The 69521-nt window shown below is 50.6% G+C and overlaps 3 protein-coding genes across 8 annotated transcripts in view; all 3 read left to right on the forward strand.

Annotated features, from left to right (window-relative positions):
* The window catches only part of C1QTNF6 (C1q and TNF related 6), a 7389-nt gene extending 6721 nt beyond the window's left edge, over positions 1 to 668 (forward strand). The window contains exon 3 of the mRNA XM_043881723.1: positions 1 to 668. This exon is cut by the window's left edge and continues 1684 nt beyond it. The gene's annotated coding sequence lies outside the window, so the exon portion shown is untranslated.
* Positions 669 to 2935: 2267 nt separating this feature from the next.
* On the forward strand, positions 2936 to 28277 carry LOC122680457 (interleukin-2 receptor subunit beta-like). 2 transcript variants are annotated; one of them, XM_043881833.1, is made up of 8 exons: positions 2950 to 3099; positions 21874 to 21994; positions 22326 to 22542; positions 23082 to 23214; positions 23765 to 23870; positions 25565 to 25713; positions 27061 to 27226; positions 27498 to 28277. In XM_043881833.1, the coding sequence occupies exons 1-8, from the start codon at positions 2986 to 2988 to the stop codon at positions 27551 to 27553; spliced, it is 1062 nt and encodes a 353-aa protein (XP_043737768.1). In that variant the 5' UTR covers positions 2950 to 2985; the 3' UTR covers positions 27554 to 28277. The 2 variants fall into 2 exon arrangements, with proteins under 2 accessions (XP_043737769.1, XP_043737768.1); XM_043881834.1 differs by lacking the exon at positions 27061 to 27226 and having other exon boundaries at positions 2936 to 3099.
* A 1287-nt stretch (positions 28278 to 29564) lies between these two features.
* On the forward strand, positions 29565 to 59491 carry IL2RB (interleukin 2 receptor subunit beta). 5 transcript variants are annotated; one of them, XM_043881831.1, is made up of 11 exons: positions 29565 to 29842; positions 32068 to 32110; positions 46168 to 46288; positions 46620 to 46836; positions 47600 to 47732; positions 48283 to 48388; positions 49911 to 50059; positions 51194 to 51359; positions 51899 to 52019; positions 53381 to 53465; positions 56611 to 59491. In XM_043881831.1, the coding sequence occupies exons 3-11, from the start codon at positions 46201 to 46203 to the stop codon at positions 57364 to 57366; spliced, it is 1821 nt and encodes a 606-aa protein (XP_043737766.1). In that variant the 5' UTR covers positions 29565 to 29842; positions 32068 to 32110; positions 46168 to 46200; the 3' UTR covers positions 57367 to 59491. The 5 variants fall into 5 exon arrangements, with proteins under 5 accessions (XP_043737766.1, XP_043737762.1, XP_043737763.1 ...); XM_043881827.1 differs by lacking the exon at positions 29565 to 29842 and having other exon boundaries at positions 32068 to 32165; XM_043881828.1 differs by lacking the exons at positions 29565 to 29842; positions 32068 to 32110 and adding an exon at positions 41803 to 41939.
* Positions 59492 to 69521: the final 10030 nt, after the last annotated feature.

Below are 69521 nucleotides of genomic sequence, written 5' to 3' on the forward strand. Positions count from 1 at the left end.
CCCAGGCTCCCAGCCGCTGTCAGACACTGATGTCTGTCCCCAGGTGCTCTGACCTCCTTGGTGCCCCTCGCCAGCCCATGCCCCTGGCCCTCCACACTCTGTTAAGGTGCTGAGGCCCTGCTGCCCAGCAGAGCTGCCCCTGGCTGCTGCTGCAGTTACAAATGCCACTGCCGGGCAATGAGCCAGGAAGGAGGGCACTGGGCTTTGGACCCCTCAGCAGGTCTGGGGAACTGAAGCCAGTCATGTTCCAGGTCAGTCCGGGGACGCTCCTCTGAGCCATGATGCCGAGGGAGGCACTGGGAGAGGCTGAGGCCAAGTGAGGGACATCAGGACTTCTGTCCTTTCCCTCCTCCCAGGGTGGGACAGCCTGGCGGCCCCCAGCCTTCCCCTTCCCCAGCCCCAGGTGGCCCGACCCTCTTCCTAGAGGGAGGCGGCCTCCGCCCATTGGTGCTTGTGCAGACTCGGGGGCAGAGGTGATCCCGGTGGCGGTCTCTGGTGCTTCCTCCTGGCCAAGGGAGCCCTGGCCACGTGGCTGGGGGTGGCAGCAGGGCCTGACCCGGTGCCGTGAAGGCCGGCCCTGTGCAACAGTCCCAGCCTCCCCAACCTGACTTCACCCCTGCCCTGCTTGACCGCGTGATTAAAGGTTTTACGTCTTCTTGGCAACACAAGTTGCTTGTTTCTGCTCTGTTTTGTTTGCCCACCTTGGGAGGCCAGTGCGTCCCATTCTGCTGTGCCCAGGTTCAGGGCTCCAGAGGGACCAAGGCAGTCTAGGGATCTACTACACGTTATCTCCAGCCACAAAGAAGCCAGCGCCCCGCGCCTTGGAAGCAGTGGAGCCAGCTGAGTCTGCTGTCACTCCCTGGCTGTGGCCTTGGGAAAGTCCCCACGTCTCTGAGCCTCCGTTTCCTTGTCTGGTAAAATGGGAATGCTGATTGTCCCCCTTATGGGGGTGGCCATAAGGATTAGAAGAGAGGTTGCCTAGTGAGAGCAGTGTTCATCCTTGGAGCCACAACTATTGAGCACCTACTGTTTGTGCTGGGTACCCCACTAAGCTTGGAGGCTTCAGTGGAGGGGGGCATAGTCCATCACCTCCCAGTGGAGAACACCCATGGAGTTTATGTTCTAGTGAGGCCCTTGGACGTGCAGAACAAACCACAGATCCTCACTTGGGACTTCGGTCTCACATTCTGTGTATAACGTTTACTGGAGAATCACTGGATATTCTCTGGAGGAAAGCGCTGCACGTGGTACAGAGGGCAGTCTCTGTGGGTTCTGACTTCTGAGTTCTGACTGCTGAGTTCACAGCAGCCGCTCACGTGAAGATACTTAAAGTCATCTGCGTTGACTCCCCTTACTGGCTTGATGGTGGTACCCTGTGCTGCCTATGTGCCTATTGCTGTGTTCTGTGGTTCTCTGGGTACCACGTGGAAGAGGATGCTCTAAAGACAAGCCCACTATAACTGTGCCAGGATTCCCAGGATTCACCTGAACCTGTGGCCACCCAGGCAGAGGGAGACACAAACCTTAGCTTTCTTGGAGCCCATCTGGCCTCTTAAGGAGGCTTCCTACCACAGCCGAAGTCCTCACAGCTCTCACGCAAGAGGTCCTAACAGGGCTGCTCAGGGGAGCAAGGCCACTGCATGCTCTTTTTTATTTTTGGTCATGCCCCGTGGCCTATGGGATTTTAGTTCTCCAACTAGGAATTGAATACATGCCCCCCTGAACTGGAAGTATGGAATCTTAACCACTGGACAACCAGGGAATTTCCCCCACTCCATGGTTTTAGCTCAGGCTCTGTTGAAGCATCATCAGCCTCACCAGCATCCCGCTTCAACTCTGGTGGTAAACGTCACCTCCAATGCCAGGCAGGAGCCTTCCGTCATGGACATCATGAAGACCTGGTTTGTTGATTGTTGTTGCTTAGTTGCTAAGTTGTGTCTGACTCTGTGATCCCATGGACTGTAGCTCACCAAGCTCCTCTGGCCATGGAATTTCCCAGGCAAGAATACTGGAGTGGGTTGCCATTTCCTTCTCTAGGGGATCGTCTCGATCCAGGGATCGAACCCATGTCTCCTGCTTGGCAGGCAGATTCTTTACCACTGAGCCACCTGGGAAGGGGTTTGCTGATTACTGAGACAGAAAAGCTTTTGACATTGCTTGCCAAGCACCTGCAGGACTGAAGTTTGTCCTTTGCAAACTGAGGCCAAAGGTCCCAGACATTTCCAGGCCACATGAGTTCAGGTCTCTGAGACCAGCAGCCCTCCATTGCCTCATCAGAGTCACTGCAGACGTGTCCATCTGTGCTTCAGAGGTGGCCTCTGGTCTGTCTGGGCCAACTGTTCCAGTGGGATCCCAGTTCTTGACTTGGAGGCATATCGGTGGTGGGTAAGAGCCACTCCATCTTTGTTATGGAGACTCTCCTGACAGGTAAGGTTTTGGTGGGGATTGGGCAAGGGCCCTGGAAAAGTGAAGCCCCCCCGCCCAGCCTGCTGCCTGGTCTGTGGTGACATCTCCAGGGCATCAGCAATGCATAGTCCCAGGGACCCCAGGGAGCTGGCGAAATGCCTGTCTCCCCACCGTGGGGGCCATCCCCTTCCTGTCCTGAGTGAGGACCAGATGTGATGGTGTTTGTGTGTTAGCAGTGGCAGCCACGTGGGTTCTTGAAAAGCAGAGGATGTTTGTTGGATGAATGATTTTTACCTAACAAAGGGCAAGAGGAGCTGCGGGAAGCAAGAACCAGAGTCCTGGGCCAGGGAATAAAACCATGCAACTCCCTGCTCCCTCCCCTCCTGCCAGCTCCGAGGGCTGGTCCCAGTAGCCTCAAGCTGCCACGTGTACGTCTGGAGGCAGGGGAAAACATAGGCAGAAACTCAACAAGACCAGAGACAGATGTCAAGAACATTATGGGTGGGGCCAAATTTGGGGAGAGCTGCGGCCAGCGGGCAGCTGCGGGAGCCAAAAAGGAAGGAGAAGGATTTCCATGACATGAGTCAAGAGTGCACGGAGCTAAGCCGGCGTGGCTGGGAGCAGCTGGTCTGTGGACCCAGGAGGACAGCAGGCTGGGGAGGCCAGGAACCAGGCTCGGTGCTGCTGCACGGGGTCAGGATGAGGTGTGAGGTTGCCTGCAGGCGGTGGCGTGGGCGGGAGGAAGTAGTAATCGGGGTGGAGGCACAATGGAGGAAACAGGCGCCCCTCTGCAGGGCAGCAGCAGGGCGGGTGGGCGGTCGGTGGTGGCTGACCTTCCTCTGGCTGACTGCTCTTCACCACTGCGGGCAGTGAATTGATGCCACGAACTCAGATGTACACAAATAGATCTTGCTTTGTTTCCTCACAACTAAGCTTAATTTCCATGCTGCTGAAGTTGAAGAAATGTGATTTTGGCCAGCTGGGGTTCTTCTCTTACCACACTGCCTAGGGAGCTGCATTGAGAGCCGCATCCTGGCAGCGGGAGGGTCGCCTGGGAGGGCATACCCACAGGACATCTATTAAGTGCGTCAGGACCCCATTCACTCCAGGCTTCTGGTCCCACCCCCACACCTGCTGAACCACACCTGTTACTGCAAAGCCTCCTGTGTCCTCATTCCTCTTGGGACAGCCAGCTGCTCTCTGCATGGATGCTTATCTCACAAATTCTGTATCCCTCAGAGGTCTGAGCCTAGCTAGCCCCATCTGGCTAGATGCACCATCTGACCGTTCCTTCCCTGGGGTCTCGGCCACCTTGCCAGGGTTCTGCTCAGTGAGAGGGGAATGGCTCCTCTGAGTCCCAGATGCCCCAGACCTCCTGGAAGTCTTCCCTGTAGCCCTTGCCACCAGGCTCAGCTGGGAAAGAGGGGCCAGGATCCAGGTTCACCAGGGGGCCTCAACCCTGACACTCCTTGCCTCCCCTCGGCCTGCCTCTCCCCCCACCCCGGGGCATCTTGGGCATTGCAATAGAGGGGACTGTGTGTCCAGTTAGAGTATCCTCTCCAAAGCTCTTGACTGGGAGCACAGGCTCTTTCCTTCTTATGTTGAAACATCAGTATCAATTCAGTCGCTCAGTCATGTCCGACTCTTTGCGACCCCATGGACTGCAGCACACCAGGCCTCTCTGTCCATCACCAACTCCCAGAGTCCACTCAAACTCATGTCCATTGAGTCAGTGATGCCACCCAACCAACTCATTCCCTGTTGTCCCCTTCTCCTCTTGCCTTCAGTCTTTCCCAGCATCAGGGTCTTTTCAAATGAGTCAGTTCTTCGAATCAGGTGGCCAAAGTATTGGAGTTTCAGCTTCAATATCAGTCCTTCTGATGAATATTCAGGGCTGATCTCCTTTAGAATAGACTGGTTGAATCTCCTTGCTGTCCAAGGGACTCTCAAGAGTCTTCTCCAACACCACAGTTCAAAAGCATCAATTCTTCTGCACTCAGCTTTCTTTATAGTCCAACTCTCAACATCTATACATGACTACTGGAAAAACCATAGCCTTGACTAGACGGACCTTTGTTGGCAAAGTAATGTCTCTGTTTTTTAATATGCTGTCTAGGTTGGTCATAACTTTTCTTCCAAGGAGTAAGTGTCTTTTTATTTCATGGCTGCAGTCACCATCTGCAGTGATTTTGGAGCCCCCCAAAATAAAGTCTGCCACTGTTTCCACTGTTGCTCCATCTATTTGCCATGAAGTGATGGGACCAGATGCCATGATCTTTGTTTTCTGAATGTTGCGCTTTAAGCCAACTTTTTCACTCTCTTCTTTCACTTTCATCAAGAGGCTCTTTTGTTCTTTACTTTCTGCCCTACAGGTGGTGTCATTTGCATATCTGAGGTGATTGATATTTCTCCCAGCAATCTTGATTCCAGCTTGTGCTTCATTTTGAAACATAAGGCTCTGGAAAAGCCTCCTTTCTTCTCTCTGCTTTTTGTTACATACCCTTTCTGTATTTGTTATGATGATCTTGGGTGCAAGAAACAAATATTGAACATAGAGCTTCGAAAAAGGGAAAAAATAACCCTAAATCCCGGGGTGAGGTAGCTCTGGAGCTGGTTAGTTCATCAGCTCAGCGGCATCACTAAGGACCCTGACCTGTTCCGTATTTCCACTTAGCCCACTCAGTACAACAGCTTTGTTCTCAAGCCAGCTTCCCTCAGGGCCACAACTAACCCAACCTCTGGGAAGGAGAGCAGGATGATGGGAAGCAAGATTTACCAGTGAGCCCCAAGGGTCTAGGCTAAACCCCCAAGTGAGATCAGAAAGGTTGTGGCAGGTGAGAAGTGGTCAAGACCACAGCTGGTTCATTTCTCATCAAAGCTCTCTGGCCACATCATTATCTTGCTGAAAGTTTCACTTTCATTTAAGTTTGAAGGATTCATTAACAAGAGAAACCACTTATTACACACATAAACAATTTCAATGTTCCATAGATTATTTTACTTAATTTCAACATACAGGCATTAAAAGAAAAGAAACAATAGAGAAAAGTAACTGCGTATATATCACCAAACTGGGCCGACCTACATCCAGACTTGAACAGCACTGTGAGGTCCCTCCTTACTGGCAATTTGGAGTCCAAATTGGGAAAGGGGCCCTGGTGGTGCATCCACCCCATGGGTGAGACTTCAAATTGCAGTTTCAGGGGCTCCTGCTTATAATCCCAGGCCACAAACTGCTATCATCATCAGTTTTGCATGCAGCTCTGGTTCTACTTTAACCTGTTTACAATGCTGCTTGTTTCACCTTGTGAGTCACAGGATTTCCTTAGACCCTGGGGGGTTGGCCAGACTTCCAGGGACTGAAGAATTCCAAGTTCCATTCCCTTTTTTGTGATCTCTAAAGTGTCACTTGACTTGCTGTGCTTGCAGGCAGGCACGGAATCCAGGCAGTGTGTGGGCAGGTCAGAAGCAAGTCAGAGGCCTGCTCTCCTGCTTCTGAATCCTGGACAAGACTTCCTCCATTTTAGTTTCCCTAACAATCATTAGACGTGAGTATCTTCCTCAGCCAGGGTATCTTGGTTCTAGGGAGGCTGCTCAGACTTGAAGACAGCTTTGGCCCCAAGTGATCCCTGATCGCAGCACTCATCAGTTGTCAGCCCTGACCACTGAGCTGCAAGGTCCTGGGGCACCAGGGCTATAGCAGCAATGAAATATCATCAGCTCCAGGAGTCCTCCCCAACCCTCCCTTGAAAGAGTTGGGCTTCCCTGAGTTTAGCTGAGGCTGCTGGAGACACTGCCTGGGTTTAGTTCTAACCAGGTAAAGGAGAGCAGGTTATCTGACATATTAGATCTTCAGTTTCCTCATCTGGAAAATGGGGATAATAATAACAGCTTTGGAACTTCGCTGGTGATCCAGTGGCTGAGACTCCATGCTTCCAATGCTGGGGGCCCAGGTTCAATCTCTTGTCAGGGAACTAGATCCCACATGCTGAAACTAAAGATCCTGCATGCTACAACAAAGATCGAAGATCCCATGTGCTGCAACTAAGACCCAGTGCAGCCAAATAAATATTAAAAAAATAATAATATTAACAGCATCCACCCCAGAAGGCTGTTGTGAGGATTTGAAGGTGTAAGTGTATGTAAAATGCTGACACACCATTGGCTCTTCATTGGTGTTAAAGATTATTTGAAGGTAGGCGTTTTATCATATTCATTTTACAGAAGAAACTGTGACTGGATAATTTCCTCAATGTGTCATGTGTTCATTCATTCAACACTTAGGACTTCACTTCGTATGATGGGCCCTGTGCTGTGCTGGGCAGAGGGGCAAACAATGAACAAAAGCGGACGTGGACCCAGCTCTCATGGGGATTTTGGTCTAGTTGGGAGGGTGGCCATCATACAGATGTTGACTTTAAAATAATTCACAACCTCAAAGTTGAATTTTTAAGTTTAGTCATGTCTGACTCTGTGACCCTGTGGACTGCAGCAAGCCAGGTTCCTCTGTCCTCCACTATCTCCCGGAGTTTGTTCAAATTCATGTGCATTGAATCAGTGATTGTAGGGGAAGAGCAAATTAGGCAAGATGGTATGGTCAGGCTCTCTCACCCCACGGCCTCTTGCATTCGCCTTACGTTTTATAAATAATGACTGTGTAACAGCTCAGATGACTTATAGTACTGTGCATGTACCTGACGAGGTACTCACTTAGTCACGAGGTCCTCGCTTAGTCATGAGCTACTTTGTGCCATACACCTGTAAGAGCTTCACCACGAAAGCCCTGGCTGCTACAACATTGGGGCTACACTGGAGTGGCATCATGGTTATGTTATTTGAGGTTATGTCGTGGCTATGTTCGGAGAAGGCAATGGCAACCCACTCTGGTACTCTTGCCTGGAGAATCCCATGGATGGAGGAGCCTGGTGGGCTGCAATCCATGGGGTCACTAAGAGTCAGACACGACTGAGCGACTTCACTTTCACTTTTCACTTTCACGCATCGGAGAAGGAAATGGCAACCTACTGCAGTGTTCTTGCTTGGAGAATCCCAGGGACGGGGGAGCCAGGTGGGCTGCCGTCTATGGGGTCGCACAGAGTCGGACACAGCTGAAGCGACTTAGCAGCAGCAGCAGCAGCATGGCTGTGTTATTGCTGCATTAATGTGGCTGTTGCTACAGCTGCTGCATCAGCCAGGAGAGAGGTTGTGTTATGGCTGCTGTGCCCGCCAGGACAGAGTAAACGCGTCTGCAGTTCCTATGGCTCCTCGAGTCTCCTTCCAGCCTCTGAGCTTGCACCTTGCCTGCCCTGGGTCAGCGAACAGTGTGTGTGCAGTAAGCAGTGAGACAACTGGCATCCCGAACAGGATTAGCAATGCAGTGACACTATCTGACCATCTCATCTTCTGCTGCCTGCTTCTCCTTTTGCCTTCAGTCTTTCCCAACATCAGGGTCTTTTCCTAATGAGTTGGCTCTTCACATCAGTTGAGAGTTATGTTTTATTTGGTGGGAATTTTTAAAATTCCTGTTGAATAAAACATAACTGGAAGCCTGGAAGATTGCATCTCATGTGACCCTGAGAGAACTGACCTAAGGAAATGGGGGAGGACCCAGGTTATATAGAAATTTTGCAACACGGGGCAAGTACTTTGAACATCAAAAGATTATTCACAATTAAAACCAGATATTCAAAGTTTAGGAATTTAGTGCTTTTCTGTGTACAGGAAGATGCAAGAATCTGGACTCATTGAAATCATTCCTTCTGTATGAACCTCAGCCATCTGGGGCCCATATCTTGTGTTTTTCACAAACTGAGCTTTCTTTCTTTGGGGCTCACCACAGGGAGTGGCAACAGTCTATAGACAGCAGGTCTTCTTCTCCCTCCTGAGTCCCTCCTGACTCCCTCCCTCGGAGTCCACCTGCTCACATTGGAGGGCTGCAGTAACTGATGTTACATCCTTGTTTACTGATATTGCAGAAAATATTCCATTTCTTATAGATCATCACACTAGGATCTCAAATTAGGGTCAGTGCTCTCAAAGTAATAATGGAAGAAGCTGATTTGGAAGGTTGGGGGGTGGTCAGAGATGGTCTCTCTGAGGAAGAGGTGGTTCAGCCAAGCCCCAGATGGGGAGAGGGGATACCAGCGCCACAGGCAGAGGAACCCCCATGGACAAAGGCCTGGAGGTGGGAAACTGCTCAGCATGTCCTGGACACTGAACAAAGGCTAGGAGGCAAGAAGGAGCAGGTTGGCATTGTCACGGCAGACCGAGCGCAGGTTGAAAAGGAATTTCCAGACACGGAGCATTTCAGAAGGGAGTGAGTTTAGTAGGAGCTGGGAGCAGAGATAATGAAGGTTCTGCAGATGCAGCAGGCCACGGAGCACTTACAAGACACTGTTAGAACAGCCGGCTGGCTCAGTGGGCTGTGCTTTTCGTGGGCTAGTGGCCAATTTTTATAGCCTCAAGGCAAAGAAAATTCCTGCTAGAAGGGTGGCATTAGATGATTGATTATGGTGGGACTTCCCAGGTGGCTCAGTGATAAAGAATCTGTCTGCCAATGCAGGAGACACAGGAGATGTGGGCTCTATCTCTGGGTCAGGAAGATCCCCTGGAGTAGGAAATGGCAACCCACTGAAGTATTCTTGCCTGGAGAATCCCATGGACAGAAGAGCCTAGCAGGCTATAGTTCATGGAGCTCCAAAGAGTTGGACATGACCGAGCACGCACACCCCATTGTAGGGCTCTATAGGGTAGGTACTGGGGTGGGCATTTTTGCCTACTATGGGGTCAAGGAGCTTGCTGGTTCTGATCAGGGGGATTTTGGCAATGGTTACAAAGGGGCTCAGTCAGTTCCAAGTATGACCTTCGTTCTGGGCTCCTCTTCTGTGGCCTTGGTACACTGTTTTACTGAAACAGTGACAGACTTTATTTTGGGGGGGCTCCAAAATCACTGCAGATGGTGACTGCAGCCATGAAATAAAAAGATGCTTACTCCCTGGAAGAAAAGTTATGACCAACCTAGACAGCATATTAAAAAGCAGAGACATTACTTCGTCAACAAAGGTAAGTCTAGTGAAGGCTATAGTTTTTCCAGTAGTCATGTATGGATATGAGAGTTGGATTATAAAGAAAGCTGAGCACCAAAGAACTGATGCTTTTGAACTGTGGTGTTGGAGAAGACTCTTGAGAGTCCCTTGGACTGCAAGGAGATCCAACCAGTCCATCGTAAAGGAAATCAGCCCTGAATATTCATCGGAAGGATTGATGCTGAAGCTGAAACTCCAATACTTTGGCCACCTGATGTGAAGAACTGACTCATTTGAAAAGACCCTGATGCTGGGAAGGATTGAAGGCGGGAAGAGAAGGGGATGACAGAGGATGAGATGGTTGGATGGCATCAGCGACTCAATGGATATGAGTTTGAGTAAACTCCAGGAGTTGGTGATGGACAGGGAGGAGGCCTGGCATGCTGCAGTCCATGGGGTCACAGAGTCAGACATGACTGAGCGACTTAACTGAGGCAGGACCTGGGCTTCTGGATCTATCCAGCAGGTGATCTTTGAAGGAGTTTAAGGTCATTGGATCAGAGGTGGACCCCGGATTCAAACCCACATACTGAGCTATTATTTCTCAAAGGCCTCAACACTTTACCACGTTCTGTGGGTGTGTGTGTGTGTGTGTGTGAGAGAGAGAGAACCCTCAGTCATGTGCACTCTTTTGTGACCCCATGGACTGTAGCCCACCAGGCTCCTCTGTCCATTGAATCCTCCAGGTAAGAATACTGGAGTGGGTTGCTATTTCCTTCTCCATGGGATCTTTCTGGCCCAGGAATCGAAACTGAATCTCTGCATTGGCAGGTGGATTCTTTACCACTGAGCCACTAGGGAAGCCCACAGTGCTTTTGGGGGCTATAAAAGAACTTCGTATGGGGTGCAAAGTTTGTATAAATGTGGGTAGCTAAAAAGAGAGAGCAATCAACTCTACCCATGTAAATTTGGGTGTTCAAGGATGAGTGGGAGTTTGCTAGGAAGAAGTGAAAAAGCAGCTTTCCATTCTGGACAATCTAGTCCACAAATCCTGTAAATACTCTTTGAGAGCAAGTCTGTTTCATCCCATCTGGACTCACCAGCTGGTATGGGCAAAGGCGTGGACCGGGGATCATGGAGCATGTTTCAGGCAGCTATCAATTGCTGTGCAGTTTTTTTTTTTTTTTTTTTTTTTGATCCCTCCTCCAGTTCTGCTTGGCTCCAGATTTTGGCATCACCTTCTCATGAGGTCTCCGGCTGCCTTATTTAAACCTGTGTTTCTGATCCCCTGTGTCCTGCTTTCTCTTCTCACAGTGCTCGTCATCTTCTAACTCCCTATGGGATTTTAAAGATAATTTCATTTATTTTTGGTTGCTTCCAGGGCTTTTTTCTAATTGTGGCGAGTGGGGGTTATTCTCTAGTTGCAGTGCGTGGGCTTCTCACTGCAGTAGCTTCTTTTATTGGGGAGCACAGGCTCTAGAGCACAAGCTCAATAGCTGTGGTGCTTGGGCTTAGTTGCTCCGAGACATGTGGGATCTTCCTGGATCAGGGACTGAACCTGCATTGGCAGACAGATTCTTTACTGCTGAGCCACCAGGGAAACCCTTCCCTATGGAATTTACTTGGCTATTGTATTTATTGTTTCTGTGCACTGCTGCGGTCTCCCCCAACCCCTAGTCTCCCACCAGACTGTTATAGTCCACAAACCTAGAAGAGAGCTTGCTACATAGTAGGTACTCAATAAAAATTTGTTGACTGAATGAATACATTTTTTTATTTTCATCATTTTTTGATGGGATTAAACTTTTTTAAATTTTATTTTTTCAACACCAAAATCATTTTTTATTGGGGTGTAGTTGATTAACAATGTTGTGATCGTTTCAGAAAAACAGTGAAGGGACTCAGCCATACATACCCATGTATCCATTCTCTGCCAAACCCTGCTCCCAACCAGGCTGGCATGTAACACTGAGCAGATGTCCTTGTGCTATAAAATAGGTTTTTGTTGGTTATCCATTTTAAACATAACAGTGTACTCATGACCTTCCCAAAGTCCTTAACTATCCCTTCCCCCTGGCAACCATGAGTTTGCTTTCTAAGTCTGTGAGTCTCTTTCTGTTTTGTAAGTTCATTTGTATCATTTCTTTTTAGATTCCACATGTAAGGGATGTCATATGATATTTCTCCTTCTCTGTCTGACTTACTTCACTCAGTATGACAGTCTCTGGGTCCATCCCTGTTGCTGCACATGGTATTATTTCATTCTTTGTAATGGCTGACTAATATTCCTTTGCATATATGTACCACATCTTCTTTATCCATTCCTCTGTTGGTGGAGATTTAGGTTGTTTCCATGTCTTGGCTGTTGTAAATGGTGCTGCAATAAGCATGCATTGGGGTGAACATTGGGGTGCATATATCTTTTCAGGCCATATTTTTCTCTGGATATATGCCCAGGAGTGGGATTGCAAGGTCATATGGTAGCTCTAGTTTTAGTGTTTTGAGGAACCTCCATATTGTTCTTCATAGTGAGTGTACCAATTTATATTCCCACCAACAGTGCAAGAAGGGTCCCTTCTCTCCACAACCTCTCCATCATGTTGTTTGTGAACTTTTTGATGATGGCCATTCTGACTGGTGTGAGGTGATATCTTGTTGTAGTTTTGATTTACATCTCTAATAACTAGTGATGTTAAACATCTTTTCATGTGCTTATTGGCCATCTGTATGTCCTCTTTAGGGAAATGTCTATTCAGGTCTTCTGCCCATTTTTTGAGTGGATTGTTTGTTTTGATGCTATTATGTGTCATGAGGTGTTTGTAAATTTTGGAGGCTAATCCCTTATCAGTCACATCATTTGCAAATATTTTCTCCCAATCTGTGGGTTGTCTTTTCATTTAGTTTATTGTTTCCTTTGCTTGGAAAAAGCTTTAGAGTTTTAAGTAGGTTCCATTTCTTTATTTTTGCTCTCATGCCCATTATTCTGGGACATGGATTAAAAAGATGTTGCTGTGATTTATGTCAGAGAATTTTCTGCTTATGTTTTCCCCTTAGAGTGTCTGGTTTGGCATTTAGGTCTTTAATCCATGTTAAGCTTATTTTTGTGTATGGAGTTAAATGAAAGTGAAGTGAAGTTGCTCAGTCGTGTCTGACTCCTAGCAACCCCATGGACTGCAGCCTACCAGGCTCCTCTGTCCATGGGATTTGCCAGGCAAGAGTAGTGGAGTGGGGTGCCATTGCCTTCTCTGATGGAGTTAAGGAATGATCTAATTTAATTTTTTTACATATGGCTGTCCAGTTTTCCCAGCATCATTTGTTAAAGAGACTGTCTTTCCAATATTGTGTAGTCTTGCCTTCTTTGTCGTAGATTAACTGACAGTAGGTGCAGGAGCTTATTTCTTGGTTTTCTATTCTGTTCCATTGTTCTATATTTCTATTTTTTGTGCCAGTACCATACTGTTTTGATGACTGTAGTATGGTAATATAGTCTGAAATCAGGGAGCTTGATTCCTCCAGGTCTTTTGTGTCCACAGGTATGTGTATTCTGAGGTATTTTATTCTTTTTGATGCAATGGTAAAGGGAATTGCTTCTTGAATTCCTCTTACTGATCTTTCATTGTTAGTGTATAGAAATGCAATAGATTTCTATGTATTAATTTTGTAACCTTCAACTTTACTAAATTCATTGATGAGTTCTGGTAGTTTTCTGGTAGCATCTTTAGGATCTTCTATGATTAGTATCATGTCATCTGCAAACAGTGACAGTTTCACTTCTTTTCCAATTTGTCTGCTCTTTACTTATTTTTCTTCTCTGACTGTTGTAGCTAGGACTTCCAAAACTATTTTGAATAAAAGTGGTGAGAGTGGACGTCTTTGTCTTGTTCCTGATCTTAGAGGGAATGCTTTCAGCTTTTCACCATTGAGTATGATGCTAATTGTCAGTTTGTCATACATAGCCTCTCTTATGTTGAGGTATGTACCCTCTTTGCCCACTTTCTGGAGAGTTTTTATTATAAATGGATGCTGAATTTTGTCAGAATCCTTTTCTGCATCTGTTGAGATGATCATATGGTTTTTATTCTTCAGTTTTTTAATATGGTGTATCATGTTAATTGATTTGTGGATGTTGAAAAATTCTCTCATCCCTGGGATGAATCCCACTTGATCATGGTGTATGATCTTTTTAATGTATTGTTAGATATGGATTGCTCGTATTTTCTTGAGGATTTTTGCATCTATGTTCATCAGTGATATGGCCTGTAATTTTATTTTTTGTGTGTTATCTTTGTCTGGTTTTGGTATCAGGGTGATGGTGGCCTCATAAAATGAGTTGGGAAGTTTTCCTTCCTCTGTGAATTTTTGGAACAGTTTCAGGAAGACAGGCATTAACTCTTCTCTAAATGTTTAATAAAATTTGTCTGTGAAGCTGTCAGGTCCTGGACTTTTGTTTGTTGGAAGGTTTTTAATCACAGAGGTTTTCATTCAATTTCAAAGCTTATGATTGGTCTGTTCATATTTTCTACTTCTTCCTGGTTCAGTCTAGGAAGACTGTACCTTTCTAAGAATTTGTCCATTTCTTGCAGATTGTCCATTATATTGGCATACAATTGTTCATAGTAATCATTTATGATCCTTGGTATTTCTGTGGAGTCAGTTGTAACTTTTCCTATTTACTTCTAATTTTACTGATTTGAGTCTTCTCCCAATTTTTCTTGAGTCTGGCTGAAGTTTATCAATCTAGTGTATCCTTTCAAAGAATCGGCTTTTAGTTTCGTTGATCTGTGCAGTTGTTTTCTTTGTCTCTATTTCACTTATTTCTGCTCTGATCTTTATGATTTCCTTCCTTCTACTAGCTCTAGGTTTTGTTTGTTCTTCTTTCTCTAGTTGTTTTAGGTGTAAAGTTAGGTTGTTTATTGGAGACTTTTCTGTTTCTTAAGGTAAGATTGTATTCTATAAACTTCCCCTATTAGAACTGCTTTTGCTGCATCCCATAAGTTTTGGACCATTGTGCTTTCATTTTCATTTGTCTCTAGGTATTTTTAATTTCCTCTTTGGTTTCTTCAGTGATCCAGTGGTTGTTTAATAACATATTGTTTAGCCACCACATGTTTGTGTTTCTTAGAGTTTTTTTTTTTCTTGTAATTTATTTCTAATCTCATAGTATTGTGATCAGAAAAGATGCTTGATATGATTTTGATTTTCTTAAATTTAACAAGGGTTACCTTGTGGCCCAGCATGTGGTCAATCCTTGGGAATGTCGTGTGCACTTGAGAAACATGTGTAGTCAGCTGCTTTTGGATGGAATGCTTTATAAATATCAATTAAGTTCAACTTGTCTAAAGTATCATTTAAGGCCTGTGCTTCCTTACTGATTTTCTGTCTGGATGATCCGTCCATTGATGAAAGTGGGGTATTAAAGTCCCCCACTATTATTGTGTTACTGTCAATTTTCCCCTTTATCTTTGTTAGTATTTGCCTTACATATTGAAGTGCTCCTATGTTGGGTGCGTATATAACAGTTATGTCTTCATTTTGGATTGAACCCCTGATCATTATGTAGTGTCTTTCTTCATCTCTTATAACAGTCTTTATTTTAAGGTCTATTCTGTCTGATATGAGTATTGCTACTTCAGCTTTCTTATTATTTCCATCTGCATGAACTACCTTTTGCTATCCTCTTGTTTTCAGTCTGTAAGTGTCTGTAGATATGAAGTGGGTCTCTTGTAGACTATATATATATATATATATATATATATATATATATATATATGTTGTTTTTGTATCCACCCAGTCAGTTTATGTCTTTTGGTTGGTGCATTTAATCCATTTACATTTAAGGTAATTATTGATATATATGATCCTATTACCATTTTGTTAATTGCTTTTGGCTAATTTTTTGTAGATCTTTTCTTTCTCTTGTGTTTCCTGCCTAGAGAAGTTCCTTTAGCATTTGTTGTAAGACTGGTTTAGTGGTGCTGAATTATCCTAACTTTTGCTTGTCTGAAAAGCTTTTGATTTCTCCATCAAACTTGAATGAGAGTTTTGTTGGGTACAGTAGTCTTGGTTGTAGGTTCTCCCCTTTCATCACTTGGAATATATCATGCCAGTCCCTTCTGGTTTGTAGAGTTCCTGTTGAGAAATCGGCTGATTTGTATGTTACTTGTCTTTTCTCCCTTGTTGCTTTCAATACTTTTCCTTTGTCTTTAATTTCTGTCAGTTCCATTACCATGTGTCTCGGTGAATTCCTCCTTGGGTTTATCCTGCCTGAGACTCTCTGTGCTTCCTGGACATGGTTGGCTATTTCCTTTATCATGTTGGGGAAGTTTTCAGTTATTATCTCTTCAGGTATTTTCTTGGGTCCTTTCCCTCTCTCTCTTCTCCTTCTTGGACTTCTATAATATGAATGTGAATGTGAATATTGGTGTGTTTAATGTTGTCCTAGAGGTCTATTAGGCTGTCTTCGTTTCTTTTAATTCTTTTTTCTATATTCTGTTTTTCTGTATTGATTTCCACCTTTCTTTCTTCCAGGTCACTTATCCACTTTGCTGCCTCAGTTATTCTGCTATTTATTCCTTCTAGTGTATTGTTCATCTTTGTTTGTTTATTCTTTAGTACTTCTAGGTCCTTGGTAAACATTTTTTGCATCTTTTCAATCTTTGCCTCCATTATTTTTCAAAGATCCTGAATCATCTTCTCTATCATTATTCCAAATTCTTTTCCTGGGAGGTTGCCTATCTCCACTTGCTTTCGTTGTTTTTCTGAGGATTTATCTTGTTCCTTCACATGGGACATAATCTATTTCTTTTCATTTTGAGCAGCTTTCTGTGATTGCGGTGTTAGTTCAGGAGGCTGTTGAGATTGTAGTTCTTATTTCTTCTGTCTGCCCTCTGGTGGATGAGGATAAGAGGCTTGTGCAAGTTTCCCAATGAGAGGGACTGGCTGTGGGGAAAACTGGGTCTTGCTCTGGTAGGCAGGGTCCTGCTCAGTAAACTTGAATCCAATTGTCTGCTGATGGGTGGGACTGGGCTTCCTCCCTGTTAGTTGTTTAGCCTGAGGCAATTCAGTCCTGGGGTCTGTAGACTTCTATAGTAGGGCTATTGGTAAACTTCAAGAGAACTTATGCAAAGATGCATCTCCTAGGACTGCTGCCGCCACTGCCCCCACCCCCGCGGCAGGCCACTGCTGACCCATGCCTCTGCAGAAGACCCTCAAACACTCACAAGTAGGTCTGGCTCACTCTCCTCTGGGGTCACTGCTCCTTTCCCCTGGGTCCTGGTGTGCACAAGATTTTGTTTGTGCCCTCCAAGAGTCTCTGTTTCCCCCAGTTCTATGGAAACTCTGTAATCAAATCCCACTGGCTTTCAAAATCAGGTTCCCTGGGGACTCCCAATCCCTTGGCTGGATCCTCAGCCTGGGCAGCCTGATATGGGGGTCTAGAACCTTCACAACACTGTGAGAACTGCTTTGGTATTGTCGTTCTCTGCTTTGTGAGTTACCCACCCAGTGGGTAATAGGATTTGATTTTATTATAATTGTGCTCCTCCTACCATTTTGTTGTGGCTTCTCCTTTGTCCTTGGATGTGGAGTATCTTTTTTTGGTGGCTTCCAGTGTCTTCCTGCCAATGGTTGGTCAACAGCTAGTTGCCTGAAGAAAGTCTTAGATTTGGGGAGGTTCAGGGCATATGTGGGGAGGTATTCCCTGCTTGATCTTATCAAGCAAGAATCTGCTGTTTTTTTTTCCCCGCTGCATGTGTTTTATTTGAACTGACCTACTCTATGTCTTTTAGACTCATTATGACCACATTTTCTAAAGACCCCAAATGTATCTGAAAAATGACTTACTCTGTCTTATTACTTTATTTAGATAAAAACTTGAAAGGTTTAAAATCAAATCATATGTATTTACTCTTTTCATTTGATACGGGTCCTGAAAATTCAACCCAAAGGACATGGTACTGACATACTCCGTTAGTAGTTATTTACATATTTGTCCTACTCCCATGGGTTTCCCTGGTGGCTCAGATGGTAAAGAATCTGCCTGAAATGTGGGAGATTCGGGTTCAATTCCTGGGTCAAGAAGATCCCCCGGAGAAGTGAATGGCTATTCACTACAGTATTCCTGCCTGGAGAATTCCATGGACAGAGGAGCCTGGTAGGATTCAGTCTGTGGTGTGGCAAAAGAGTCAGACACAACTGAGAGAATAACACTTTCACTTTTCCTACTCCCATACGAAAAGATGCTTCCTTGATTTAGACAGACGTCAAGTCCCACACATCCTGTAACTCCCACAGTGCCCGGCATGGTGCTGGCAGTAGGTATTCTGTAAATCCCTATTAGATTGATGAGAGCATGAATAGACACTGTCTCAATCCAGTACCAAGACCTTCCTTCTTTCCATCCTCCGTCCTTCTTTCCATTCATCTATCCCTCCATCCATCCATCTATCCCTCCCTCCATCCATCCATCCCTTCATCCATCCATTCTCTCAACAACTACAATTTGAGCACCTACCATGAACCACACATGGCTCCACTTGCCAGAGAACCCATGGGACTCCATGGACTTGACCTGTGATCTTGACGAGCCACAGTCCAGCCAGGAGGACAGATCCCAAGCAAATCCTTCCCCAGTGTCCAACCAATTACAAATGAGAGTGAGTGCTCTGGGGAGACAGGTGGGTGTCAGGACTTAACAGGCACTTGTCGGCTTTAGATGGGGTGAGACTGGTCTGGGAAGACTGTAGTAGGAGCTCAGAGGGAGCATGATGAGGGTCCGGCAGGTTTGAGCTTAGAACCCTCCAGGGGCTGGCGGGAAGGCAGGGGCAGGGACAGCAGGGCTGAGACTTGCAGGGTGAGCAGGTGAGGTTGTATCATAAGTGCAGCAGGAAGACTTTGTTGGGCGGCAGGTAGTTCAAGCAAGGACAGGATGTTATCTGATTTTCATTCTAAGAGGACAGCAGCTGAGCCTGAAGGCTTGGCAGTGGTACTTAGGGGACAGAATGATGGCCAGATGAGCAGAACAAGGGAGATGGAGGGCTGAGGAGGTGGGTTAGAGAGAGAGCTTCAGGACTGTGAGTCCTTGGGTAGTTAGGGTTGGAGATGGAGGTGTTTGGGAAAGAGATACAGGAGGAGCAGAGGGCTGGGGCCTGGGGCTGTCTCAGGAACCCATTTCTGATCTGTACCAAATAGAGGAAGGTGAGGAATCCGTTGAGTTAAGCTTCCTTCTCTGTATCTGGGGGTTAAGTGAGATGAAGGGTTCTGGGAGGCTAGAGGGCAGGGTTTAAACCTCCACCCTGCTGTGTGACCTAAGGCTGACATCTGCCCCTCTCTGAGCCCAGTCTCATCATCTCTACAGGGAAAGGATAGATCTGAGAGTCTCCAAGATCCCTTGTGGGTCATTCTCTTGGCTTTCTCTTTCCCTGGGTTCCCCTCATGCTGCCTGCCTGGAATTGACGGGCCCTGCTTGCTTCCCTATCTTGTCGTGGGCACCTGGAGCTCCCAAGGAGGAAGAGGCCACTGTCCACTTCTGGCCGCCCTCCTTGCCTTCATCTTACCTTCCTGCTCCAGTGTGGAGGCTGGGAAGAGGCACACATCGCCCTCTAGTGGCAACTTCTGGGCTCATAATTCGTGGGTTTTTAAAAATTTATTATTTGCAGAATGCCGGATCTTAGTTGAGGCAGGAGGGATCTTCCTTGTGTCATGCCAGATCTTTCCCTGTAACCCTTGGACTCTCTAGTTGCCGCATGCAGGCTTAGTTTTTCTGCAGCCTTGTTCAGTGTTGTTCAGTTGCTAAGTCAAGTTCAACTCTTGGCAATCCCATGGACTACAGCACATCAGGCTTCCCTGTCCTTCACCATCTCCCGGAGCTTGCTCAAACTCATGTCCACTGAGTTGGTAATGTCATCCAGCCATCTCATCCTCTGTCATCCCCTTCTCCTCCTGCCTTCAATCTTTCCCAGCATCAGGGTCTTTTCTAATGAGTCAGCTCTTCACATCAGGTGACCAAAGTACTGGAGCTTCAGCTTCAGCATCAGTTCTTCCAATGAATATTCAGGATTGATTTCCTTTATGAATGACTGGTTGGATCTCTTTGCATTCCAAGGGACTCCCAAGAGTCTTCTCCAACCAGGGAAGCCCTTAAAGCAATTATTGAGCACGCGTTGTGTGCAAAGTACTGAGGCTATGCTCTGTACTATAGGGGATTGGAGGATCCAAAGAGACAACCAGCCTGGTCAGGGAGCATTGCTCTAGGGAGACATTGGGCTGGGCAAGGAGGAGCAACTAGGTACCTTTCTGGGCCCTGCTCCACACTCAGGCCAGATGCAGTCTGGTGCGCCAGTGCGGCTTAGGACGAGAAGCTGTGGGCCTTACTTCTGGGACAGGGTCTGGGTGGGACAGAATGATGGGAGGGAATGGGCCTCTTGGCACAGCCCTGGGGTGGAGTTCCAGCTCTGCTTCTTCTGCGATGTGACCTTGGGTGGGCTCATGGCTTAAAGCCTTGGTCTCCTCATCTGAGTAATGAGACCATACATGCTCCCAGCCCCTGCTGCTGGCAGATTAGATGAGCTGGTGCAAGTGAAACCCTGGCACAGTGTGAGGACTTAGTCCCCATTCCCCCACCCAAATCCTTACTCAAGAATTGCTCTGAGATTTTGTTACAAGATGATCAGCACAGTTTACTGGGCTCTAGGCAGTGTGCCTTGGCTCAGATTCCACAGCTGCCTCTTTTCAGCTGTGTGATCTTGGGTAATTTGCTTCACCTCTCTGCCCCTCAATTTCTCTTCTGAGAATGGGAATAATGAGTGTATCTTCAGTAGATACCCTGATCGCCATGGTTAAAGGTTTGAAATAGAGCCTGGCATAGAGGAACTGTAACAGGAGGGGAAGGGGCAGGGGACAACTTTTGAAAGAATGACAGAGCCCAAAGACGCAACATAAGCACATTTGATTTAGAATCACATGGGTCCAAGAGAGCAGACAAATGGACTTTGATTAGACCTTGATCCTCAGTCAGCAAGCTGAATGACGTGAGACCCCTGACAGTTCCAAGGCACTGTCAAAAGAACAAGGAGTGAGTGGTGGCCCAATTCCTGGAAATCCCCACCCTTTCCCAAAACTAGTTGGAATAATCCTCCTTCTCATTAGCATATGAAATTACCCAGTCTATAAAAACTAACCAAGCCACATTTCACTGCCACTTTATAGCGGCCCATACCCTGTCTGTGGAGTGCTTCTCTCTGAGTCTGAATAAATCCACTTCATACCTATCACTTTGCCTTTCACTGAATCCTTTCTGTGATGAGACACAAATAACCTGAGCCTCAGTAAGTCCAGACATCAAGTGAGTGATTCTAATTAAAAGATTGTGGGTGCAAGACCCAGCCTGGGATTTGGCTGGGTTCCAGTCCTGGCCATGTGGGTTCAAGTCCTAACCTGAGGTTAATGGTTTCAAAGCATCTTGACAAATGGTTTTGGTGTGGGTGAGTGAGCAGCCAGGTAGAGAGGTTGTGTTCAGTCACTCAGCCGTGGCCAACTACTTGTAACCCAACGGACTGTAACCCGCCAGGCTCCTCTGTCAATGGAATTTTCCAGGCAAAAATACTGATTTGGGTTGCCATTTCCTTCTCCATGGGGATCTTCCTGACCCAGGGATCTAACCTGAGTTTGTGAGCTCTAATTCCATCTATGTGCTCGACTCTCTATGTGGATGTAAGCAGGTCTCCCCTTCTTCTGGGCCTTATTTTCCCCAACTTTTCAACAAGGATTGGGCCCACTCAGTCCTTTCAGCAATGACGACACGGGGCCCTGAATCTCCAAAGGAAAGGAAAGGAAAGAGCAGGTGTGGGGCAGAGGGACTGTAACTGGAGGGAAAGGGGCAGGGCACAACTTTGACATAGCCCAAGGACACAACATAGGCTGATTAGAATCAAATGGGTCCAAGATGGCAGATAAATGGTCTTGATGAGAACCAGATCCTCAATCAGCAAGCTAAATGACACACCCAGAGGCAAAAGACCAAGAGTGGGCTGTGGCCCAGTTCCTGGAAACCTCCACTCCTTCCCAAAAATGGTTGGAATAATCCTCCCACTCATTTACATATGAAATTACCCAGTCCATAAAAACTAACCACACCACACTTCCTGTCTGCACTCGCCTTCTGAGATGGCCTACACTCATTCTTGAGACATCAAGAACCTGAGCTTCATTAGGTCCTAAACACAGGTACCGTGGATTTTGACTGGGCTCGAGTCCTGGTCACGTGGGTTTGAGTCCCAATCTGAAGTAAATGGTTTCAGAACCAGCAGGTGCAAAATCCCTGAGACTGGCATGGCGGGGAGCCGATGGGTGCACCTCGGGAGGACAGAGCCCAGCCTGTCTCTTGGGTGGGGGAGGAGGTGGCTAGGTGCTCACTCACGCTCTCTCCCCTTCTTCCTCCATCCAGGGCTCCCTTCCCCAGCCCCCACCCGTGGATGTGATGGCGGCTCCGGCTCTGTCCTGCTGCCTGTCCCTCCTCGTCTTCCTCTTGCCCCTGGCCATCCCTCAGGCATCTACATCAGTGAATGGTGAGGACCCTGGCATCTGGAGAGCTGGGCTTTCCTCAGGAGGGAGGCCGAGGCCCTTCTAGAACTTGTTCTGAGACCCCTGATTCTTGGCAGGAGCTCCATCAGCAGGGGCAGGAGGTGGGGGAGGGGGCCAATGGGACCAGAGACCAGGTATCTACCTTCTCCCTCGACCATCCTGTCTACACTGTACCCACAGGCCTCTCCAAATCCCAGGAAGACAATGTCTTCTTGTCCTTGCACTGCCTCGACCATTCTGGGAATGTTTGCAGGCTGTGGGATTTAGTTTTGTCTTCTCTGAAATGGACCCACTAACCCTTTCTCTGCCCACCAGGATTGAGCATCTCCTCACCTGATGGGGACAGGAGTGGCGGGCAAACCCTTGAAGGCCATGGGTGCCCTACAGCCAGCCCCACACGCTGCATCTTCACGGCATATGCTTCCAACATCACATGCTTCTATAACTCGAGAGCCAACGTCTCCTGCATCTGGAGCCATGATGGGGGCCTGCAGGCCACCACCTGCTGCTTGCACAGCCATCAGCCTAAGAGGTGTGTGTGGGGTTGATGGCCAAATGTACAGAACCGCAGGGCATGGAAATCTTGTCATCCTGAACTTTAAACTCTTGAAATCCTACTAGCAGCTCTCAGACTTCAAGAACTCTGCACTTTGAGAATTTCGGAGGACCGAATGGGGTTCCCCAAAGTTTTTGAGTAATCTGGGATTTTGTGAGATGCCTAGGATAGCTGTGGGGACAGGGGACTGGGGAGACCCACCAGCTGAGAAGGAACTGGTGAAGGGGCACTGATCCAAACATCCTGCTGGTAGCAGCCAGCAGGGCGGCTCTGACCTTGGCTCCCAGGTGGGTGGTGATTCTAAGGGTCTTTGGAGGGCCCAGCAAGGATTGTCCACACCCTCAGCCCTATGGGGAGAATTTGGAAGGCTTTAGGTGGGAAGGGCCATGTGCCCCGAACGGATTTGTTTCTGACTGGGAGGGAGAGATGCTCACAAAGGGATGCGGGGCAGGTGGGGTTGGTATAAAGCCTGGGCTCAGATCAGTAATGCTGCATGGGGACCCTCCTGAGGCCAGATCTGAGGGGGTCCCTCTTTTTCTTCAAAGAGAGGAGCTTTTTCCTACAAAACAGTGGAAACACACCTGTGAGCTGCAACCAGTGAAGCCGGGATCCTGGGCATGCAATCTGGTCCTAGGACCATCTCCAGAAGTGAGTAGCCAGAGCTGAGGGGGAGGCCAGCAGGGCTGGTGGGTGCAGAGGAGCATCTTTCTGGTGGAGGCGCCAGCACACCCAGTGGTCAGGGGCTGCGGCAGAGTGGGCTTCCTGGGCTGGGGAGGCAGGAGGAAGAAGGCAGCCTCCACGAGAGCAGATGACTGACCCACGGGTGGAGGGATCCGAGGTTATTGAGATGTCGGCTGCTCAGCTCTGCTCCTGCCTACTGTCTGCTTTTATAAGTTAAGTTTTATTGGCACACAGCCACATCTATTTGCTCTCTTGTTTTTTTATGGCTGCTTTCGCAGGACAGCCACAATGGCAACATTGAATAGTTGTGACAGAGATCATATGACCTGCAGCATCAAAAATATTAACAATCTGACCCTTTTCATAAAGTTTGCTGAGCTGTGCCTTAGATGGAGGATGTCAGGGAGGAGGTCCAGTTTATTGCAGCCATGGTTTCTCCTGCCATCCACATCTCAGCAGCCTCTCCGTCCCCACACCAGCTACTGGCAGTTACATCCCCAGCCTCCTTTCCTGGCAGGCTCAGAAACTGACCGCATTGGACGTCATGAAATTGACAGTGATGTGCTCTGAAGGCGGGAAGTGGAGGAGGATGATGACCCAGGATATCAAGCCCTTTGATTACAGTGAGTGAGGACTCCAGGGTGGAGCTGGCGTGGGGTGGGAAGGGTGGGCACTTCCCTCCCTGTCTTCCCCTCTGGGACCACCCAGTACTAGTCTCTACCTATCAGCTTTCACACCCCTATCAGCTTCCTACTCACTACCCCCTGAACTTGGGATGAATTCGCCAACAGTTACCCTGGTGTTCAAGGTCACCTGGCCTGGCTTCCTTCTCCAGCATGCCTCCTCTTGTGACTTCTATTCCTGCCACACCAAGGGCCAGCTCTCCAGGGTCAGCTTGCCTTTCCATGCCTCTAAACACTTGCACACCAAGCAGCGCAGCCTGCTTGGAAGGCTCTTCTCACCCCAAAAATTGCCACTCACCCATCAAGTTCAGTGAGGAGTCACCTCCTCCAGGAGGCCTTCCCATACTCCTGGAGCCCTTGGTACCTCCTGTTTCAGGGTGTTTATGTCCTGGGTCTTTGCTGCCTGATAATGGGTCTGTCTCCCTCATTGGGCTGTGAGTTTCCCTGAGGGCAGAGCTCCTGCCATCCTTACATCTCTGTTCTGAATACTCAGCATCAGGGCTGATCTGGGTGGTGCTGGGGGAAAGTTTGTTGAATGACTGAGTGCCCTCTATAACCTCCAGCCTATCGCCCTCCCTCTCCAGCCTTGGAGGTCATATCCAGGGAAGAGATGGGAGCACAGAGTCAGATCCAGGGTTCTAAATGCAATCCTGCATTAACTGAGTGTACTCTGACTGGCAGGTCATTTAACATGTCTGAGCCTCAGTTTCCTCATCTGTAAAGTGGGGATAACCAGTTACCTGCTGCCTGTGGTTGCTGTAGGGCTTCTGTGTTGGTGCAGCGATAAAGAATCCACCTGCAATACAGCAGATGCAGGTTCAACCCCTGGGTCAGGAAAATCCCCAAAGAAGGAAATGGCAGTCCACTTCAGTTTTCTTGCCTGGGACACTCCACTGACAGAGGAGCCTGGTGGGCTACAGTCCATGGGGTCAGACACAACTTAGCGACTAAACAACACCAAAACCATGGTTGCTATAGGGGTCTATAAGGCAAGATACAGAAATTGCTTAGCACTTGCTCAATAAACATTTGCTAATTATTATTTGTGGAGTTCTACAGAGTCTCAGAAGTATAAAAATTAAGATCAATTGAACTTCAGAATCAAACAATCTTATAATCATATAAGAGTGATGAAGTAGAATTAAATTCAATAAATGAGATGATCCAGGTAAATCTCTTTGATCAAATCTGAATGCAGAGAAAGGCTGCCTCGATTCATTCATTCCACAGATATCTAAAGAAGTGCCCACCACGTGCTGGGTAATGGTCCAGGCACCAAGGATACTTGAGAAAATCAAGTTCTTGCCCTCAGAGACCTCAGTCTGGTGGGGCAGACAGAAAACAAATAAAGAATCAGAAGTAGATATTTAATATGTCAGATGATGGTAAGTACTAGGTAGAAAAATGAAGCAAGCGAGGGGGACAGAGAGTGGTGGGTAGTTGGAGCAGGCTTCTCTGAATGGGTGATATTTGAGCAGGAACCTGCCGATCCCTGGGAGAAGAGAATATCGGGAGGGAGGAACAGCAGGTACAAAGGTGGAGGTGGGAGCTCGGCTCGGCTTTCTCATCTCAGCATCAGCATGTGGCAATCCCCAAGCTTGTTCTCTCTGCCTTTGTCTCTCTCCTGTCTCCAGTTCGTCTGGTTCCACCCCACTCACTCCAAGTCATCCACATAGAGACCCATAGGTGCAACATAACCTGGACCATCTCCCAGGTATCCCACTACATCCAAAATGACGTGGAGTTCGAGACCCGGTTAAGGTACGCCGACCACAGCTGGGAGGTGAGTACCTGGCTCCGTCCCACCTGCCCTGACTCCTCCCTGTCCTGGTCACCCTGTCCATCCTTCATCTCAGCAAAACCACAGAAGCCCCTAATCAACCCCTGCTGCTCCTTGGAACTGCCCCCCACTCCCACCACCACCTCCCTCTGGGGTCCCCTGACACCCCAAGGGTCCAGCTGGTATTGTATTCAAGGCAAGATTTACAAAGCCAAGAAGCAGGTGACTCCCTCTCTGAAGATTCCAGAGGCCTTGGGCAGCCACCCTTCCCTCCTCAAATCCAGTGTGGTCCACGTCCATGGGTGTTGATCACTTACTCATTCACTGTGTGTTAGGCACTCAGACGTGTCCGATGCTTTGTGACCCCAGGGACTGTAGCCTGCTAGGCTCCTCTGTCCACAGGATTCTCAAGGTTGGAATACTGGAGTGGGTTGCCATTCCCTTCTCCAGCAATCTTCCTGACCCAGGGATTCAACCCAGGTCTCCTGCATGCAGCAAATTATTTACTGCAGAACCACCACTCATTCACTTACCCATTCCTTTATTCGCTCATTCATTCAACAAACATTCCCTGAGTACCTACTATGTGCTGGATGCTGGGGAGAGAATGGAGGGAGAGTCGGGCAAGCTGCCTCTGAGGAAACTCACTTGGGGGATAGGAGCAGACTCTGCAATGTTTTCACATACTCTCATGAAATTTCATTGTGATAACACAGTTGAGAAGGGCTGGGCCAGGCTCCTTCAGACTCATGTGACCAGGCCTTTTTGAGATCTGGGGCTTAAGCAGGAGTTGAGCCTTTGGGGATCTGGGGAGGGTCTTCTAGTCAAAGGAAAAAACCATTGCAAAGGCAAAACACGGCCTGTGTGTCTGGTGTGCTGGAAAAAAAGCAAAAAGGGTGACGCCGAGCGGGGAGAGGTCTATGGGAAGCCCCTCTTTCTGGCTGAGTGTAGAAGAGACTGCCATAGAGCACAGGGGTATGGGGCGCAGGGAAGGAGGGAGACCTTGGATGGGGCTCAGAGGTCGTGGGAGCTCAGCCCTGCAGGAGGAAGGGGTGGAGGGAAGAGAGATGGTCCAGAATAGGTTCTGGAGGTGGAACCAGCTGATTGACAGATGGCTTTGGAAACTGGAGTTGAGTGAGGAGGAGGGGTTCAGGAAGACCCTGATTCTTGGGGCTCCTGCAAAGTGGTTAGTTGGGGAGACTTTCTGTAAGAGAGGGGGACAGTGCAGGGTGCACGGCTAGAGGGGATAAAGGAAGGCACTGCTCTGCTCATATGCTCAGCCAGCCCTGCCACAGGAAGTGAGGGGGCAGTGCAGGCCCTTCTGGTCTGACAGCCCTATCTCTGCCCCAGGACGCCCCACTGCTGACCCTCAGGCAGAACCAGCAATGGATCTCCCTGGAGAATCTCACTCCAGGCATGGAATATGAGCTTCAGGTGCGGGCCAAGCCCCAGCTAGGCAGGCATGAGGTTTGGAGCCACTGGAGCCAGCCCCTGGCCTTCAGGACGGTCCCTGCAGGTACTGATGGGGAGCTGAGGTGGGGATACAGCCTAGGCAGGGGGCAGAGACTGGGGGCAGCTGCTGGGGTGGCCTTGGAGTGTAGGTATGGCGCCCTTTGACCATCATTAACCCACTGGATGTGACCTGCAGGGTGGTAACGTGGGCGTGTTTGACAGAGGGGCTCAGAGAGGGGGTGGGACTTACCAGTGGGCTTGTGAGTTAGTGTGTGGCCAGTGAGATTCTTTCCACTCTCTCCACCCTGAAACCTCAAACTTTTGATTTCTTTTAGTTGCTCTGAGACATATGGGATCTTATAGGACCAGAGATCGAACCTGTGTCTCCTGAATTTGCAGGTGGATTCTTTACCTCTGAGCCATCAGGAAAGCCCCTCCTTATGGAATTTACTTAACTATTGCATTTACTGTCTCTGCCCACCCACTGTTATTGTCTCCCCTGACCCCCACTCCCACCAGACTGTAAGCTCTATACTGTTATAGTCCAGGAACCTAGCTACATGGTAGGTACTCAATAAAAATTTGTTGATTGAATGAGTACAATTCTAGAATTTTGGAAGGTTAAGGGTGTACCTAGAAGGTTTAGAAGGTATCTAGAAGGTCTTCCCTTCTTGACTCAGTCAAGCAAGGATCTGTTTTTCTTCTCTCTGCATATGTTTTATTTGAAGTGGCCTACTCTATGCATCTTATACTTATTATGACCACATTTCTAAAGACAAAATTGCCTATATAGTCTGAAAAATCATTTTTCCCCTGCATTGCTACTTTATTTAGATAAAACCTTGAAAGATTTAGAATCAGACATAGTATTTACTGTTATCATTTGATATTTGGACTGTTGTGAAAATTTAACCCAATGGTTATTGTACTGACACACTCCCTTTGTTATTATTTGCATATTTGCCCTACTTACATACTAAGAGATGCTTCTTTGAGTTAGACAGATTTCAAGTCCCATGCATTCTGTAACACCCACAGTGTCCAGCACATGCTGGCAGTAGGTACTCAGTAAATCACTGTTAGATCAATAAATGGATGAATAGACCCTTTCTCAACCCAGTGCCAAGACCTTCCTTCATTTCATCTTTCATCCTTGTCTCAGTCCATCCATCTATCCCTCCATCCTCCAGTGAAAAAGCTAACTTTAAATTCAATGTTCAAAAAATTTAAGGTCATGGTATCCAGTCCCATCACTTCATGACAGATTTTATTTTCTTGGGCTCCAAAATCACAATGGATAGTAACTGCAGCCATGAAATTAAGACACTTGATCCTTGGAAGAAAAGATATGACAAACCTAGACAGTGTATTAAAAAGCAAAGACCACTTTGCCAACAAAGGTTCATATGGTCAAAACTGGTTTTACCAGTGGTCATGTACGGATGTGAGAGTTGGACCATAAAGAAGGCTTAGTGCCAAAGAATTAATGCTTTGAGACTGTGGTTCAGAAGAAGACTCTTGAGAGTTCCTTGGACCACAAAGAGATCAAAACCAGTCATCCTAAAGGAAATCAACCCTCAATATTCATTGGAAGGACTGTTGCTGAAGCTCCAATACTTTGGCCACCTGATGCCAAGAGCTAACTCATTGGTAAGGACTCTGATGATGCTAGGAAAGATTGAGGGCAGGAGGAGAAGTGGGCGGCAGAGGATGAGAAGGTTGGATAGCATCGCCGACTCAATGGACGTGAATTTGAGCAAACTCCAGGAGACAGTGAAGGACAGGGAAGCTTGGTGTGTTGCAGTCCATGGAGTTGCAAAGAGTTGGATATGACTTAGTGACTGAACAACCACCACATCCTTCATCCATCCATCCCTCTGACAGAGCTGTTCTTAGGTAGGTTGATAAGGAGTCCGGGGCCCTCAAGGAGGAGAAAGGGACAAATGTTTCTTTCTACATTCCTTCATTTTAGTTACCTAAGACTTTTTTTTTCTTAAGCTCTGAGTTGTTATGGCAACAATCTATTTTGCCTAATACTAACTTTCTTTAAGCCCAGAGCTAATGATTACACAACAAAACAACTCATCTTGCTGAAGGGTATGTTCTTTCTTAAGCTCTGTACTAATGATTATATAACAACAATGTATCTTGCTCGAGAACATGTTTCTCTTTTTTAACAAGAACCTTCGGCTAATCCTGTTATCCTAAAGTGTATGTTATGGGAGTGGGTCTAGTAAGACTTTTAAAACCTTGAAACATTCTTTTAATCTATTGTTAGTAACCAATTGATAAAGTATATAAAGCCCCATCCCAACTAGTGAGTGGGGCACTCCCTGCCTCCTTCTGATGTCTATGTCAGAAGCTTTCTCTATCTCTTTTTCACTGTAATGAAACTTGCAAAGCTCTGAGTGACTGGAGCCAGGTCTTTGGTCCTGAAGCGAAATCCTCTCCTTCGGAGATCACGAATCCGAGACTGCTCACCATAAGCTATCACCTCCATCCATCAGTTCTTTCAACAACTACAATCTGAGCACCTTCCCTGAGTCACAGAGGACTTTAGTTGCCAGAGAACCCATGGGACTCCATGGACTTGACCTGTGATCTTGACGAGCCACAGTCCAGCCAGGAGGACAGATCCCAAGCAAATCCTTCCTCAGTGTCCAGCCAATTACAGATGAGAGTGAGTGCTCTGGGGAGACAGGTGGGTGTCAGGACTTAGCAGGCACATGTCAGCTTTAGATGGGGTGAGACTGGTCTGGGAAGACTGTAGTAGGAGCTCAGAGGGAGCATGATGAGGGTCCGGCAGGTTTGAGCTTAGAGCCCTCCAGGGGCTGGCGGGAAGGCAGGGGCAGGGACAGCAGGGCTGAGACTTGCAGGGTGAGCAGGTGAGGTTGTATCATAAGTGCAGCAGGAAGACTTTGTTGGGCGGGGGTTCAAGCAAGGACAGGATGTTATCTGATTTTCATTCTAAGAGGACAGCAGCTGAGCCTGAAGGCTTGGCAGTGGTACTTGGGGGACAGAATAATGGCCAGATGAGCAGAACAAGGGAGATGGAGGGCTGAGGAGGTGGGTCAGAGAGAGAGCTTCAGGACTGTGAGTCCTTGGGTAGTTAGGGTTGGAGATGGAGGTGTTTGGGAAAGAGATACAGGAGGAGCAGAGGGCTGGGGCCTGGGGCTGTCTCAGGAACCCATTTCTGATCTGTACCAAATAGAGGAAGGTGAGGAATCCGTTGAGTTAAGCTTCCTTCTCTGTATCTGGGGGTTAAGTGGGATGAAGGGTTCTGGGAGGCTGGAGGGCAGGGTTTAAACCTCCACCCTGCTGTGTGACCTAAGGCTGACATCTGCCCCTCTCTGGGCCCAGGCTCATCATCTCTACAGGGAAAGGATAGATCTGAGAGTCTCCAAGATCCCTTGTGGGTCATTCTCTTGGCTTTCTCTTTCCCTGGGTTCCCCTCATGCTGCCTGCCTGGAATTGACGGGCTCTGCTTGCTTCCCCATCTTGTCCTGTGGGCACCTGGAGCTCCCGAGGAGGAAGAGGCCACTGTCCACTTCGGCCGCCCTCCTTGCCTTCATCATCTCACCTCCCTCCAGTGTGGAGGCTGGGGCGCGGCACGCATCGCCCCCTGGTGGCAACTTCTGGGCCCATAACTCCGTGTTCTCTCTCTCTCTCTCTCTTTTTTTTTTTTAACATTTATTTACTATTTCACTTCTGTAGGGTCTTAGTTGCAGCATGCAGAATCTTTGCTGCCTCACGTGGGATCTTTCCTTGTGGCCCATGCCATAAGCGGGCTTCTGGCATGTGGCATGGAGTGTGACCATCTCCTGCATGGCCGGGCAGGTTCTTAACGGCTGAACCATCAGGAAAGTCCCTTAACTCTAATGTTCTAAAGCAATTACTGAGTGCCCTTTGTGTGCAAAGTACTGAGGCAAGCGTGGAGGAGGTGGATGAGGAAATGGAGAGAAGGAATCTTGTGCAGGTGCTCAGAACTCAACTCTAGGGTTGCTGAGCTGAGCTCAGATCTGGATTATGAGGGAGCCCTGGGTGTCCTCCTATCTAGTGGTAGACATGGTAGATGGAGGTCCTTTGGCTGCAGAGGGCGTTAAACGGCACTGCAGGTGGACCGCATGTCAGCGCCGCTCCAGCCCAGGACGAGCAGGCTGTGTTTATGACACGCGCATGCTCAGTGCCTTCAGGAAAGACCACCTGGGGGGCACCCCATCTAGAAGGGCTCCCTGCTGTGTGCGAGGACATGCCAGCCTCAGGGTTCTTCCAAGTAGGGTGGAGTCCAGATGCTAAAGGCCCCTTTCATGTGCTGGCCAATACTCTGGAAGGGTGTCCCACAGAGCCAGGACTTCAAGGCTCTAGCGTTGGGGGCCTGTCTGGTACAGCAGATGTCTTGGGCATTTAGGCATCTCTTACTCCCCAGGTAGCAGCAAGACCAGCTGGATCTGTGTAGCTCAGGTGTGCTTGAAGGACATCTACCTGTACACAGGTGTGCTGGCTAGAATGAACACATCTGTGGGCACATCAGAGATGGCCTGGGCTTCATGCTATAGGAAGGAGTGGTCTCCTCATCACAGGGGGGCATTCAATGGAGTCTGGGCACTCTGGGTGAGATGCTGTGGAGGGGAGCTGGGCATCAGTTGAGGGTTGGATGGGAGGGATGCTTTAAGCTGAGCTCCATTCACCTGCTTCAGCCACGCAGGCCGCTTTACACCTGTATCTATGCCCCACTCTGCCCTTCACTCAAGCCGGTGCTTGTCCTGTGTTAGACATTTCAGCCTTCAAGGTCTGGCTCTAAGCTTCTTCCTCCCTGTGTGGCTGCCTTGAAGAGGTGTCTGAACACCTCCAGATAAAGTTATATTCACACATGTGACCATTCCTGTTTTCTGTCTCTTCTATTAGGCCCTGGACTCCCTGAGGCAGACTTGAATCCTGAGCATCTTTTGTAAGTGTCGTAACTCCCAGGATGACACATACTTGACGAATGGTCCGTGCAATTGGTGGGTGTTCTTACCTTCTGTGCCTGAGAAAACCATGATTCAGACTCTCCCTAGACAGGTGGGGGTGGGGGGGCAGAAAAATAGTGGGAAGGCTGGAGTGGCTTCTGGAAGGTAGGGCAGCACAGATAAAACAGGCGCTGAATGGCCAGCAGTGACTGGAATCCCCATGGTCCTCTCATTCCGAAGGCAGTGGCCTCCCAGCAGTGAGGAGTGTGTCCTCTGGAGCCAGATTGCCTGGGTTCAAGTCCCAGCCCTGGCACTAACCCCTCTGTGTGGCCATGGGCAAGCTATTTAACCTGTGCCTTAGTTTCCTCATCTGTAAAAGAGGATCATAAGAATACCTACCTGAAAGTGTTAGCTCGGTCGTGTCTGACTTTTTGTGACCCCCATGGACTGTAGCCCACCAGGCTCCTCTGTCCATGGAATTCTCCAGGCAAGAATACTGGAATGGGTAGCCATTCCCTTCTCCAGGGGATTTTTCCAACCCAGGGATTGAACCCAGGTCTCCTGCATTGCAGGCGCTTTCTTTACTGTCTGAGGTACCAAGTGCTGTTATCAGGATTAAATGAATTAGTATGATGCGTCTCAAACTTCCATGTATGCAGAAATCACCCGGAAACCTGGTTAAGATGCAGGTTCAGATTCAGTCTGGGGTGGGGCCTGAGATACCGCGTTTCTTACAAGTACCTGGGGATGCTGGTGCTGTTGGACCTCAAACCTCACTTGGCATATTCAGGACTTAACACCTGTAAACTAAGAACAGGACCTGGAGCATGGTAGGGACTGGGGCAGTGTCGTCAGCTCTGGTACCTGGTACCTCTCAAAGAAGGCTTTGAGAACTTTCTGGCCTCTTTCAGTGCACCTTCTCGGTGCTCTGCTGTCTGGAGCCTTGGTGATGCTGGCACCTCTGCTGCTGTCTGAGGTCGGCCGTTCTGAACCTTCTTGGTGGTCTGTGCTCGGCGCGCTGAGGAGGGACAGGTGTTGGTGGGCAGGTGTCAGGACAGAGCTGAGCAGAGAGACACAGGAAGAGGGCCTGGCGGCAGAAGCAGCTCACCAGGCCCGCTCACTCGAGTGTCCGGGCTCACCCTGGTGTGCGCTTCACAGTCTTAACCGCACACCTCGCAGCTTCCCCTGCCCCCTCCGCTCCTGCCGCCCCCTGCTTCCTGCGGGAAGGGCACAGGTGACTTCAGCCAGGGGCCAGCAGCGCTCTGGCTGGAACCGCAGGCCTGAAGCCCCCGGCCACATCCTCTCAATGGAAGTGCCCCTCGGTTCCTTCCTTGCTTGGCCCAGGCCCCCCCACCGCGCCCGGGTTCTGGTGCACTGGCCAGGCCTGGCAGTCCCTGAGTCCTGGCTTGGACAGTGGTGGTGAGGCTGGGGTTCCTGGATGCTTCTGAAGAGGTGGAGGTTGGGGGGTGGGAGAGTGAAGAGGTTGTAGACAGAGAACTCTGTGTTGGGGGCCCGGATGGCTGAGCATCTGACTCAGCTCTGCCTTCGAGACCTGCCCCTCCCTAGGCGCCCTCATCCCACGGTCTTTGTTTTCTACCTAACAGGGTGTTTCCAGAGGGTGCCATGTGATGACCCGTGAAAAGTGGGTATACAAATCACCTTCCTCAGTCAGGAGCAGGCGAGGGCCTCCTGGCCGGTACAGCCGGTTGCTGACTGAGTTCCAGTTTAGGTTATTTCCCAGCTCCAGGCCCCGAGGAACGAGCTAGTCACAGCGTTCCTCCGGCCTTGCCCTGAGAGAGGGTGATGCAGCCTGGGGCCCTTCATCCTTTGCTGCTTTCAGGTTAGCTCATGAGCTCGCGGGGGCCCGCAAGATCAAGGTCACTGGTTAAAGCCCCATGTGGGGGAGGAGGTAAGCGTCCCTCCTTCCCATTCAGGCAGCTGCCCTGACCTTGCCTGGTTCTCTCTTAAATAGGGAGGCTTCAGCGTGGGTGTGCAATGCACCCTCATGCCAGGAGCCCCCTCTGAGGGCTGAGAAGAGCCTCTCTCACCACCCTGTGGCTTCCCCCTCACCCCCCTGCACCCCATCCCAGCAGGGAAGCAAGGTGCCTGGTTCAGATTCCTCCAATCAGAGGATGCCTTTCCTGGAAGAATTCTTCTGACCTGATCCTGTCCTTGTAGGGCTGGGAGGCTGGGCCCAAAGAGGAGTGGTCTGACCCTTTTGGTTCTTGCTTATTCAGCATCATCTGGCCCCCTGTTTCTGGTAACATCACTCATTTCTCTTTAGAGATTAACTTTCTGCATTAGATAGCTTGGTCAATCTGTCAATCAAAGTACCCCAACCAACCTCTCCAGCCAAGGGGTGGCCATTTGACCTCATCATAGCCAATGGTACTCTTTGAAGAGGAGTGGAATGAAGCCAGGAAACAGCTGGAGTTTGGTGCCTCGAAGGCATCTTTGCAGCCAGGTCCCTGCAGCTGGTCTGGAATCTGTTCCCCTGAGGTCTTGGTCTTCGGAACCACTCCAGATCCTTTCATTTCTGCGTCTCCTGAGTTAGCCACAGCCTGTTCCTATGGTCCGCAGCCCCAGAGTGGTGATTACCACAGGGGAGGACATGTGACTCAGGGGTTGGGGGCGCTGCTGGGATTCAAACCCAGGTCCCTAGATTCCCAGCCTGTGTCCCCTAGAAGGTGCCCTGGCCTGGGAGGAGGGACAGGACTGAAATGAAGTAGAATCACAGAGAAGATACATGTGTTCTCAGCTCCAGCCCAGTGTTGGGTGGGGGTGTTAGTGGTTTGACTGCTGGGCAGAGTGTGAGGAGGCGCGTGAAGGTGGGAAGCGGTCAGCCAGTGCTTGAGGCTCCCTGCCACCCTCACACACATCCTGGCCCCTGCCCAGAACCCCTGGCATGTGGTAGAAACTCCCTCTGGGTAGGGATGAGGGGGTGCAGGCCTTCCCCAGGGAAGGAGGAATTGGTAAGCAGAGCATGCGCTGATCTGGTTCAGACAAGTCAGGGTGGGTCTGTGACTCTGTGCAGTGGGAGGACTCACAACGGGCTGAGTCTAACTCACCCTGAAAGCGAAACCAGCCACCCACCAAACATGGGGGCCTCCGGCAGGCTGTCTCTTTATTAACCAGCACCCAACATGGAAACCAGTCAGCGAGAGAGATTCATTGTCAGCCAGCCCACTGAGTGTGCATGGGCCTCCCAGGCACTCAATCATGGAATCGGCTAGGAGGACATCCAGCTGTGACTGCCTCTTTAGAGTCACCTACAACTGGAGGACACAAGGCGGCTTTCTGTCTTACCGCCCTCTGTTTTGCCCTCAAGAGCTAGTGCTCACGCCTGGCCATCAGATCTGCATGACAACACAGATTTTATTCCAAGGGCCCCAGCAGAGAGAAAACCCCACACAGACACACTCCTCGTGTGCCCTCTCACTTGGTTTCTACTTTGCTATCACCCTAGCTGGTCAGCTCTACATGAAGAGTGGGATGGTGGGGGGGTGTGTGCGTGTGTGTTAGTCCTTCAGTGGTGTCCAGTTCTTTGCAACCCCATGGACTGTAGCCCACCAGGTTCCTCTGTCCATGAAATTTCCCAGGTAAAAATACTGGAGTAGGTTACCATTCTCTTCTCCGGGGGATCTTCCCAACCCAGGGATCAAACCTGGGTCTCCTGCATTGCAGGCAGATTCTTTACTGTCTGAGCCACCAAGTCCCAGGATGGGGTGGGGGGCTAGTAATTAAAGATGATTTCGAGTCTTAATCTGCATGCTAAGTGACTGCCCACCCTGTCTGGCTTCAAAGCACCTGTGTCAGTCAGGAATCTCAAATGCAAACCAAAGAGCCCCACCTGGCCACTTTCGTTAGAAAAGCATTTGGTTCAAGATCTTCTGCAGCTCAAGAATCTATAAACCAGGCTTGGAGGGGTACAGTTTCTGAAATGCTCTGATGTCACCCTCACCAGCCTCCTGGAGTTCTCTGCCTCCTAACCCGCATCCCTGTCTCCCATCCCGAGGGAGGTCTGCAGCAGACACTCCTGAATGGGTGAGCCTGATCATGTGCTCACTAACCCCACTGCAAGGGAGACTGCGAAAGTAAAGCTTGAGCTTGTTACTTGGGACCCAGGGCTCCTAAAGAGGTAAACACCACAAACACAGGAAAGGTTTGCAAACCTGCAGTGTGACCACGATGAAAAATAAATATCCGGCCAGCACCTAAGAAGAAACATCCCCAACAGAGGGTCCTTGTCAGCCCTCAGCCCCACCCCTGCCTCCTAAAGTTGGCTTCCTCACACCTCGTGGCCGGCAGTGTGTTCTCTCTGGGGCAGGCTTGGTGGTGGGTGTCTTGCTGTGGGTTCAAGTTAGAATAAATGACCGTTATTTTAAGTAAGAGAAGTTCACATTAAAAAAAAAAATTCTCAGTTTTCTGCTTTTTGTGAAAATTGAGCATTTCCTGGCAGTATTGAGCCATCATTCCCATCTGCCATCTCCCACAGCAATGGAGACCCTAGTTTGCCATGGTCCCCTCCTGCCAGCCTCAAGTGTGGGTAAACCTGGCCCCTGTGGCATCTGCGTTGGGGTCCCCCACCCAAACCCACAGCGAGGGAGAGACGAGGCCACCTCCCTCACCCAAAGAAAAGCCTTTGTTGTTGGGAGGCCAAGGGAGTCAGATGTATTTTAGTGAATTGCCGATTGTCCGAAAACTACTTGGTCCCTGATATCTCTACAGTCCAGCTGAGGTGGCCCTCGAGTGAACCTGAGGGAGTAACCTGAGAAACGATGTCAAGAGAAGCCTGTTTTAAACTTGGTGGAGCCGCTGTAGGAGCACACAGCTGGGAAAGCTTTGAGCTGCAGCTGTGGAGGGAATAATGACAGGGCTTCCCCGCATCAGCATGCTTCCCCCCATCAGCATGCTTCCCAGAGTGCCACCCAGAGGGGCCCTTCTCCACGAATCCTCGATGCTCGCCCAACACCTTTCGAGGCTTTGCACTTGCCCAGAGCTCCCGCTCATCCGGCTCAGTTCAGCCCCTTTGTTCTGCAGGAGACTCAAGGTCTTTTCTATACCCTCATCGTGGTTGTTTTGGAATCTGCCAAAATATGGCTGCCTCTCTTCTCTCAGTCCCACCTTATTTAGATCCTTGAGGTGGCAATGAGATTCACATGCCAAGACGCCAAGAATCAAGGGCCAGGGGAAGGTTTCACAGTCTCTCTGTATGATCCTGGGCCAGGTGGTAGCCAGATCTGCCTCACCTTGCCCCTGCCTACAGCCTGAAGCAGGCATCTTCACTGCTCAGAGGAGTTCAGGGTTCCCGTTCTCTGACTGGAAGCAGCCATCTAGGGTTCCCAGCCCTCTGGCCAGGCTTGACTGGGGCCATCATTCCAGAGCTGGGTGAGCTTCTTACCCTGTTTACTGCTTTCCTCCAAGCAGACACTGTAGACCGTACTGACAGCTGGGGACAATCTAAGCAAAGGGACATTTAAATGTTTTGCCATTCCTTAAGAAAAACACCCAGAAAAGAAAAGCAAGCAAGCATAACCTCTAGATAGAGAGGAACTTCTCACAGACACTTTGCAAACATCACACGTCCTCTTTCCTCGCTGCAACACCTAGATTGTCTTCTGAGAAAGATCACAGATCTTGGTGAAACCTACTTAAGAATAAGAACTAGTGAAAAGATCTTTTTTCTACCTGTTTCTCACGGGAAAGGGGGGGAAACCATTCACAGGAGCTGTCAAAGGGTCCTCAGAGTTTCCCCGACTGTCCCCGTAGCAGGACTCTGGCCTGGCAGTCAGGAGACGGGGGTGAGGAGTTGGTGGACTGTGGACAAAACGCTTCCCTTCCTAAGCACCATCAGCACAGTGAGGTGACCCCCACGCTGGGACACCCCAGCCTTCCTCTGCAGAAAGGTTGGAATTAAGCAGGAGCAGTGGGAGGTCTGGTGTCTGGTGACCCTTGAGGAGAACCCCAGCCCCCACCAAGGGTCCCATGTTTTTACAGTTTAATTCTGATTCCTATTTTATTTATTTTCTTAAATAGATATTTTGTTCCCATGAAACAAAGCTCAAAAGGTACCAAAGGTTATTCAGGAAATATCCCCCACCCTCCACGGCTTCCTGGGTCTCCCAGCTCCCTCCCTGAGGTCAATCCAGTCCCTAAGAATTTGTTCCAGAACAACTCGGTGCCTGTACCTGCCAGGTCACAGGCACACGCACACAATACACACTCACTTGCACACACCCCACTCCCCCTCACACACGCACGCCCTCTCACACACAGACAGGCTCATCCTACACCCATCAGGCACTCACACCTACCCACCCCCACACACACACACACCCTGGCACATGTCCTCTCACAGTCACATGCTCATGCTGTTACACCCTTCCACTGCACACTTTGAACTGAACTTGGCTTGTTTGCACCCACTGGCACATCCTGGGGATTGCTCCACATCAGGATTAGACAACTGTACCTTCTTTTTTTTTTTTTAAAAAAAAAAGAATTTTATTTATTTGTTTTTGGCTATGCTGGGTCCTTGTTGCTGCATGGGCTTTTCTCTAGTTGTGCTGCATAGGTTTCTCACTGCAGTGATTTCTCTTGTTAAGGAGCACAGGCTTCAGCAGTTGTGGCTCCTGGGCTCTGGAGCACAGGCTTGATAGTGGTGTCACATGGGCTTAGCTGCTCTGCAGCAGGTGGGATCTGCCCAGACCAGGGACTGACTCGGTGTCCACTGGCAGGTGGACTCTTTACCACCGAGCAGCCAGGGAAACCCTGGCAAACCTTTTGAAGCTTCAAATATTGATATTCTCTGTGTTTCTAATTTGCCATTTCTGGGTCCTTTAGGGCATTAGAGATTTGAAAACCTCAGTTCTTTTCCTTTTCCTTTCTTTCCTTCCTTCCCTGCAGCTTGACACCTCTGTGTGTCAGGTCATTTTCGAGGCTCTGGGACAATCGGGGTGAATCAAACATGATCCCTGTTCTCAGGCAACGCCTAGTATAGACACCTGAACAGACAGTCATGACCCGAAATAAGCAAGTGATGTGTGTCTCAGATCCGATCAGGCTGGGGTGGGGGTTCCAGGAAGAATTGGCTTGAAATCAGCCGGTTGAGTTAGTCTGGAAGAGTGGGCTGGCAATGGGGTGACCAGCTCTGTCCTAGTTTTGCATTGAAAGTCCTGTGTTCTGGAAACTGCCTCAGGCAAAGTAGGACAGCTGCTTCCCCTGGTGCCCTGCTGGTGAGGAACAGGAACAGGGAATGACTTTCTATGTGAATGTCATCATTTGCATGAGACAGGAGTCGCTCAGGAGCTAGTGCTGGAATGGCTGATGAACCAGGCCACTCATGGTGGAATGCAAACAAATGGTCATGTGACTCAGTTATAGCCAGTGGGATGTTAACTTAGGGCAACTTTGGGGAAAGGTCCTTACCTGGCAGAGGATGCCCTTCTTTGCTGCTTCCTCCACTGTCCAACTGCAGGAATGCATATGTGATGGATGGAGCTTGAACTGCTTTCTTGGTCCACGAGGCAGAAGAAAGGTATTGGGGATGCCCCAGTAGCAAAATGGAGTGGACTGAGGATTCTGATGTCATTATAGGGCCCCTCCACCAGCCTTCAACAGCCTTCCTCTGACGACTTTTTAAAAAATTGTTTGTTATTTTATTTGTCTGTGTCTGGTCTTAGTTGTGGCATCTGGGCTCAGTAGTTGTAGCACATGGGCTTAGTTGTTCCGTGGCATGTGGAATCGTTAGTTCCCTGACCATGTCCCCCACATTGATCAGGAGACCCTTAACTGCTGGACCATCTAAGAAGTCCCTGGATGGCTTTTATGTGAAAGAGAAACAAACTTGCTCTCTTATTTTAGGGTCCTGTTACGCTCTTCAGCTCTCTTTTGACAGACACAGCTGGACTCAGTGCAAACTAGGACATTGTTGCAGAGTGGAAGGGGTGGTGGCCGCAAGGGGGTCTGGGCTGGCACAAGTCAGGGTGATGATGGGGTCCCAGGGTGGACCTGGGCTGCAATGTGGAGTCAGCAGAGGGTCCCTGGGGAGAAGATGGTGCAGAAATCTGAAGGCTGCTACGGGGCCCTGAAGTTATCTGGGAGCTGGAGCACAGAGGAAGGGGGAGGGGCATTTGGTAGCGGCCACGGCTGAGGTGGGCACAGGGTCTGGCATCCCCAGAAGACGCAGCCCTGTGATGGGTGGAAGCGTCATGGTCAGGAAGGACACAGGAGAAGGGCCCAAACACACATGCCCCACGGCTCCTGTGAAAGTGGGGTCCCTGGGCAGGAGCCGGCTCTGTCCATGAGAGCCAAGGGTGCAGGGAGGTTGGTTCACAGTGGGACCCTGAGGACACAGTGTGGAAGGCGCAGGACAGGGTTTAAGGGGCTTTGTATATTGGGTACTGGGACAGAAGGGGGATGGCTGGAAGAGGCTGGGTACAACCCCCAAACTCCTGAGATCAAGGTCTGGGCAGGCCTGAGAGGGCTCTATCAGGCCCCTGCCATTGGAAAAGTTCCTGGATTCCTCTTCAGGTCATCTCAGAGAGAATCTGATGTCCTCTGTCGGACAGACTCTGGTTCTAATCCCGGTCCTGCCGCATTCTGGTTGGGTGACCAGTGAGCCTTAATTTCCTTGCCTGTAAAATGGGAAGGAAGGCATTAGCTCTGCAGGGAACATGAAACCAGCTAGGTGCGTACCAGTGTGTACACAGGGGGTGGGGGTGGAGGTGGGGTGTTTGGTATGCTTGCTGATGGCAGCCATGCCTGAGCATGGACGAAGCTGGGTCCACAGTTTCTGCCTTCACCTGCAGATGGATTTTATTATTCTCTTTTTTAACCTGAAGTGTGGCTCAGACAGTGAAGAATTTGCCTGCAATGCAGGAGATCAGAGTTTGATCCCTGTGTTGGGAAGATCCACTGGAGAAGGGAGTGGCAACCTACTCCGTATTCTTGTCTGGAGAATTCCATGGACAGAGGAGCCTGGCGGGCTACAGTCCATGGAGTTGGAATGAGTCGGACATGCCTGAGAGACAAACACTTTCACTTTTCACTTTCATAGTTAATTTGCAATGTTGTTAATTTCTGCTGTATAGCAAAGTGACTCAGTTATATACCCATATGCATTCTTTTTTATATTCTTTTCCATTATGGTCTATTCCAGGGGATTGGATACAGTTCCCTGTGCAATATAGTAGGACCTCGTTGTTTATCCATTTTACATGTAAGAGTTTGCAAGTTCTACTAACCCCAGACTCCCAATCCATGCCTCCTGTTCCCACCTCCCCCTTGGCAACCTTGCGTCTATTCTCTATGTCTAGGAGTCTGTTTCTGCTTCATAGATAGGTTCATTTGTGTCATATTTTAGAGTCCATATAAGTGATATCATATGCTATTTGTCTTAGATTTTTCTTTATATGCATTTTTTTTCTTTATATGCATTTTTAAAAGCTTTAAACTGAGTTCATGAGTTTGGGGACAGGAAATACATGCATGTGGTATAAAAGGGTCTACAGCAAAAAGCGGCCTTTTTCTCCCTTCCTGAGCTGGCTTTCCCCCTGGGAGAATCAGCATCCCTCGCTGAGAAGCTTCCAGAACTATTCTAGCCTTAACAAATCTCGGCTGTTATCTTCATCTTTATGGTGCTCGAGTTTGTCACTCTCTCCTGCAGCCAGAAGACTTGCTCTAGGGGAGAGGGGAGATGGGCTTATTGAGGGCCCACTCCATGGGGTCACCAGGTGAGAGACTCACGCCCTCCTGCCGTTCGGTCCTCCTGACATCCCCGCAGGAACAGCCACCCCTCATTCTACGGCCGGGGACAGGGAAACACAGGTGAGCAGGTCACTCAGCTTCCAGGAGCCTCGAATCCGGTCTTGTTCTTCTCAGCCACACTGGCTCCTGCCTCCTGCTCAGAAGGGAGTCGGCCTGATTGTCTAAAGGGTCTTCCACTCTGTTTTCTCACTTCTCTGCTGACAGAAACTTCTGCAGAGCCGCTCTTTTTACTCCCCGTCCTGCTCACCCCATTCCCTGTGGTGAAAGAGATGGCAGCTCACAGGAAAACCTTCCCCGAGGCAGAGAGTTTAGAATCAAGAGGCAGCAGAGTTGCTTCTTCTGACACTGGATGGAATGTCACGGGGTCCCTAGGCCTGTGACACTGGATATAGGTGGATATGCACCTTCCCAAAGAGGGGGTTTGTAACTGCTCGGTATTAAAAAAAAAGAAAAAGCCTGGAACTGATTCTCTCTGCCAAAGAAAGGAGGAGAAAGGGGATTATAAACTGTGACTTGAGAGGCAGAGGAAGGTTCTAGAATGTTCAATAAGTGGCCAGTTTGTTTGCAATTGTTTGTGAAGGCCCCCCAAATAGTCACCCCGGAATGCTAAACTGAGTCAGGGGCTTCTTGGAAGGCCGGGTGAGAAAGGATGTCTGAGGGAGTTGGGGTGTCTCATTCCATGGCTGGGGTGCACCTAAAGGGAGCAGTTTGAGTGAGGCCTGGGTGTTAGTGGACATGTGTGTGACTGGATGAAGGTGTCAGAGGCTTGAGGTGGCCTGTGAGATGGGGTGGGGGTGGCATGAGAGAGAGAAGAAGGGGCCTTGTCCCCATGGGCTCTGGGGTGCAGCGCAGCACCTATTTAAGAGTGAGAGACGGCATGTGTGCGACGGCGTACACGCGCGCCTGCTGCCGCAACACCCACAGTGGCCCCCCCCGGACCCCCCCATACCCCAGCCGCCCCCAGCGGAGGAGGGAGATCTTTATCTGGCCCCTGGTGCTGCAGGAGTTTCAGGCTTTCTAACCAGTCAGATCTCCCCCGCCTTCCCACCCCCAGGCCTTACCCCCTCCATCCTCTGCACAGGAAGTGGGCTGGCCCTGGGGTTTTAGTCTCTGCCTGCTTGGCCCCAGCAGCCTTCTACTACCTGGGCCGCGGGAGCCGGAGCCCGGCCCTGGGGAGATGGCTGCGGTCCCAGCAGCGGAGAGAAGCAGAGAGAGCGCATCGCAGCTCCATGTCCCAGACAGGTAAAACCCACCCTGCCCTGGCCCAGCTCAGCCTGATCCCCAGGCAGCCCAAGCCTCCCTCCTGGCCCCTGCCACCAGCCAGGGGGCTGGAGGTGAAGGACACGGGGATTTCTTTCAACTCTGACTCAGACCCACCAAAAGTTTCTGCCTGATCTGCCATCTCTCAGCCCTTGCCCCCAAGCTTAACTTAGAGCCCCCGAGGGATGGGGCAGGCCCTGTTCCCGTGGCTCTGGCTTCAGGTTCTAGTCTTTCCCTCCCTCCCAACTCTCACTGTGGGAGGCCGGGAGCTACTCTGGGATGAGGGGCTTTCCCAGGCCCTGTGCTGGGTCCCCCAACCGAGAGGAGTGGAGAAGGAGGTTCAAGACCTGGGAAGGGGAAGGCTGGCTGAGACTCAGATGTGCTGGGTGCCCAGAGAGGGTGTGGGGTGTGGGTGGGAGAGATGTGGCCTGTACTGGGAAGGTGCCCCTGTATAAAGGGCACCTCAGAAGGCTGTGGGGTGAGGGGAAAGTAGAGGGACCCCTCTGAGACCTGGTTATGAAGTGGGTGTTCTGGGAGGTTTCTGGGAGCCCTGGGCTGGAGGCCGGACTCCTGAGCTTGAGTTCATATCTGTTGTCCCTTACTTGTATGTGTGACCCAGCAGGTCAGGAGGGTCTCCAGGTGCCCCCAAAGTCAGGGTCTCCCTCCACTCCTGGGGGCCGAGGCCTCCCACCCTGAACTGTGTTTGGAGCACCTAAGGGGTGGAGCCACCCCCAAGGGTCCCCTTTCTTCCCCTAAAGCCAGCATCCCACACCCAGCTGGGGAGATGCTCCCAGACTTAAACAGCAAGAGGGAGTTTAGAATGGGAGATGAGGGGTTGGCTGGAGAGGCCGAGGGGAGATGGAGCCCATCAAGGTCAGAGGAAAGGTGGGATGTGACTCAGACTACCGAGCCCCTGCTTCAAACCCTCCCCCAGCCCCTGGGTACCCCACATCCCATGATATTAGCCCTGGCAGAGCCTCAGGCTATACTGACTGGGTTCAAATCCCAACTCCAGCCCAAGAGGCTTACAAGGGACTTAGTTTCCTCATCTGAGAAAAGGAGTCATAACAGTATCTACTCACAGGGCTTCTGTGAGCTTTGAATGAGGTAATATCTGAAAGTGCTAAAGACAGTGCTGGGCAGAGTGAGGGCTGAGCATTAGTCATCATGACCACTATCATCACGACCACCGTCACCATCACCATCAACTCCGTCATCACCACCATCATCATCATCATTATCCTCTTCTAACTTGACATCAGATAACCTGCGTTAGAGGCCAGTTCCTTGGGCAGCTCTGACAGTCTTGACACCTATCAAATGGGGATAACAACACACATTCCCAGGGCAAGGTGGGGACCTAATGAGTCCATGAGTGTGCTCGGCTGTGCAGTTATGAAGGGCAGGGCAAAGATGCGTGGACGTGTGTGAGATTTCAGGATGGAGCCAGCTGGGGACTCCGAGATCCCACTTGCCCTCCCTGAGGCTGGGCCTCATCATTCCTTTGCCAGCTTGAGCAGGTTTCTTAACTGACCCGAGACTGTCTCCTCCTCTGCAGGAGCGGGCAGCCTCAGAGACAGTTGGGAGCCCTCCTCACTCCATCCTCCTTGCTCTTTGCCCTCTCAGGGTTCCGCCGCACGCTTTTGGCTATGGGTGGCGGGAACTCATTCTAGATGATGCTTCTCCTGCCCGACTCACTTAGGCTGGGGCTGTGGTTTGGACCTGACCTTCCTGTGATCTTGCACAGCTTTGCCTCTACCCTTCTCCTCTCACACGGAGGCTCTGTGCCAGATCCTGTCCTGGGCCTAGGGTGACCCTGCAGGTGGGGGTCTGGCCCCAGGCAACTCCATCCGGGGGGCCCCCAGGGCCATGATCCACAAAGAGAGGGCACCAGGGGCTTGCTGGAGCTGCTTTCCTGGGCTCCCCGGCCTCTGGGGTCCCAGCCCTGGGCTCCGTGCTGTCGTGGGTCGGAGGATCCAAAGAAAGAGGCAAACAGCCCCATCCTGGGAGCATGGCCCTGGGGAGACAGTAGGATAGGCAAGGAGGTGCCCCCAGGTACCTCTTTGGGCCCTTCTCCACAACCAGGTCAGGTGCTCGCTGCCCCTGCCAGGGTCTGACTCCCCAGGGAGGGGAAGCTGTGGGCCCTACCTCTGGGACAGAATCTGGGTGGGGCAGAATGATGGGAGGGAATGGGCCTCAGGGTGCAGTCCTGGGGTGGAAATCCAGCTCTGCTTCTTCTGCGATGCGATCTTGGGTGAGCTCATGGCTTAGAACCTTGGTCTCCTCATCTGAGTAAGGAGACAGTATATACTCCCAGCCCCTGCTGCTGGTAGATTAGATGAGCTAGTGCAGCAAAACCCTGGCACAGTGTGAGGGCTTCGTCCCCATCCCCCACCCAACTCGCCTCCTCTAGAATTGCTATGAGGTATCCTTACGAGGTGATCAGCACAGTTTACTGGGCTCCAGGCAGTGTTCCTTAGCTCTGATTCCACAGCTGCCTCTTATGAGCTGTGTGACCTTGGGTAATTTGCTTCACCTCTCTGCACCTCTGTTTCTCATCTGAAAATGGGAACAATGAGTGTATCTCCAGTAGATACCCTGATCGCCATGGTTAAAGATTTAAAATAGAACCTGGCATAGAGGAACCTCTTGACAAATGGTTTTGGTGTGGTTAAGGGGGCAACTGGGTAGAGAGGAGGTGGGTTCTAATTTCAGCTCTGTGCTGGCCTCTCTACCTGGATGTAAATAGGTCTTTCCTCTCTCTGGGCCTTATTTTCCCCAACTTTTGAACAAGGTTGGACATGCTAGAGAGTCTTTTCAGCAATGACAACATGGGTCCCTGAATCTTGAAAGGAAAGGAAAGAGCATGTGTGGGGCAGAGGGAACTGCAGGTGCAAAATCCCTGAGACTGGCATGGCGGGGAGCCGATGGGTGCACCTCGGGAGGACAGAGCCCAGCCTGTCTCTTGGGTGGGGGAGGAGGTGGCTAGGTGCTCACTCACGCTCTCTCCCCTTCTTCCTCCATCCAGGGCTCCCTTCCCCAGCCCCCACCCGTGGATGTGATGGCGGCTCCGGCTCTGTCCTGCTGCCTGTCCCTCCTCGTCTTCCTCTTGCCCCTGGCCATCCCTCAGGCATCTACATCAGTGAATGGTGAGGACCCTGGCATCTGGAGAGCTGGGCTTTCCTCAGGAGGGAGGCCGAGGCCCTTCTAGAACTTGTTCTGAGACCCCTGATTCTTGGCAGGAGCTCCATCAGCAGGGGCAGGAGGTGGGGGAGGGGGCCAATGGGACCAGAGACCAGGTATCTACCTTCTCCCTCGACCATCCTGTCTACACTGTACCCACAGGCCTCTCCAAATCCCAGGAAGACAATGTCTTCTTGTCCTTGCACTGCCTCGACCATTCTGGGAATGTTTGCAGGCTGTGGGATTTAGTTTTGTCTTCTCTGAAATGGACCCACTAACCCTTTCTCTGCCTACCAGGATTGAGCATCTCCTCACCTGATGGGGACAGGAGTGGCGGGCAAACCCTTGAAGGCCATGGGTATCCTACAGCTAGCCCCACACGCCACATTTTCACGGCATTTGCTTCCAACATCACATGCTTCTATAACTCGAGAGCCAACGTCTCCTGCATCTGGAGCCATGATGGGGGCCTGCAGGCCACCACCTGCTGCTTGCACAGCCATCAGCCTAAGAGGTGTGTGTGGGCTTGATGGTCAAATGTACAGAACCGCAGGGCATGGAGGTCTTATCATCCTGACTTTTAGACTCTTGAAATCCTACTAACAGCTCTGAGACTCCAAGAATTCTGCACTTTGAGAATTTTGGCCTAAAAAGACCCCCAGACTGCTGGTGTCACAAGACTACGAAAGAACTGGGGGTCAGATATTTAGACTCCTGGAACCTGAGTAGCAGTAGTGATCCGGGCTGCAGTGGCAGGCCTGGGCATGAGCCAGACTAGATAGTTTGGGGACACTGGGCTGCTCGCCTGATACTCCGAGGATGGACTCAATGTTAGAGGCAAGAAGGACCGAATGGGGTTCCCCAAAGTTTTTGAGTAACCTCGGATTTTGTGAGATGCCTAGGACAGCTGTGGGGACAGGGGACTGGGGAGACCCACCAGCTGGGAAGGAATCCGTGAAGGGGCACTGATCCAAACATCCTGCTGGTAGCAGCCAGCAGGGCAGCTCTGACCTTGGCTCCCAGGCGGGTGGTGATTCTAAGGGTCTCTGGAGGGCCCAGCAAGGATTGTCCACACCCTCAGCCCTATGGGGAGAATTTGGAAGGCTTTAGGTGGGAAGGGCCATGTGCCCTGAACGGATTTGTTTCTGGATCACTTTCACTGCCCTGGGGCTTGACTGGGAGGGACAGATGCTCACAAAGGGACACGGGGCAGGTGGGGTTGGTATAAAGCCTGGGCTCAGATCAGTAATGCTGCATGGGGACCCTCCTGAGGCCAGATCTGAGGGGGTCCCTCTTTTTCTTCAAAGAGAGGAGCTTTTTCCTACAAAACAGTGGAAACACACCTGTGAGCTGCAACCAGTGAAGCCGGGATCCTGGGCATGCAATCTGGTCCTAGGACCATCTCCAGAAGTGAGTAGCCAGAGCTGAGGGGGAGGCCAGCAGGGCTGGTGGGTGCAGAGGAGCATCTTTCTGGTGGAGGCGCCAGCACACCCAGTGGTCAGGGGCTGCGGCAGAGTGGGCTTCCTGGGCTGGGGAGGCAGGAGGAAGAAGGCAGCCTCCACGAGAGCAGATGACTGACCCACGGGTGGAGGGATCCGAGGTTATTGAGATGTCGGCTGCTCAGCTCTGCTCCTGCCTACTGTCTGCTTTTATAAGTTAAGTTTTATTGGCACACAGCCACACCCATTTGCTCTCTTGTTTTTTTATGGCTGCTTTCGCAGGACAGCCACAATGGCAACATTGAATAGTTGTGACAGAGATCATATGACCTGCAGCATCAAAAATATGAACAATCTGACCCTTTTCGTAAAGTTTGCTGAGCCGTGCCTTAGATGGAGGATGTCAGGGAGGAGGTCCAGTTTATTGCAGCCATGGTTTCTCCTGCCATCCATATCTCAGCAGCCTCTCCATCCCCACACCAGCTCCTGGAAGTTTTATCCCCAGTCTCTTTCCCTTTCAGTCTCAGAAACTGACCATAGTGGATGTCATGAAACTGACAGTGATGTGCTCTGAAGGCGGGAAGTGGAGGAAGATGATGACCCAGGATATCAAGCCCTTTGATTACAGTGAGTGAGGACTCCAGGGTGGAGCTGGCGTGGGGTGGACAGCCACATTCCTCCCTGTCTCCCTCTCTAGTCTCTACTCTCTCCCCATCAACTCACATCCCCATCTGAGCAACTCACTGCCCGCTGAACTTGGGATGAAATCCCGGACACTTACCCTGGTGTTCAAGGCCATTGGGCCTGGCTTCCTTCTCCAGCATGCCTCCTCTTGTGACTTCTATTCCTGCCACACCAAGGGCCAGCTCTCCAGGCTCAGCTTGCCTTTCCATGCCTCTAAACACTTGCACACCAAGCAGCCTCAGCCTGCTTGGAAGGCTCTTCTCACCCCAAAAATTGCCACTCACCCATCAAGTTCAGTGAGGAGTCACCTCCTCCAGGAGGCCTTCCCATACTCCTGGAGCCCTTGGTACCTCCTCTTTCAGGGTGTTTATGTCCTGGGTCTTTGCTGCCTGATAATGGGTCTGTCTTCCTCATTGGGCTGTGAGTTTCCCTGAGGGCAGAGCTTCTGCCATTCTTACATCTCTGTTCTGAATACTCAGCATAAGGGATGATCTGGAAGTGACTGTAATCTGAATGGCAGGTCATTTAACATGTCTGAGCCTCAGTTTCCTCATCTGTAAAGTGGGGAAAACCAGTTACCTGCTGCCTACAGTTGCTGTACGGCTTCTGTGGTGGCTCAGTGGTAAAGAATCCACCTGCAATGCAGTGGACGTGGGTTAGATTCCTGGATTGGGAAGATCCCCTGGAAAAGGAAATGGCAATTCCAAGTCTTCTTGCCTGGGACATTCCACTGACAGAGGACCTGGTGGGCTACAGTCCATGGGGTCGCAAAGAGTTAGACACGACTTAGCGACTAATCAACAGCCACAACAACGTGGTTGCTTAGGAGCCTATGAGCCAAGACACAGAAATATCTCCACAAACATTTGCTTATTATTATTTGTGGAGTTCTACAGAATCTCAGAAGTATAAAAATTTAGATCAATTGAACTTCAGAATAATACAAACTTATAATCATCCAAGATTGCTGAAGTAGAATTAAATAAAATAAATGAGACGATCCAGGTAAATCTCTGATCAAATATGAGTGTTGAGAAAGGCTGCCTTGATTCTTTCATTCTGCAGATATCTAATCAATTGCCTACCACGTACGGCCGGGTAACGTTCCAGGCACCAAGGATACTCCAGAGATCAAGTCCTTGCCCTCAGAGAACTCAGTCTAGTGGGGGAGACAGAAAACGAATAAAGAATCAGATATTTAATATGTCAGATGATGATAAGTTCTAGGTAGAAAAATGAAGCAAGCGAGGGGGACAGAGAGTGGTGGATGGTAGGGGTAAGCTTCTCTAAATGGGTGATATTTGAGCAGGAACCTGCCGATCCCTGGGAGAAGAGAACATTGGGAGGGAGGAACAGCAGGTACAAAGGTGGAGGTGGGAGCTCAGCTCGGCTTTCTCATCTCAGCATCAGCATGTGGCATCCCCCAAGCTTGTTCTCTCTGCCTTTGTCTCTCTCCTGTCTCCAGTTCGTCTGGTTCCACCCCACTCACTCCAAGTCGTCCACGTAGAGACCCATAGGTGCAACATAACCTGGACCATCTCCCAGGTATCCCACTACATCCAAACAGACGTGCAGTTCGAGGCCCGGACTAGGTCTGCGGGCCACAGCTGGGAGGTGAGTACCTGGCTCCGTCCCACCTGCCCTAATTCCTCCCTGTCCTCGTCACCCTGTCCATCCTTCATCTCAGCAAAGCCACAGAAGCCCCTAATCAACCCCTGCTGCTCCTTGGAACTGCCCCCCCACACCCTCCCTCTGATGTCCCCTGACACCCCAGGGGTCCTGCCGATGGCAGTTTCTAGACAAGATTTACAAAGCTAAGAGGCAGCAGACACCCCCTCTGAAGATTTCAGAGGCCCTGGGCAGCCACCATTCCCTCTTCAAATCCAGTGTGGTCCAAGTGCACGGAGGTTGATCACTTATTCATTCACTTACCCATTCCTTTATTCACTCATTCATTCAACAAACATTCCCTGAGTACCTACTATGTGCTGGATGCTGGGGAGAGAATGGAGGGAGAGTCGGGCAAGCTGCCTCTGAGGAAACTCACTTGGGGGACAGGAGCAGACTCTGCAATGTTTTTACATACTCTCATGAAATTTCATTGTGATAACACAGTTGAGAAGGGCTAGGCCAGGCACCTTCAGACTCAAGTGACCAGGCCTTTCTGAGATCTGGGTTCAAGTAGGAGCTGATTATTTGAGGATCTGGGGAGGATCTTCCAGGCAGAGGAAAAAACCATTGCAAAGGCAAAACACGGCCTGTGTGTCTGGTGTGCTGGAAAAAAAGCAAAAAGGGTGACGCCGAGCGGGGAGAGGTCTATGGGAAGCCCCTCTTTCTGGCTGAGTGTAGAAGAGACTGCCATAGAGCAGAGGGGTATGGGGCGCAGGGAAGGAGGGAGACCTTGGATGGGGCTCAGAGGCCGTGGGAGCTCAGCCCTGCAGGAGGAAGGGGTGGAGGGAAGAGAGAGGGTCCAGAATAGGTTCTGGAGGTGGAACTAGCTGATTGACAGATGGCTTTGGAAACTGGAGTTGAGTGAGGAGGAGGGGTTCAGGAAGACCCTGATTCTTGGGGCTCCTGCAAAGTGGTTAGTTGGGGAGACTTTCTGTAGGAGGGGGGGACAGTGCAGGGTGCATGGCTAGAGGGGATAAAGGAAGGCACTGCTCTGCTCATATGCTCAGCCAGCCCTGCCACAGGAAGTGAGGGGGCAGTGCAGGCCCCTCTGGTCTGACAGCCCTGTCTCTGCCCCAGGACACCCCACTGCTGACCCTCAGGCAGAACCAGCAATGGATCTCCCTGGAGAATCTCGCTCCAGGCATGGAATATGAGCTTCAGGTGCGGGCCAAGCCCCAGCTAGGCAGGCATGAGGTTTGGAGCCACTGGAGCCAGCCCCTGGCCTTCAGGACGGTCCCTGCAGGTACTGATGGGGAGCTGAGGTGGGGATGCAGCCTGGGGTAATGGGGAGGGACTGGCGGGGCAGCTTTGGGGTATATTCACAGCGCCCTTCAACCATCTTTAGCTCACTGGATGTGACCTGCAGGGTGAGAAATGTGGGCAAGTTTTGCAGATGGGAACAGGGATTCGGTGACAGGGTGGGACTTCTCAGAGGCCTTGTGAGTTAGTGGGGAGGCCAGTGAGGCTCTTTCCTCTTTCTCCACCCTTTAACCTCAAGCTTTTGGTTTCTGCCAAGGTCTGGGGTGGGCTGTTTTCACCTGTTAGCCTATTTCTTCATCTGTGAAGTAGGTACCACGGTACCACGGCAGGGCTGCTGTGATGAAGTCATACAATGCCCCATGTCGGCTGAGCACACAGCAGGTCTGCTGGATCACCTGGGACCTTATAAAGGCCTTGGGTCATCCCTCAGCGCCACATTATGGGTGGGGGATGCTGGAGTGACTGGGGGTGGGGCACACTTCTTTAACCCCTCCCCTTCTCCTCTTTCTACTCTCTGGGCAGAAACCAGGAAGAAGATCCCACCTCTCCCTTGGTTGGGCCACATCGTCTTGGGCGTTGGCAGTTTCGCTGGTCTTGTCCTCTTGGTTTACTTTCTGGGCAACTTCCGGTGCATCAGGCTATGGTAAGAAGAATGCCCCCTCCCCGGCTTCCACATCTCGGTCTGACATCTCCCATGGCCAGGTCAGCTTCTGGGCTGAGCCCCATGTTCTGACAGTCCAATGCCCCCTCTGCCATCCCAAGGGCCCTCCCTGCCTAACATCTGGCCTTTTCCCCAAAAAAGGGAGGCCCAAGGGACCAGCCCGAGAGGAGAGGAGCAGGGAGAACCCCATGGGAGCCCTGCCTGGAGCATTAGGCTCAGGACTTGAGTATGTACATGTATATGAGCCAGCTGCTTTGTGTTGGGGGCTGGGGTGTCGTTATGGGTCTGACCATTCATTTGTTCTTTCCTTCATTTGCTGAGTCCCAGCTCAGAACCAGGTATGGTGCTGAGTGCTGGGAACGTAAGCACAGCCACAGGCATGTCGTCACATTTTCAGGGACTCACCGTCCCGTGGGGGATGGCAGATATTTATCATGCAGGTTTATAATGACAGGAGATTAGGGTGGTGAAGGAAGGTGCTAGATGTACTAGAAGTAGACAATAGGAAGGGGAGCCTCAGCTAAGAGGTGACCAGGGGAAGCATCCCCGAGGAGGCAATGATGGCATTGAAATCTGGAGGAGGAGCAAATCAGGCAGGGAAGGGTCAGGAGCTTGTCCATTCCAAGCAGAGGAAAAGCTTGTGCAAAGACCTTGGGTGGGACCAAGGGAGAAGCATTCCAGGAACAGAGAGTATAGGAAAGTGGGTGTGGTCAGAGACCAGAAGGAAGTTTGGGACCTGAGCCTGGACTTCTGGGCAGCAGCCAGGTCTCCTGGGGTCTTGAGGCGTATATCTTGAAGTGAATGCACACAGACACTGGGGCACTCAGCTTGGCAAGCAGTGCATGGGCTGGGATTCAGCTTCTCGTCACCATGGGTCCTTCCCCTTAAAAAAAACCCAAAAAACCCAGGCGCCCTTGGGCAGTGCACAACTTGAACCACTGTCTATGGCAGCCTTGATGAGGAAGCCCACAGTCTGGCCTCTCTCTTACCTCCCTCCTCTTGGTTCACTCTGCTCTGGTCTTCTTTATGGTCTCCCACCCCCACGTCCTTCTGCTCTCTCTCCACAGAACAAATGGTATACTTGCATACTTGGTTCATTAACTGGCTCCCCATTAGAACGTCAGCTCCTTAAGAGCAGGGACCTCCTCTGTTGATTCTTCTTGTGTTCCCAGTGCCCAGCACAATACTCTCCCTTACTGGGCATGCAATCAACATCAACAAAATAAATGAATGTGTGTGGTGAGGCTCTGTGCCCCGCACTCAGACCTGCGGGGCTGATGGCAGGACTCTGTGGGCCCCCTTCCCTTCTCACCCTTCTTCCCTCCCTCCTCTCCCCTCTGTAGGCTGAAGAAGGTTCTGAAGTGTCACATCCCAGACCCCTCGGAGTTTTTTTCCCAGCTGAGCTCTGAGCATGGAGGAGATTTCCAGGTAGGAGTCTGGAGGAGGAGGACAGAGCAGGCAGTTGACATGGGCTGGCCAGAGGGTGGGCTGGGGTGTGGACAGGGTGGGGAGGAGGTGGAGAACAGCGGGTTTTGCACTTCGGGTGAAGAAATGCAAAGTCAGCTGCCTCGCAGGTGTGTGTGTGTGAACAATCGTGTAGGACTCTTTGCAACCCCATGGACTGTAGCTGGCCTGGCTCCTCCGTCCATGGGATTCTCCAGGCAAGAATACTGGAGTGGGTAGCCATGGACTCCTCCAGGGGATCTTCCTGACCCAGGGATCAAACCCAAGTCTCTTGCATCTCCTGCACTGGCAGGCAGAATCTTTAGCAACTTCACCACTCGGGACGCCCTGGACCCCTCTCCCCAGTTCTGGCACCTGTGTTCTCAGGCTGAATGGCAGCGTCCATCTGAGTGAGCCAGCCTACCTAGGCTCTAACTCTGGCTCCACCACTTCCTGGCTGTGTGGCCTGGGGCAAGTTATAGAACCTCTCTGTGTCTCAAGTTTCCTCACCTGTAAAATGGGTGGTGGGGTAAGGTGAGATAATATTAGTATGCTTACGATCCCAAGGACATAGCCCAGCACACAGTTAATGCTCACAAAACCCTCACTGGAATTACCCGCACTGGGCTGCTGTTGGAACAGGATTCACCAGGTTCAAGTTCTCACCCTGCTCTCGTGCAGATCTGCTTTCCCTGCTCTCGAAAATCCCCCCAGCCAGCCTCCATGACTTATCACAAATGCTAGCAAGACCTCTAGGCATTTCTAGTTACAAAACAGATTCATTTTAAAAGTGCACCCCTGTATGTCGGAATGCTCTGAATGCCATGCAGAATTCAGTCGTCTCCCTCAGCCCACACATGCTTCAGGAAGGAAGCTTCCGGGAGGGAGGGGGATATGGTGGGCCGCTTCTACCACCCCACCCCATACTCTAGGCTCACTAGATTGGTGTTGGTGGAGGGGGTGAGGTGGGAGTGGACAGAGGTCGAGAGAAATGCCCAGAGGCTGGGAAGCCATGCTGGAGCAGGCCTGTCACAAGCTGGCTTTGGCGTTCTTTATCGGGGCTGATCAGGGCCTCTTCTGGAAGTCTCTGGAAAACTCTCAGGACTGGGCACATCTTGCCTGCAGTGCTCCTTATGTGGGGAATGTATCTCCTTAAAACTCTTCCTTTAGCCTGAAAATTAGTGATCTCCCCACCAACAAAGGTATTCAAGTCAGCCTTGGCTGACTATGTGTTGGTCACATGGTAGAAGGGATACCGAGTAGGAAGCTGGACTAGATGCAGCCTCAGACCTCTTCCAGCTTGAGGTCCTTCTGAGTCTATGGGCTTGGGACATTTTGAGGCAAGACTGGGGTCCTTTCTAGAGAGCTGCATCTTCCCATGAGATCAACCCTAGGTCGAAGTGCCTAGCCCAAGCCTGCCATGTGTGGTGGGGGTATCCCGAAAAGGCCCTGGGGATGCAGATGTGACTGGGGGCGACAGATGGCCGAGAGGGACCCAACCCTCTCCTCTGCATCTGGGTGACAGGCCAGCTCCTCTCTCTCTCTGCCCCAGAACCCCGAGCTCCAAGACCCCAGGGCCCACTGCCCTGTCTGTGGGACCCAGGAGTGAGTGTGTCAGTGTGTGTGATAAGGATGAATTTCTTCCTGTGCTGCACCACAATCCCCCCTCCCCCGCCCAGGTCCACTTCAAGGCATTGTGGATGGAGGCCCAGGCCCCGGAAGTGGCTGACCACACAGCTCTGAGGCCCAGCACACCAGTGCAGGCCACAGAGCTGCCCTTTCCTTCTGGCCGCTGCTCAGCTCTGCTGCCTGGCCCTGCCTTCTGCTGCCTCTTCGAGTGTTGGAGCCCCACTCGGCCTGGCTCTTGCCCTCTCTCCCATGCCTCTGTCCTTTGCCATCCTTAGTTGGGCCTCACTGTCCCTCTCTCTTGGCCTTTTCTCCTGTAACACAAACACCTGGTTTGGGGAACAGGGTAGATGTTGCTGAGTGGTCTAGTCATTAACTCAGCTGCAATATATCGACTGGGCCTCTTGATCCCCATGCTGGGCACAAGGGTGCAGAGGGGACCCTTCACACCTGGTCCCTGCACTCAGGGGACCACAGTCTGGCTGCAGAGGACTCCCAGGACAGAAGGCTGTTGGGGTTCTCAAGTGCACCCTCCTGAAGCCCCATCACCCTGTCCTCAGGGGTGTACTGTCCCCTACGCCTCTGCTGGGCATTGCATTTAACTTGTGCCAAGTGTTTCCATCGTCATTTTCTTCTTTAACATCTCTCTGCTGGGCCATAGTGAGGCAGTCAGGAAAGAGGCAGCTAACTATTATAGAACTGAGGCTCAAGAGGTGCAGTCACCTGCCCAGGGTCACACAGCTAGTGAGTGCCAGGGCCGGGGCTGGAACTGGGTCTCCCTGCTCCTTGCCAGGGCCCTCCAGACTCCAGAGCAACTGAGAAGTGCTTGCCTCTGATGGGTGCTTGCCTCTCTCAGTGGGTGGAGGGTGTGGGAGGCAGGGGGCTGGACCATTAGCTCCCCGCTGGAGATGGTTCCATGGCAGTGTGAGTGGGGAACCTGAGGCCCAGCTTTTCTACCTGCTGGCTGTGTGGTCAGGGCCAGGACACAAGCTCTCTCTGGGAATCCGTATGGTGGTCGTGACGTACTCTCAGGGCTCTTCCTGCTTCGGCAGTGGTTGATTGGTTGGTTCACACACTCACACTTGTCCCCACCAGTCTGAGGATTCCACCCATCGGTATGTCCCTGGGACCTGGAGCAGCACTAGGTTCCCAATACTAGCCACTCAATAAGCAGTCAGGCGTTGACCCAACACATCCCCTGGGCCCCTAGTGAGCGAGAAAGACCTGTGCTGAGGCTGGGAAGCAGGTACACCCACTGATGTGGAACATCCCCCCAACCGGTGGGCAGAGTTTGTGTGTGTGTGCATGTGTGTGTTTGGGAGGTAGGGCAGCGGGGGGCAGGGGTGGTGGTGGTGTATGTGTGGGGGGGGCGGGGTTGCAGTCAGGGAAGGCATCCCAGAGGGGGCAGCCCTGAGTCTACTGCTAAAGAAGGACGAGTTAGGGGTTATTGCTGAGTTTAGAAGAGACGGCCCCCTCACCCTCCCACTGTCCTTTCTCTTCACAGAAGTGGCTCTCCTCACCCTTCCCCTCGTCCTCCTTCAGCCCCAGTGGTTTGACCCCTGAGATCTCCCCACTGGAGGTGCTGGACAGGGATGCCAAGGCCACACAGCTGCTCCTGCTTCAGCAGGACAAGAGCTCGCCATCCTCAGCTGAGACCAGCGGCCACTCAGTGACCAGCTGCTTCACCAACCAAGGCTACTTCTTCTTCCGCCTCCCGGACGCCCTGGAGATCGAGGCCTGCCAGGTCTACTTCGCTTATGACCCCTGTACTGAGGAGCTCGATGCGGGTGGGCCCAGGGCCCCCGAGGGAGCTCTCCTTCCACCCCTGCCGACTCCACCAGGGGATGACGATGCCTATTGCACCTTCCCCCCCGGGGAAGACCTGCTGCTCTTCTCTCCAAGTCTGCTCAGTGGCCCAGGCCCCCCGAACACTGCCCAGGGGGGCACTGGGGCTGGTGAAGAGAGGCTGGCTGCCAGCCCACAGGAGGGAGTCCCTGGAGACTGGACCCCCCAGTCCCTGGGGCCTCCTGCTCTGGAAACCCCTGACCTGGTGGATCTGCAGTCACCCCCAGAGCATGAGCTGGGAGAAGCAAGAGAGAAGGTGCCTGGCCCCCGTCCAAGGGAGGGGACCAGCTTCCCCTGGGTCAGCCCTCCCGGGCAAGGCCAAGTCAGGGCCCCCATTGCCTGCCTGACCCTGAACACCGATGCCTACCTGTCCCTCCAAGAGCTCCAGGATCAGGACCCAGCTTACCTGGTGTAGACAGACAGCCGGCGCTGGGAGGCAGGTGGCCGTCCACTGCTGCGCCAGGCCTGCTTGAGGACTGTGTCCATGAAGCTTGTCCCCTGCTGAGACACTGGGTGTCCAGCAGCCTCTGGACATCTCTGCCCAGGGCCTCACCCAGTCCTGCACACTCAGCTGTTCATTTCCAAACCTCAGTTGCTGCTCCCTGCGCCTACGCCCCAAGCCAAGAACTTTGGGGGTGGGGTCCTTTGACTCCCCCACTCCCTCATTCGTCATGAAGTCCTGTGGGTTTTACCTCTTCACCCTGGCTTTCTCACTGGGCTTCCTGCCTCGATCACACCCCTCCCACCCACCCACCACAGGACAATCAGTGGAATCTTTCCAAAACATAAATGGAGCTATGCTGCCCCTCCTGGAGAAGGAAATGGCAACCCACTCCAGTATTCTTGCTTGGAAAATCCCATGGACTGAGGAAGCTGGCGATCTACAGTCCATGGGATTGCAAAGAGTTGGACACGACAGAGCGAATGAGCATACACATGCTGCTCCTGGTTTAAAATCCTGCCATGGCTCACCACTGCCCTCAGTACAACTTCTTGGCCTACCCATTGGGTCCTCCAGCATCATGTTGGGACATTCCCATCTAGAACCCTCCCAACAGTCCTACTCAAAGACCCTGATGCTGGGAAAGATTGAAGGCAAGAGGAGAAGGAGGTGACAGAGGATGAGATGGTTGGATGGCAGCACTGACTCGATGGACATGAGTTTGAGAAAACTCCTGGAGATAGTGAAGGACAGGGAAGCCTGGCGTACTGCAGTCCATGGGGTCTCAAGGATTCAGATACGACCAACCGACTGAACAACAACAGTCCTACAAAGCCACTTGGAACTCCCTCATTTCCCCACACCTTTGTGCTTGTGACTTCCTGTTCCTGGGGGGGCCCTCTCCTCCCTCATCTTTTGGTGACAAGCTCCCGTTATCCTTCAGGTGGCAGTTCTGCTTCCCTTGCAGGGAAACACTGCCTCCTTTCATGTGCCCAAACTCGAGATTCAGTGCTGGAGGGACAGGTTCTCAGGGTCACAGGGTGGCGGGACAAAGTGTCTCTGTCACGTCTCCTTTGGGATCTCTGGTGACCTCGGAATGATTGCCTACAGCTGTGGCCCAAGTCTGTGCACAAATGCCCAGCAAAGTGGACCCTGGCTGGATCTTTCCACAATGGCAAGCCGCTGGAAAGTAAACCCCTCCAAGTGGTGGGTCCTGATGCTGTTGCAGGAGCCCTCCCTCGCGCCCCTCCTGCTCCACCCTCCACTGGAGGGGTCTTTTCTGCAGCTCAAAGGCTGGCACACTGCCTCCTGATGGCAGTTCCATTCCCTGCCCTTGACAGAGTGCACTTTACATCCTATCAGAGTCCCTGCGTGAATTAATGAACTATCTGGCATCACCATGCCTGGTCTCCCTGTGCCCTTGCTGCCTTCATTCAGGGGGGATACCATCGACCTCTCAGGGGCACCCCTGGCACTTTGACGTCTCTGAGGTCAAGCCTTGGAGAGGCAGGCAGTCCATGTCCACTAGGTTCCGGCATGCCCGCCCCAAGCAAAAGGCTCATCCCCTCACATGGCAGTCCTGCCGCGCCACACACGGCGAGCCCCTTCCTTCTCGGTGCTCCCACCACCCGTCCACTTCTCGTCCTTCAATGCCTGGCACTGATCACACTTGTGACGACAAGAATTCTCCCAGAGGCGAGAACCACAAGGGGTCCCCGCTAATCAGCCGAGGTGTGAAAGCGCCCAGTGCCTGCTTTTATAGGCCCTGCTTTCAACTGATTGGGCACCTGACACAAGCCCACCCATGACTTCGTCGGCAGCCTATGAGGTGACTGAGAACAGAAGCTCTGACCAATCAGGGAGGCCAGACCTGAACTGGCCTATCAGGTTTCTCTCAGTCGGCTTTTGAATACAGAGCAGGAGGGGAGCCTCTGGGAGCAGGTGCCACGTGGAACAGGGACAGGAGGGACCGAAAGGGGAGTTAGCAGAGGGTGTCTGGGCTCCTAGTACAGATGCGCCTGCTCCACAGGGGACTGCTGCCTTCACTCAGGATTCCTGTTGCTTTTATGTCCAAAATAAACTCCCCTTTTCCTGAGGACGTCTGATTCTTGGATACTTACCACCGAATAGCTTAATTACCCGCCTGTTTCTCTTCCTGCCTCCTGTCTTACAATGCTGTGTGTTCTGGACATCTCAGTCCTGAGGAGAGCACCAGTCCCAAACTCAGTGCCTGCAGCTGTGCTGTGGGTCCTGGGGCAAACTAGGGAATCTCTCTGCGAGTGATTTTCCACTTTGCAAAATCCTACTAGAGGTTACATTTCTCAGGTCTTGATCATTGTGTGAGGTATATATATATATATATCTCACACACGTGTATATGTTTGTATATTTTAATGATCTGTGTATATCATTATTGTTTACTTAGTATTTTTCTTTAAATCACTTCAATTTTTGTTTCAATACTTTTATTTAAGGAAAAATCTTTATGTTGATTCTGTAAATGGAAAAACCAATATTCACTATAAATAAAAGGCAATAGCACAAAGTAAATACAGTAAAACAGAATGTTTCAATTTATTACCTACTGAAAACCTGCTCTCTTATTTTAAAGGGGAGATAAGCAAGTGTTGGGAAGCTGATGAAGTCATATGAAAACCAGAGACTTCTTTCTTGAGAAAATCCTGAAGGATTATAAATGGAATGTCTTTTTCACTAAAAGGAATCAGATTTATCTTATTCTGTGTCCAGGCACCATTTGACATGGTCTTATGGGGAAATATTGCACTTGATTATGTAAGTGAAAATTGCTGAGTTGTGTCCAACTCTTTGCGACCCCATGGACTGTAGTCCATGGAATTCTCCAGGCCATAATACTGGAGTGGGTAGCTGTCCCCTTCTCCAGGGGATCTTCCAACCCAGCGATTGAACCCAGATCTCCTGAATTGCAGGCGGATTCTGTACCAGCTGAGCCACTAGGGAAGCCCCACTTGATTATACATATATATATATTCAAATTATATGTTTAATCAAATATATAACCAAACATGTATAATCATATATATAATTTTAAATTTATATGTAACAATAATTTTATTTATGTTTAAAATATAAGTTTATTTTTTTCAGTGTCCTTGATTTTGAAAAGTTGACCCATATCATGAGTAGCAACGTCTGGCATTCATTAAGCTGCACTCAGGGCAGACACTGCTAATCAATCATATCAATAGTACTGGTGCTTGGCAGACACTGCTAGCTGACCACAGCCCTCCTTTCTCTGGTGCTTGGACGCAGTCTTAGATTCTGTAGGCAGGTCCCAGTTGATTATAGCTGGCACCTGGTGGTAGCTCTAGACCAGATAACCCCTCAGGTTTCTTCCACAACAGAAGTTATTGCTCCCGACTCCAATTTTCTTGGCAGGTAAAACTGAGGCTGAGATGATGGAGAGAGGAAAGCTGAGAAGGGCTTATGAGCAGGCACATCCAGGGAACCCAGCTGTCCCTACCCAGTCTGACAGGAGACCGGAGCTGGCAGTGAGCAGAGTAGGGAGTCACCTTATACCAAGTAGAGATGGACTGATGGGCTGGAAGCCACAGTGTGACATGTTTAATGTGCAGTAGGGTATGGGTTTTGGGAGATGGGGTAAGGAGGGGGCAGCTGGCAGGGGCAGAAGAGATGAAGGAAAGACAAGCTTGCTTGGGTCAGACTGTAGGAGAGAGGAGAGGCACCAGCTGGGGACCAGGCAGCCTAGGGTCTCAAAGAACTGTCAGGTGCGGAGCAGTAAGTAGGAGGCAGCCAGGGCTGATTGGGGAATAAAATAACAGAGAGGAGAGGTGAGAAGGGCCTTCCAGCCCCTCAGGTCTTCAATGTCTTGAGCTGTATTTATTCCTTCACCTCCCCAATCCCCCAATATCTCTGCTCTCCCCCGACCTACCAATTCCCACTCCAAGCAACTTCCACTGTCCACAGTTATCAAGCAAATTACTGTGGAAACAGTTCATGGCTAGGATGAATCACTTACCACTGTCCTCCGACTTACTGACATCCTGAGTGAGTGAGTGAAGTTGCTCAGTCGTGTCCAACTCTTTGCAACCCCATGGACTATAGCCCACCAGGCTCCTCCATCCATGGAATTTTCTAGGCAAGCGTACTGTGGTGGATTGCCATTTCCTTCTCCAATTGACATCCTAGATAACTTAAAAAAATGATCAAGAAGCACCTTTAAAAGTGGGAAGGCAGCTAATATTTTACGTTCCAGACACAGTGCCAGACATTTTCCAAGCAGCATTTCATCACTTGAAAAGAACCTTGTGAGGCAGGAGTCATGCTCCACATTTTGCAGATTAGGAAACCAAGGCTCATGGAGGTTAAGAAATGCAGCTGATTGTTGGTGGATCCAGGATTCAAACTCAGTGCACTTGGTCCCAGAGATTTTGACCCTTTTCCATATACAAGGCTGCATAAGGGACAATTACATTAATGGGAAAAAACAAGCAAAATTCCATTCTAATCTTCCTGGTTGTTGTTGTTGTTCAGTCACTCAGTCATGTCCAACTCTTTGTGAACCCATGGACTGCAGCACGCCAGGCTTCCCTGTCCTTCACCATCTCCTGGTGTTTGATCAAACACATGTTCATTGAGTCAATGATGCCATCCAACCCTCTCATCTTCTGTCATCCCCTTCTGCCCTCAATCTTTCCCAGCATCAATGTCTTTTCCAATGAGTTGGCTCTTTGCATCAGGTGGCCAAAGTATTGGAGTTTCAGCTTCAGCATCAGTCCTTCCAATGAATATTCAGGACTGATTTCCTTTAGGATTGACTGGTTTGATCTCCTTGCTGTCCAAGGGACTCTCAGGAGTCTTCTCCAGCTCTCCAGTTTGAAAGAATCAATTCTTCAATGCTCAGCCTTCTTTATGGTCCAACTCTCACATCCACACATGACCACAGGAAAAATCATAACTTTGACTATATGGACCTTTGTTGGCAGTGATGTCTCTGCTTTTTAATACACTGTCTATGTTTGTTATAGCTTTTCTTCCAAGGAGTAAGCATCTTTTAATTTCATGGCTGCAAGTCACCATCCATAGTGATTTTGGAGCCCAAGAAAATAAAGTCTGTCATGTTTTCATTTTTTCTCCATCTATTTGCCATGAAATGATGGGACTGGATGCTTCCTGGTAACCAGTTGAAAAAACAAAAGCAGCCTATATTCCATGCTTGTGATTGTGATCGAAACCATCCCATCCTTGTGCCCTGGAAACATCACTTCTCACTCAGGTTCCTGCTCAGCCTCCTCCTGGTCCACTGGTCCCCCTCCACTTGCCCCCCCATTCTTCCACCTCTGAGCCCTTCCAGGGTGATCTTATCATGGGCACATCTGGGTCATGCCACATCCCCACCTAAACCCCCAACAACTCCCTGTTGCTTTCAGGATACTAGCTGAAAGCATTAATGTGATAATGAATGACTTGGGGACTCCACGCAGGTCCCATCTGGTTTCATGGCTCATTCATCTGTCTGTGAATGTCATAGTCAGATGGATGATTTCTAAGTACTCTCCTAGCCCTGATAGTCTGTAGTTTCAGGTGTCACACGGAATGTGGCTTGTGGCTGGGATTACATGTATTTCACTTCAAGAGTGGGAGGCTGGGGCTCGGGGGTGGGGATGGGAACATGGACCACAACTGACTCACTTGCTTTGGGACATGGTCTCTGGGTTTGAAGCAGACCCGACACCCAAACAATTCACTCCTGGACTCCTACACATCCCTCAGGACCTTCAAGTATCCCCACTTCTGGAAGGCCCTCTGATTCATTCCAAGTTGGATTGTGTACTTCCTCCTACAGTGCCCCTCCTGAGTTCCCTCTCTTAACATCTCTCGTGCTATGGGCCAGAGAGATCCTGAGCTAGATTCTGGAGTTAACAGGGCTGATAATAACAGCTATGGGAGAAAACCAGCTAGAGCCCCACTAGCACAAGCGTTTATTTGGAAATACCAGGCACGAGAAGACAATAAAGGAGTTTCTGACTCAGGGACGGAAGGGGGAATGTTGCGCAGGGCTGTAGTAGGGGCTCAGCTGGAGTTCAGCTTGTATTGGAAACAATTGTTTGAGGGTGGTTCTTGAAAGAGAGAGAAACTGGTCTTACAGATCAGTAGCTACCATTTAGCAATTTGGATTTTATCAACAAGCAGTGTGGGAGGGGCAGGTGCAGGGAGAAGGACCTGTGAGGGCCACAGTGGAACGTTCATCCTTCAGGGTCTCATCAAAGGGGCATTTTTTGAGCACTTAGCAGGCATCAGACTCTCTTCTGAACGCATGGTGTTACTAACTCACTTGATCTTTACAACATTGCCACAAGGAAAGGACTATTCTTACCCATTTTACAGATGAGAAGACTAAGTCACATAGTTAATGACTTGCTCAGGGACACAATTGGAACACAGTAGAGCAAGGATCTGAATCCAGGCAGTCTTTAGCTCTCACACGGGCTAGCTTTTTACTGCTTTCAAGTGTGTGTCTCAAAGATCTCATACAATCTCTCAGCAACCCAGCCTGACAAGAATGACCAAGATTCCAGGTTCTGCATCACAGATACAGACATGCAGTCCTGAGAGGAGGGTGCCCTGTGCCCGGCCACTCAGTGAATCTGACTCGGGGAATGACTAGAAACCTGAACTCCCACCCTTGCAGCCTGCTGTCTCCTGGCCTTTGTCACTGCGGGTGGGGAGGGTGGTTGGGTTGTTGATTAAACTTGAGCTCAGCACCAACAGCCTGGGCCTGGCCCCTGTGACAGCCCCGGGACATCCCCTTGGGTGGCTCTGAGACATTTTCCACCACCGCAGGTATGACACACGTCCCATCGCAGCGCCCGGGAGGGAGGCTGTCGGACAGAGCTGTGAGAAAGCAAGGCCGGAAGTGCTGAGTGGGGGGAGAGTTGCCTGTGGGGAGAAAAGGTACCCAGTCTACAATTCCAGGAAGTCAGGATGCAGAGGGGAGGGAGGAGCTGGCGGGAGATGCATCAGCTTCCAGTCCTCTGCATCTGGGCCGCATGCCAAGCCCCGGCCACGAAAAGACTGCCTAGACTCCAGCCCTTGGCGGAGGGCGTGACCGCAAAGGATGGACCAGTCAACACACAGTCGCACCCTCCTACTCTGGAGGGCTGTCAATAAGAGCCTTTATCGGAAATACCCGACCTGGGAAAGCTCCGGAGTCTTCTAGCTTGGGGAGGGAGGGTGGAATTCTGTATAGGTCTTTAACAAGAGGAGTTCAGCCTCATTAGGTTTCAGATACACACATAGCAGTCTCCCCTTCCCCTTGGGGGACACAGTCCAGACCCCCAGTGGATGCCTCCAACCAAGGATAGCGCTGTGTGCTAAGTCGCTTCAGTCACGTCCAACTCTTTGTGACCCCGTGGACTGTAGCCCACCAGGCTCCTCTGTCTGTGGGATTCTCCAGGCAAGAATACTGGAGAACCGAACCCCATATATACTGTTTTTACCTATCCTGTACCTACATACCTATGATAGAGTTTAATTTATAAATGAGGCCCAGGGGACTTCCCCAGGGGTCTAGTGATTAAGACTCTGCCTTCCAATACAAGGGACACGGGTTCAATTCTTGGTCAGGGAACTAAGATTCCATATGCAGCATGGTATGGCCAAAACATTAAAAAGAATTTTTTTTAAATAAATAAATGAGGCACAGTAAGAGAATATCTGAATTGCCAGCATCACTACTCTTGAACTTTAGGGCCATTACTAAGTAATACAAGGGTTACTTGACCACTGCTCTGAGATACTTCGACAGTCCATCTGATAACCAAGGTGGCTACTGAGTGACTAACGGCAGAAGATGCTGGATAAAGGAGTAATTCATGGCCCAGATGAGGTAGAAAATGATTTGAAACTTAGGAGTTGTTGATTTCTGGAATTTCCCATTTCATATTTTTGAACTGAGGTTGACCGCGGGCAACTGAAACTGCAGATACGGGTTGGGGGGGGGGGGGTGGGTTACTGTAGTTGACCGAAGTTGGCTCCTGGAGGAAGTGTTCATTTATTCACTCAATGTGCATTTCCTGAGGGCTTATTATGTGCAGGGTGTGTGCTAGTAGTGCCGGGAATGCAGCAGTGGACAAAACACAGTCCAGCCTGCCTTGAGGCTCCTACAGCCCCTTTGGGACAATGGGTGTGGTGGTTAAAGTCCTAATTCTAGACCTAGGTGACATGGATTAAATCCTGGTTCTGCCACTTACCAGCTGTGACCTTGGGCAAGTGCCTAAACTTCCGTGTGCCTCCGTGTTCTCATCTGTAAAAAGCAGAGGGAAGGACCAGGACTGTTGTCAGGATTTAAGAAGTGAGTGTATACAAAGTAGTTAAAAGAGATGAGCTGGCTTTGGGGAGATAGGACAGACAGATACAGGGCTGTGACCAGGGAAAACCCAAGGGCTGCAAGTGTGGAGGCAGCTGATTTGCTGGGCAGCCTCTCAGATGCTCTCTGCTGTTTGGGGCAGGGCTGACCTGGATGCCACTGCAGTGTCTATCTACCCCAAGCACCTGGTAAGTCTCAGGGGGATAATGGCTTAAGGTGTGACCCTCCCTAGGGGGACACAAATGCCCCAAGGGATCAATCTCTAACAGGGGGGATTCCAGAGGCATGAGAAAGGCAGAAGGAAATCTACTGCATCTTCCACCTGCCTCTCAAATCCATCCACATGAGCTGCTGCCAGCCTAGTCCAGGGTCGAGGACATTCAGTCTGTCCCATTTGTCCCAGCTCTGAGCCCCTCATCCCCTTTGAGGCTCAGTCTCTTCAACTGTAAACTGGGGTGAAAGGTGCAGGGGGAGGGGAGTTTGTCTAACCTGAAAGCTCTTTTCTGACTCAACCAGTCTGTTCTGGATGGAGTCCCCACTCACTCAGCTAAAAATGACCCAGAAAATTTGTCTTGGCAATTTTCCTCCCCAACCCCCATCTCAATGCTAAGTACCCAGGGGAGATACTAATTAGATGAACCTCGTGTGACATGATTGGTAGCCCACCCTGCTGCAGGCAACCCATTCCCCATTCATTCCTATGCATTTGTTGAGCTCCTACTGTGTGCACAGCACTGTTCAAAGTAGACATTGGATTGCAGGGAATTGGGATCTCTTGGGTCAGGGCTTGGTATTGGTCAACTCCAGTGTTTGAGAGGGTGTCCCTGGCCAAGGGTCCAGTGACTCTAGTAAAAACAGGTTCAGGAGAGCTCCAGCTGCAGTGGTCAAAGCAACCATCCGGGAGCTGAGTAAGTCAGCGAAGTCTGTTGCTTGTGATTTATGCAAATAGGAGACTAACAACGAAACCTTTACTGCTGGGATCCCAACCCAGATGCAGATACTGCTGGGGGAAGCTGTGGGGGGCAGATCACAGCAACAGTGCTGAAAATGATGACAGCAACATGCAATGAGTACTTAGTAGGTGCAGGCACTGTTCTGAGTTCCACTCATCAGTTCTTTCTTTCAGTTTTCACACCACTTATAGTTATTGTCTCATTTTCTATATGAGAGAGCGAAGGCATAACAAGATCAAATAACTTGTAACTCAGGTCTTATGCTAATAAGAGTCAGAGTCGGGACTTGAACCCAGGCTTCTGGCTTCAGTACTTGTGTTTTTAACCCAGATAGTGGAAGACAATTAGGAGTGGTAGGGGTCTGTGTCATATTGAAATTGCTCAGGGGAGCCACCACTGACAGTTGCTGTGTTGGGAGGCAGACCCAGATCTTTGAAACATTTAAGGGAAACTGGAGAGTATAGTATCCTGAGTTTTAAATATTGGCAACTAACTTTAAAAAAAAAATTAAAACACAAACAGGCCAAGCAAAATGTGTCTTCTTGGGAGGAATAAAGGAAAGCCATCTTCTGGGATTTACTGTAAAAGGTCGCTTCCTCCAGACCTTGGCTGGGCTGGGCGCTCCATCCTCCCCCCCCCCCCCCCCCCCCCCCCCCCGCCCCACGTGCTCTGAGTTCCACTGTGAGCCTTTGCGGGCCCTGATGCCGAATGCCCCATTCATCACTGGATTCCAGCACCCACCACAGGATGTTCATTGAGTGAATGTGTAGACTGTGAAGGGGTGAGGGCAGGGAGAGGGGAAGACACAAAGGGAGGGAGAGGCAGTTACACAGAGGTTCCAAGAACATGGACTTGCATAGAAATCAGAAACCAACGAGGATGGCCGAAGGGACGGAGCCCACAGGCATTAGGACCTCACGCAGCCCCACCAGCATGAGCAGCTGCCCTGATGACATGGAGCCTCAAGGAGAAGAGGGGCACCCTTCAAGGCCAGAGCCAGTGCTGGGGCTGCCTCTAAGGGCAGCAGGAAAGAGGCTCCTTGGAGAGCTTTCTGTTCCTTCGACCTTGAACAGGGCTCCCCTGGAGGAGCAAGAGTCAGACTCTCAAACTCAACCGCCTATAGCGAGGAGCTCTGGCTGCAACAATATTTGAGGTTATACACACACGTGTGTGTACGTGCCTTGGAAATTTTTTTTAACTTTCTACCTAAGAACTTGCATGCTCGGTAATGATATTGCCCTTTGATTTTATTTTTAAACATTTAATTTGGGTCAGAGTACTGGCAAGAGCACAGGCCTGGGAACCTGGGTAATTTGCATTTCAGCCCCAACCCTGTTTCAGCCATGCCACGTGACTTTGGGTAGTTGTCTCTTCACCCCAACCCCCTGCCTGGAACCCCTCCTGCTGGGACCCCACGGTGGAGAAGGCCAGGTTGAATGACGCATCAAGAGTTTCCATTCTGTGTCCCCAGTGGCCTGACCTGAGGCAGTGCCTCTCAAACCTCAAACCCCTGATCAGAAGCCACTGCCCTGACCGCCCGGCTGGGAAAGGGCAGGCTGGAGACCTGTGAACCTGTGTTCTCACCTGGCAGACAGAGGCCAAAGGCCAGGGTCCAAGAGGGCTGAGGGAGCCAGAGAAGGGGTGGCAAGGGGGGGAGGGACACACACCCAGAGGGGATGAAGTCAGAAGGCTCTGAAGTCAGGGGCTCCTGGGTCTGAACCCCAGCACTTCCTGCCGTGTGGCCAAGAGCGAATGACACCTGCTTTCTCAGCTCCACTTTCTCACCTGCAAAATGGGGTCAAGTGGCCATTTTTTAATTAGGGGATGAGGCCCGCCTTGTGTCAGGTTGGTAGTAGCGTAAAGTCACAGAGTCTCAGGGCCTCTATGGGGATCCTGGAGGAACTTAGGACCTTGAACCCCTCTGCACGTGAGGGAACTCAGGGGCCAAGATGAAGACTCCTGAGAGGGCTCCTGTTTGGCTCCACGGCAGCCCCTTCCTATGGATTCCCCTCCCTGGAAGCACTAAGGAGCATCTCTAAGTCTTCCAAGGGCCCTGTCCTCCATCTGCCGTTGTGAAGACAGAGGTCTTCGTCTGTCCCGCTGTCTCCCGGGGTGGGCTGCATCCCTCAGGGGCAGACACTGAGCCTTGCTTGTTTCCGTGGCCTGGGGGTCAGCAAAGGCCAGCACCATGTAGGTGCTTGACACCTGTTTAAAGAAGAAATGAGCTAGTGGCTGTAGGTGTGCGGTGCATTGGACAGAGGTATCAGAGGGACCCCTGCCTGGGCAGCCTCTGAAGGTTTGGTTGAGGCAACGGGAAAGATGGGTGCAGCTCAGGGAGTTTCCTCCCCACTGCCCACCTCCATGGAGCTCCAGAGCCTGTAGGAGGGAGAAGGGGGCAGGTTGGACCTGTGTCCGTGTGGGAGGAGGGTGAGGAGGGTAGGAGTTTAGAGAAAAAACAGGCTTTGGAAGCGACATGAGGACCCAGGGCGACACGGATCTTTGGAACAGCAGTCCAGAGAGTTGTCAGTAACCAGCCCGTTCCCAGCCTCTCACCTTGTCTGTAACAGGCCGAACTGTGTCCCCAGAAGATATGTGGAAATCCCAAATCCTAGTAGCTCTGCATGTGACCTTATCCGGATCTAGGAAATTTTGCAACTGTGAATAGATGAGGTCACTACGTGAGCCCGGATCCAACATGACGGGTGTCCTTAAAGGAAGAGACACTGAGAAAGACACACAGGGAGAAGGCCATGCTGCAAGGGAGGCAAAGGTTGAAGTCACGCTGCCGCGACCCAAGCAAGGGTACC

Source organism: Cervus elaphus, chromosome 22, assembly GCF_910594005.1.
Source record: "Cervus elaphus chromosome 22, mCerEla1.1, whole genome shotgun sequence".
NCBI classification, from domain to species: Eukaryota; Metazoa; Chordata; class Mammalia; order Artiodactyla; family Cervidae; genus Cervus; species Cervus elaphus.

Excerpts from the sequence above, each read along its gene's own strand:
- LOC122680457 (XM_043881833.1), top strand. The coding sequence starts at position 2,986 with ATGAGTCAAGAGTGCACGGAGCTAAGCCGGCGTGGCTGGGAGCAGCTG. Across the intron at positions 23,215-23,764 it reads TCCTAGGACCATCTCCAGAA|GCTCAGAAACTGACCGCATT; the intron begins GTGAGTAGCCAG and ends CTTTCCTGGCAG. Across the intron at positions 25,714-27,060 it reads ACGCCGACCACAGCTGGGAG|GACGCCCCACTGCTGACCCT; the intron begins GTGAGTACCTGG and ends TCTCTGCCCCAG.
- IL2RB (XM_043881831.1), top strand. The coding sequence starts at position 46,201 with ATGGCGGCTCCGGCTCTGTCCTGCTGCCTGTCCCTCCTCGTCTTCCTC. Across the intron at positions 46,289-46,619 it reads GGCATCTACATCAGTGAATG|GATTGAGCATCTCCTCACCT; the intron begins GTGAGGACCCTG and ends TCTGCCTACCAG. Across the intron at positions 48,389-49,910 it reads TATCAAGCCCTTTGATTACA|TTCGTCTGGTTCCACCCCAC; the intron begins GTGAGTGAGGAC and ends TCCTGTCTCCAG.